The 69,553-nt window shown below is 35.1% G+C and overlaps 3 protein-coding genes across 3 annotated transcripts; 2 read left to right on the top strand and 1 right to left on the bottom strand.

Annotated features, from left to right (window-relative positions):
• Nucleotides 1-8,886: 8,886 nt before the first annotated feature.
• On the bottom strand, nt 8,887-25,638 carry LOC100378924 (protein-glutamine gamma-glutamyltransferase K-like). Its single transcript, XM_085497094.1, has 15 exons — nt 25,548-25,638; nt 25,106-25,343; nt 22,054-22,236; nt 20,863-21,105; nt 19,575-19,693; nt 18,702-18,806; nt 16,628-16,802; nt 15,914-16,052; nt 14,848-14,951; nt 14,181-14,438; nt 13,353-13,640; nt 12,951-13,117; nt 12,646-12,785; nt 11,512-11,613; nt 8,887-10,649 (listed from the first exon to the last, which is right to left on the bottom strand). Exons 2-15 carry the CDS (start codon nt 25,209-25,211, stop codon nt 10,487-10,489), a joined length of 2,292 nt encoding a protein of 763 aa, XP_085353220.1. The 5' UTR covers nt 25,212-25,343; nt 25,548-25,638; the 3' UTR covers nt 8,887-10,486.
• A 12,164-nt stretch (nt 25,639-37,802) lies between these two features.
• Nucleotides 37,803-45,209, top strand: LOC102805983 (uncharacterized). Its single transcript, XM_006820746.2, has 13 exons — nt 37,803-37,924; nt 38,796-38,910; nt 39,233-39,399; nt 39,607-39,754; nt 40,650-40,753; nt 40,921-41,163; nt 41,684-41,855; nt 42,196-42,331; nt 42,680-42,794; nt 43,054-43,239; nt 43,374-43,601; nt 44,374-44,538; nt 44,757-45,209. The coding sequence occupies exons 1-13, from the start codon at nt 37,808-37,810 to the stop codon at nt 44,907-44,909; spliced, it is 2,049 nt and encodes a 682-aa protein (XP_006820809.2). The 5' UTR covers nt 37,803-37,807; the 3' UTR covers nt 44,910-45,209.
• A 2,112-nt stretch (nt 45,210-47,321) lies between these two features.
• LOC102806104 (uncharacterized) lies at nt 47,322-61,218 on the top strand. Its single transcript, XM_078012215.2, has 13 exons — nt 47,322-47,438; nt 49,497-49,611; nt 49,701-49,867; nt 50,098-50,245; nt 50,405-50,508; nt 50,613-50,855; nt 50,974-51,145; nt 57,304-57,439; nt 57,584-57,698; nt 58,282-58,467; nt 58,981-59,208; nt 60,227-60,391; nt 60,670-61,218. The coding sequence occupies exons 1-13, from the start codon at nt 47,322-47,324 to the stop codon at nt 60,820-60,822; spliced, it is 2,049 nt and encodes a 682-aa protein (XP_077868341.2). The 3' UTR covers nt 60,823-61,218.
• The last annotated feature ends 8,335 nt before the right edge of the window (nt 61,219-69,553 follow it).

The following is a 69,553-nucleotide window of genomic DNA, read 5'->3' as shown; positions in this document are numbered from 1 at the left end:
AGTTAAAAAGCCATTCCTGCTGAACAGTTACTCTAACTTCGGGGTCAACTTTCTCATTAATGAAAAAAGATATCAAAAATTCAAATAGTAACTTTTTGCCCACACTCCAGCCGAGTACAATGAGCTATGTCTGAGGTGTTGTATCACAGGGAGTTGGACAAACTTATGTATTTTAATAAATTATTGAATAATAAAATGTTATATAACTTTTCTTTTACCCCCCTCCCCTTCCTGGAATCTATTACAAGTATTTTTGTCAGGTTCAAATCGTTCACCAGCATTTTTGGCATGTTAGATGTACATCACATAGAATACTAGGATTGGGAGAACTTAATGTTTGTTGACCACCTGGAATCTGAGTTTTATAAATCTTGAAGGGCTCTCGGAAGATCCACCCGCTGCCTGGACCCGCAGTAAAATCTCCGATTAATATGGAGCCGCAACCATCAACATCGATATACCACGAGGTTTCTGCTGGCGACGTTGCGGCGTTACTCAGTTCCAAATAAAGATTACCAACGCCAAATTAGCAAAATTTAACCGGTAACCAAGACTCAGTCTATCCACGACAAGCAAGCAACATCACAAACGAGGTTGTAGTGTGCAGCTCACGAGTCAGCGACGACCGATTTCAACGAAAGTCATTCCGTCAGTGGAGTACCGCAGTTGCACGGCATGTTTGCCAATGCACAGATCTGTGGAGGAACTTTTAACTTCAACATCAACCGTGTATCGTAGTCGCCCAGTTTAAGTTCTGGTTCTGTCGTGGTCCCAACTAAAGGGCGACAGTCGTCGTGTCGCGTCCTGTTCGATATGGGACTCATAGCGACGTATACAACGCGTGTAAAATACTAGTACATTGTTTATTTACATGAAATTCGAACACGCGCTGTGCTACGACCACCGCGCTTAAACATCCACGAGTTATTTATTCGGACAAAGACTTAAATTAGACGTCTGATTATTTTATTTTCACACGTACAGCGACACGCGTTCTACACTGACAAGCGTTGCTAGGTCGCAGCACTGTCTTGGAGCATATTAATGGGCAATTGGGTTCCCCGATCTAAATTTCTATCCCGGTTTGTTGCACGTTCTTTTTTTAATATGAAATAATCAAATATGGGACATGTGTATAATAACAGAACCCCACACCCTCCCCGTGGCTTCGCTCGTAAAAGTACGGCAGCAGGATACACCGCATCACTCGTGAAAATAACTTCCATACGCAATGAAAGCCACGGGGAGGGTATCTGTCATAATACTTCATTATCACTGAAAACATTTTTCCCCTGAAATAAATTCCAATGAATATGTCATTTCCCTCATACTATATTGAGACACAGCGCAGTGAAAATTAGATTCACATGTAATGCTTGAAAACATGTCAGCAAAAATAAATTAAGTGAAATTCTACGTGACTTCATAATAGTTGGAAATGAACACATTACACCCGACCCTACCACTCCATATACAATGTAAACTACACCCCAAAACATCCTTTCACCCACAGTTACTACCGTGTTTCACCAGTGTATTCTATTTGACGTCAGGAGAAATTGAAATAAACAAAGTAATTATAATTTCAGCCTCTAGTTGACCACTGATTAAATAAACTACCTCGTCTTTATGTCAACTTGCAGTTATTCGTTGCCTACATCAGTGACTTCAAAATATATGTTTCAATCCCAGGAATTTCACTCGCTGTTAATTGCATGGGAGTGGCAGTCTTTAATGAATTTCTATTGTCATGTCAATTTCTTGCGATTACTCGAACATTAAGCTGTAACCACATACCGCCTAGGTGCTGTAATTAAATCCTGGTGTAAGCACCATATGAACTATGAACAATGCATGTGAAGCCAGCTGTGGGGTATATTCAATCCTATAGATTTCTCATTGTTTGGTAACTATTTGCTGCAAATGCAACAAAAATCAATATAAAAAATATTACTCACACAGTATTCTACAGGTTACTTGTACTTTATATATACAGGCTTGCGGTCATGACATAAACCCATTTATGTCACATTTACATTTAAAATTACGTAAAATCTGAAAATATTGATTAAAGCGCGGTGGTCGTCGCGCAGCGCGTGTTCGAATTTCATGTAAATAAACAATGTATTTTACACGCGTTGTATACGTCTCTATGAGTCTCATATCGAACAGAACGCGGCGCGACGACCACCTCCTTTTAAAACCATTTTAGATAAGACTCATGATACAATGTTTAGATACCAATATGTTACCAGGCCAGGCGATGTTTGAAAAAAATTAAATAACACGGTGTCTATGAACTACTAAACTAGTTGAATGGTTTGGCGAGCAAAGCGGAAATGCCCATTGCATACCAGCAAATGGTTGAAACTCACGGAAATTAAATCTAACATCATGACACGATCATGAATGAAACCTTGGTGAGAGGATAAGGTGACTGAAACTGTCAGCTACTGTATCTCATTATTCGTACAGGCTGAGACTGAACTTGGCCCACATATATTTATTCACAGTGTGTGCATATCCAATTTGCATATTCGTTGAGTTGATGTGACTGAAACAGTATGTACAAATACTGGAAGTAAAACATTTCAATTCTCTTGTCATATGTATATATGTTAATTTGACTGGAATTTGTCATCACTATATACAAACTCGTCTCTTCTAATGCCCTTTATGTATGGACAATGTAGTAAGGGTGAGGGGTGACCCGTTGGTCATTTAAACTAATCTACGTAGATTACTTTAGTAAACGTAGATTACTTTATTAAACACATGGTATCTTACAAGGAGAATTTCTCTTTATGTTATATTCACTTTTAACCACTGTTTTGTTATTCTTGTAGAATGTGAAAGAGTAGGTGACAGACCCTTCTTTCCCAGACTCGAAAAAACGTTAACCCAGTATTATAATTGTCATAGGATACTGGTCAGCCGAATGGTAGATGAGAAATTTGGCAGGCCTCACATCAGAGCAGGCTATCGAGACTAAAGTTTCAATCTGTTGGAGGCCTACCAGCCGGTCATCACATGCTGTGTTGTTTACATCTTGTTATTTGGCTTCCTCGTGTGGCAGGCGTTTCCACTCACTCAGTTGTGTGTTTAGAAACCAGGCACTGTAAACCTACCAGTAACTGACAACTGTATCACATGCATCCAACCTTGGGACTTAACGTAGTAGAAATGTTTGTTGGACTCAAACATATACTATACAAAAACAGTAAATCGTGTCGGTTGCTTAAAGGGCGGTGGTTGTCGCGCAGCGCATGGTCGATTTTCATGTAAATAAACAATGTATTTTACACGCGTTGTATGCGTCGTTATGAGTCTTATATCAAACAGGGCGCGGCGCGACGACCGCCGCCCTTTAATCATATATTTCTCCAATTGCAAAACTGTGTTTAGGGTTCGGCCATTGGATACATTGGGGGGGGGGCAAATTCATGTAAGAGATTGCAAGAGACTACATTGAAAAAAAACAACAACATGTGAGCTACTTGCTTCTCGAAAAGATATTTTCCAGGACGTTTTTATCACAAAAATATATTTGCTGACCAACAATGTTCTCAATCAGACCCTACATATGCATACAACGTATTCCCAACCTGATTTGTGAATTAATGTCTTTTTATTTGGTACTTTTGATGGCGATAATTACTTTAAAAAAGCGAATAAACAATTTTGAAAATTCCTAGGCAAATATGTGTTACAACCGGTAAGTGATCAGACCATTCTATCATTGCTTCTCTAATATTAAATTTACTTGTACATGCGTGTTTTGTGTTATAGTCAACACTCATTAGACAGAGCAAAAAATCATGCTGTGTTTTGATGTTGTCAAAAAACTAACCTAAAACAGTACAGTTATTGGGATTTAAATTGTTGGCTGTAATAAATCCTAAAGTACAATGCTAAAACTTAAAAAGTCAATGTCAATGACAAATCGCGAAACAAAATGTAATGCTTCTTTAATTCATAATGAAGGTTGTCAATATCGAATTTCACGAACTATTCGGTCGTTATTATTTTCCGCCATTTTTGTCCCAGCTGTCACCCAAAAAGTAATTCGGATCAATGAAATATAATTGTGGAGTCTTTGTACGATTTACTACCTTTATTGACGAAATTCTTTAGTATGTACGCAAACAATACTATTTTTGTGAAGAGTAATAAAATAACCCATTAAGTTACCCAGGCACACGGAATTGTGTCTTTTATTTATTTACAGAGACTACAGAGTTACGCAAATAAAAATTCCCCACCCTCATACAACTCTTACATTGTATGTACTGCAGTTATACCAAGGTAAATATTAGGGAATAATAATATTATCACATGCATATGTACAAACTATTAGTCAGTTGTCGTGTTAGTGTTTGGTTTCTATAAACTTGTCAACACAGCATAAGGTTGATTTGATAGGATTGATAAACCATTCGAATTCGATCTCCAAAAAAAGACCCATTTTTTAAAATTAATGTTACCAAGTTATTTCACGTTTTCTTCAATAACTCGATAATGACGCTAATTAAAATCGAACGAACTTGGTGAATATCTTTCCAATCTTTTGATTGAACATTCGAAAAATATACTATTAGTTCAAGTTGAGTTGCAATATTAGAATAAAACGAACAAGGAACTTCAGAATTATCTGGCATTAGTATCTTTGCTTATACAAGTTCATTTTCCTCATTTAAACAAAGTAGCTAAAGTATAATAATCACCCGATTAAATATACTATTTACCAGTAACTCCCAGTCGCCACTGTTTTTTCCTTGTCACAAAATATTCTCAAAGCAGCATTGTCATTATATATGATATATGGTTACATATATGTTAGGTATTCATAAAATGATGAATGACAAGATGACACTGTGTTTAACAATAATTTTACCCAGAAAACATGGCAACATGAAAACATGGCAACATGAAAACATGGATAAATCAAATATAACAAAGCAATATTGCAATTCCCACAATGCACTTCAGGGGCCGACCACGTCCGCCGGTAAAACATCCAAATCTAAGAATCCGTTAACTTCTGTTAACTCTTTGCAATGTAGGTTGGCAAGAATTCTTCGGAACCCCGCCTTCTTTGGTGTCAAGGTAAACGTTACACTGCCAGTCTCATTGGGTTTTATATCACTGCCATGAAAAGAAATTAAAAGCTGATTGCAAAGTGGCTTTTGTAAAATTTTGTTGTCTTGATTCATCTCAAATTACAAATAGAGATACTACATATCATTACCGAGGGTGTAATTTAGTTATTACAATAATGATGAAACAATCTCAGGAAGGAATTTAATGTGAATGGAGTTAAACTGCTCACGCACGCACGCGCGGGAATTGAGTCCCAAGCAACGATAACAACACACGCTAAAAACGCAAAGTCTCATGGGTAGACGCTTGTTTGTAAACAACGACACGGCATGGCCATCTGACGCATGCGTAGGTGACGACTCCCTCGCTTTAAAAACCATTATTTATCTCGGAATTTGTGAGTAAACATTTGTCAGTCTCTAATTTTTTATGTTTTTGCCGAACACAATTAATATACTGCCCTCAAGAGGTAAATTCATAAAAACATAGAGGGCGCCAAATCATGTAATGCTATGCAGTTCACTACTACGATTAATATCAGTCAATATACACTACTTTTAGACTGTTAAACGTTTGGTTGCAATAGTCAGATGGGTTATGGTGTCAATTCAGTGACCTACTAGAGATGAAAAATTGAGTTGTAGCGTTGATCCCCATAAAGGTAACCATAGGTTTAGCTAGATAATGTCAGTTATGTCAAAACACAACGTTTCCTTGGTATCGGATATTTGTCAAACAAACCAATCATATTTAACACACTAGTTTTAAATAATAACCAGTAATATACATATTTGCTGTTTAGCAGCACTACCACAGCGCCCACAGCGGCGAATCGGAGAACTGCTCCACTCATATCCATACGCCCAATTTTACCCCAAATGATTGGAGTAGCGTTTTTCTGGTCTGTCTTAAGTAACGATTTATCTTATGTCAGGTGTTAGGTTATAAAACAGTGACAATAATGAATTCTATTACAGAAAAACACGAAATCCGATTCGTTTCGCGATGATCACTTTGTGATCTTTCGTAGGAAAAGAGGTAAAGTGTGAAACATTGTTATTGACAACCTAAATGCAAAAGAATGTTGTAATAAAACTGTTATAATACATGTTCCGGCCCCATGAACACGCGCAATAAAATATTTCCAGAGTACAATGTTCCGATAAACAACGTCTGAGTATTCTGACAGCCTTATTTTGCGTAGCAAGTAGTGTGCAAAACAACATAGAACAAAAAAACATTTCATATAAAAAAACAGTCGGTTCGAAAAATGTGGAATAGAAAATACAATTAGCAGCCATTTTCATATTCAATACACCAATCCCATTAACTGCAAATCTCGAATGTAAAAACAGGACAAACTAAGGTCTTGGAGTACTCTCATAACCTGCAAATATACAAGTACAAGTATAGGTGGTACAAATGTCAGGTAGATTTAACACAGTACAAAAATAGGTGGTACAAATGTCAGGTGGGTTTAACACAGTACAAGAATAGGTGGTACAAATGTCAGGTGGATTTAACACAGTACAAGAATAAGTAGTACAAATGTCAGGTGGGTTTAACACAGTACAAGAATAGGTGGTACAAATGTCAGGTGGGTTTAACACAGTACAAGAATAGGTGGTACAAATGTCAGGTGGATTTAACACAGTACAAGAATAAGTGGTACAAATGTCAGGTGGGTTTAACACAGTACAAGAATAGGTGGTACAAATGTCAGGTAGGTTTAACACAGTACAAGAATAGGTGGTACAAATGTCAGGTGGATTTAACACAGTACAAGAATAAGTGGTACAAATGTCAGGTGGGTTTAACACAGTACAAGAATAGGTGGTACAAATGTCAGGTGGATTTAACACAGTACAAGAATAAGTGGTACAAATGTCAGGTGGGTTTAACACAGTACAAGAATAGGTGGTACAAATGTCAGGTGGGTTTAGCACAGTACTAGAATAGGTGGTACAAATGTCAGGTGGGTTTAACACAGTACAAGAATAAGTGGTACAAATGTCAGGTGGGTTTAACACAGTACAAGAATAAGTGGTACAAATGTCAGGTGAGTTTAACACAGTACAAGAATAGGTGGTACAAATGTCAGGTGGATTTAACACAGTACAAGAATAAGTGGTACAAATGTCAGGTGGGTTTAACACAGTACAAGAATAGGTGGTACAAATGTCAGGTGGGTTTAACACAGTACAAGAATAGGTGGTACAAATGTCAGGTGGGTTTAGCACAGTACAAGAATAGGTGGTACAAATGTCAGGTGGGTTTAACACAGTACAAGAATAAGTGGTACAAATGTCAGGTGGGTTTAACACAGTACAAGAATAAGTGGTACAAATGTCAGATGGGTTTAACACAGTACAAGAATAGGTGGTACAAATGTCAGGTGGGTTTAACACAGTACAAGAATAGGTGGTACAAATGTCAGGTGGGTTTAGCACAGTACAAGAATAGGTGGTACAAATGTCAGGTGGGTTTAACACAGTACAAGAATAAGTGGTACAAATGTCAGGTGGGTTTAACACAGTACAAGAATAGGTGGTACAAATGTCAGGTGGGTTTAACACAGTACAAGAATAGGTGGTACAAATGTCAGGTGGGTTTAACACAGTACAAGAATAGGTGGTACAAATGTCAGGTGGATTTAACACAGTACAAGAATAAGTGGTACAAATGTCAGGTGGGTTTAACACAGTACAAGAATAAGTGGTACAAATGTCAGGTGGGTTTAACACAGTACAAGAATAGGTGGTACAAATGTCAGGTGGATTTAACACAGTACAAGAATAAGTGGTGCAAATGTCAGGTGGGTTTAACACAGTACAAGAATAAGTGGTACAAATGTCAGGTGCGTTTAACACAGTACAAGAATAGGTGGTACAAATGTCAGGTGGGTTTAACACAGTACAAGCATAGGTGGTACAAATGTCAGGTGGATTTAACACAGTACAAGAATAGGTGGTACAAATGTCAGGTGGGTTTAACACAGTACAAGAATAGGTGGTACAAATGTCAGGTGGATTTAACACAGTACAAGAATAAGTGGTACAAATGTCAGGTGGATTTAACACAGTACAAGAATAGGTGGTACAAATGTCAGGTGGATTTAACACAGTACAAGAATAGGTGGTACAAATGTCAGGTGGGTTTAACACAGTACAAGAATAGGTGGTACAAATGTCAGGTGGATTTAACACAGTACAAGAATAAGTGGTACAAATGTCAGGTGGATTTAACACAGTACAAGAATAGGTGGTACAAATGTCAGGTGGATTTAACACAGTACAAGAATAAGTGGTACAAATGTCAGGTGGGTTTAACACAGTACAAGAATAGGTGGTACAAATGTCAGGTGGGTTTAACACAGTACAAGAATAGGTGGTACAAATGTCAGGTGGGTTTAACACAGTACAAGAATAGGTGGTACACAAGTCAGGTGGGTTTAACACAGTACAAGAATAGGTGGTACAAATGTCAGGTGGGTTTAACACAGTACAAGAATAAGTGGTACAAATGTCAGGTGGGTTTAACACAGTACAAGAATAGGTGGTACAAATGTCAGGTGGGTTTAACACAGTACAAGAATAGGTGGTACAAATGTCAGGTGGGTTTAACACAGTACAAGAATAGGTGGTACAAATGTCAGGTGGGTTTAACACAGTACAAGAATAAGTGGTACAAATGTCAGGTGGGTTTAACACAGTGCAAGAATAGGGTGGTACAAATATCAACTCAATAATTTTCATTTTCCAAAAATAAATCTATCAGGCTTGATAATTTCATTTATTTGTGCAAGAAATTTATTTGTATGCAGTAAGAAAAAACAGTGAATAATATAACTCATCAAAAAATCTGAAATTAAGATTAAGATGATTCATTTGATATTAATTATCTGAGGTATAGTGCTCAATCTGCAATGAACTAGTTGAGAAATATGTATTTTGAATTGTTTACGTTTTCAAAACTTTTCGATGGTTACGGTTCTACAGAATGGGTCAATTTGTTTTATATTCTGAAATAATAAGCATATACTCAAATTCATATGACAAAACAGTTGTTAAGCTACGCAAATACTACACATTTATATTGCAAGGAACACATTTGATATATGCGCAGATTTAGACACATATTGAATCATAAATGACTTATTTAAAAAGTTTGCTTAAATTTTGACAAAAAGTTTCCGGGAAGGAAATGTTAACATACATAATGAATGAAAAATAGAAGACATTGACATTAATTAATTAATAATCCACTTTTCCCTCTGAATAGAAACCAATCGCTGACATCAGTATTGACCAACCTGCTTTGATATAAGTTCATTTTACTTATTATACAAAGTAGTTAAAATCAAGATTACACATACAGGTATGCACCTTATTACCCAATTCAAAAGATAATATTTCACAATCACATTTGTTTTCTTGTCACAAAAATAGTCTCATTTTAATCATATCCAATTTATCACATATGATAAAGCTATGTGATATTTTAGATATCACATCTCCAATATCACACACTTAACTTGTTTGAACCTTGCATGCAATTTGTGACACCAACTGATAACTTTCAATGGCCAAAACATGGCTTCTTTGAAATATGTTAAATTTGAATGTATCTGTATTATACCAATAATTTCAGACACTCATCAACGGTATCTTCGCACTTTAATATCACATTTATGGTCATTGTCATTTCTAATTCTACCAACTCAATTTTGGTAATGCACATAATTTGTTTATTGATCAAACTGAACCATTTGCCAATCTGTCATGGAATGTGTGATACCACTGATAGAATTACCACGAAAATGTAGTAATTATATTGACAACTCCACAAATGTATTCATTTTTAATTGCATGCAATAAACTGATGGCATAACTGTCTTCAAAAAAGTGACATTGTAGTATGCAAATGAGATCAGATATGCTAATAAAATTAGGACGCACTCATGAATAACAAAATAATTCACAAAAGTGATCTATGTTACCTAACATTGAGGACATAGTTGCGAATTGGATACATGTAATAGAATATCAAAATTCATGACCTATGATTTATGATTTATAGTTTTTATATGTTCCTTGCCAAAGGTTTTCTACACTTGATTAATAAATCTGATATCACGAGTTGCTCATCAGATATCATCTATATGGTTATATATTTATATTTAGCGCTTCCAGTTTGTTACTTCATCAGTTTATTGTAATTTACTTTTTCTGTTTACCACTAATTTTAAATTGGAGGTTCCAGATAATATAAAAATATACCTCAGATTATAACCAATTAAAGCATTAATTGAAAAATTACATTCATAATATTCTGCAACAACATCAGTGAAGTCAGAAATATGTCAGGGTTTTCCACACATTTCATTTTAGGGGCCTGCAGCCTCATCTGCTGGTAAAACATCCAAATCTAAGAATCCGTTAACTCCTGTTAACTCTTTGCAATGTAGGTTGGCAAGAATTCTTCGGAACCCGGCCTTCTTTGGTGTCAGGGTAAACGTTACACTGCCAGTCTCATTGGGTTTAATATCACTGCCATGAAAAGAAATCAAAAGCTGATTTAGTTATCTGTATTCTGAATTAAAACTTGATTGAATTGTTATTATAGAAACTATAAGCACCTTGCTGGCTGAACTGAATTTTCAATTAACTACACCAATGTCTGTATGTAACCAACTATTATTCATTAATACATAATACATAATGAATATACTAATTCTAACTGACTGTTGTTTAACCTTTGACCTGAACCTGGACGAAGTTGTAGCACCATATTATGGCCACCTTTTTTTTAAAATTTTGCAAGTTATTTGAAATAGTATTGCTGTTCTTGAATTAGAGGTAACTTTTGTTTGAATTTATTCTCATAAGAAATCAAGAAAGTATTTGGATGCCTTCTAGTGTAAATTTGTGAAAACGTTCACCTAAAGAGGGCGCCAATCATATTACTGGGCAGTTTACCTAACACTATACCAATCAATCAAATGTTACACTTTTATGCAAATGTATGCACACTGTGATGTTAGAGATAATTTAGATACCTAGTAGAATTGTAACACTTGGCTTATAACAGACTGTACATGTAACAATGAGGTTTAGCTCAAGAATATCTGTCGAAAAATATGATGTTTCCATGGTTTCAGATATAATTGCAAGTGAAAACCCAATCACTCTTCGCAGTAGGATAAGAACCAAAAAAAGATGATATATTTCTATGAGTGTAGTGATAAATTGACAACTTCACTATATCGTGGCAAGTCAGACAAAATGTTTTGGTTGAGAGCTTAAAGCAATTCCAAAAACTAAGAAACCTTTATTTTTTGGGTCTGTCCTTGGGAAAAAGTTTCATATTCCATATTATACAAAATTCATTTAGATTAATAAAATTTCCTACCTGGGTGGTGGTGGTCGTGTCTCATACAGTATTGATGTAAAGAATTTTAACACTAAAGAAAAACGTGATATCTGACTCTCTGTTTGACAAACACTTGGTGACCTTTTAAAGAAAGAAGGATAATATTCATTAATCAGTCACCACACTAAATACAAAGAAATAACAAGATGCCTTAGTCAATAATAGTAATTAAAACAAAGACACTTTATAGAAATTAAAGATTACAGAGATACATTATTTTGTTTAAATATAACTGCATAAAAACGACCAAATCTTGCTTTAGGTACACTTGCATGGGCAAAGTCAGTGGCAGCTGAAACCCTTGTATGTCAGCAAAATTTGCCTCTCAAAATGCAGGAAATTGAGTTTCAAAGAGTCTAGATTTCATATTTGAGCAGATCCCCCCCTCTCCCATTCAAAATTTTGTGCCGCTGCCTCTGAGCGTGCATGACCCTACACAAGTCTAATGTCACATAATATGAAATGTGATACCTAAAAGTTGAGTAGTCGCCATTTCGCCATTTTTGAAATGTTGATGCACGATGCACACTATCATGGGAAATGACACATAAAGTCATTAGAGAAATACTTGCTTCCCTCAAGATGGCAACTTATTTGACATTTGAACCAGGGCCCCAATAAGTTGTCATCTTGTATTGTAAATCTTGTAATGGTTTACCGGTACATGACAAAACATGATTTTAATAGATGTGCCCTCTGAAAACTTACACACAACCGTGTGGCCATCTTTTCCACCTGCAAGTGATTTAACGTACAGTGTTCACATTTTGGCCGGTACAAAATGATACCAATGACACAGGAAATTTTTTAGTAAAAATAAAAAAGTCAAAGAAAAAGATCTATAGTTATAGCTATTGTCACTTTAATAATTAATACTAATAATAGAAGTCAGGTTGGTAAATGTGGAGAAAAGTTTATACTTGCTAACCAAACACACATTCATTTCATTACACTATATACATGTATTGTGTAGTTCATATATTTTCCCTATACCTTGTGCATGTAGACCATATACTGGTATATTTATAAACTTGAATCTACCCTGTGTAGCATTATTTATCTTTTCTTTTAAGATGTAAACTCTAAACTACTATTCAACCTTTCAACTCTCACCTGTATGGTAATGTCATGGTTTTCTGTATCCCAGGTCCTTCCAATGAGAATGTGCCACCAGTCAACACTTTACCCAAGTCATTTTTGAAACTGACAACAACATTGAATTCTTTGCCAACTTTTGGGGAAGAGTTTGGATTCTGGAGACGGAAAAACACTAATGCCTTTCAGTTTGCACTTGAAAATTCTTTTGTTTTTATAAGGTAGAAAGTATAGAGGGCAGTGTTCTTTGGCATGTAAATGTTATTAATTGGTTAACGATTCGATTTGAGAATTTCTAAACAAAGAATGCCATGACAATTTACCTGTAATTGGAGATTTAATTCCGGTGTTTGTAGAGAAAATTCATCTTGTTCTGCAAATATCTGCTTAGTTTCAGCCACTCTACCAATAACATATATTTTCATTGAAGCATGTTCAACCAACAAATCCCTGTAGTCCATACAGCACAGTTTTAGAGTACACTCAGAACCTGCAAAATTGTATATTCAAGGTTAAAGGTCACAGCATATACTGCATGGAAAGATCTAGCGAAGGCAGTCATTATTGTCCTAGGTAAATTTATCTTCTTCAAAGTTTATTGACAACCGATTTAAAATTTACAAAAGCTTTTCCCAGAAGTATACGCTGCTAAGCTTTATTAAAAATTCAAATTCAGAATGTCAATGTATAAAAAAAATTGTATTATCAATATGAAAGATGTTTACTTGACTTAGGTTCAACCACAACACCATCAAATTTCATCTCTTTGCACTTCTTGATAACAATTCCAGTATAACGACACACGTGACATGATACACGGATATCCACTGTACATTTCTCGTCACTCTGATTGGTCACTTTCACGATGACGTCAAAGTCTTCACCAATTTTAACCACATCTTTGACAATAATGTCACAGTCAACATCGACCAGCTCTTTATCAGTGATGTACGTTTCCGGTCTGCTGCCATGACTACAAGCATGATGAACTGAAAGTCGCTCTTTGTCAGACCCTGAAACATTTTCGAAAAATGAATTAGCAGGGAGGTTCACTAGAGTCAACAAAGCTAGGTACATTGTAAGTTATTTATAAAGTTAAGGACTTATAAACACAAATGATAGTTAATACGCATTGTGTGGGCTTTTACAGAGTCATTGGAATGAAGGGTGGTGTTAGCTGATCCAATCTAAACGTCTTGTTTGGATCTGAATGAGACAAATTTTAAATGAAAACAACACGGTTTATTAAATCCACTGATTACCAGATTACATTGTAAATTTACCCTAAACAATTAAAGTTGTATTGTCTCTTATTTTAATTTGAAAGACTTTGAAAATGTGTTAATTTGCTACATCAACCAATTAAAACAAGCGTTGCGTTCACGTTTTCTTTCTTGCGAAAAATGATGCTCAGAGCCTAAGTCATTTTTAGTCTCGAGACTAAAAATCCCATGATGCAATGCTGCTTAGTGCTTAATAATTATATATAGTTTTTTTTAAATGAAAATGTGTATCAAATTTAGGTTTAGGTTTATAAATTAATAATAATTTACCTTCAGGATATTTGTATAAACAAGTAACATTTTCTGATCTTTTAACTCCAACAGCCTTTGTTAGAACAAATCTACCAACTGATCTTCTCTCTGTCCGTACTTTTACTAGAGATTCCACTTCCTGGTTGGCATCAAGACTAGCTACCCAATGTACCTTATCGGCATTGACTTCAGCAAATGCAAACTCAGTGTCATAGTTGTAGTAAACATGACCTTCTTTCACTGCAGCTAGTGATGCTGGACCTGTCTGGTAAATTCCTGTACAAATATAGGTTTGAATTTATTTATTTGACATTATTTATAGAAGGTAATCTATTCATACATAATATTAGTAAATAAAAAATATACTTGTAAACAAAATAAGTTATAATTTCACATATCTAAAATACATTTGAAATAAATAAATAAATAAATAAATAAATAAATAAATAAATAAATAAAAATAAATAAATAAAATATATAAATAAATAAATAATTAAGTAAATAAACAAACAAATACATAAATAAATAAATAAATAAATAAATAAATAAATAAATAAATAAATAAATAAATAAATAAATAAACAAATAAATAAATAAATAAATATGGCTTTTATTTTACACAATGAATTTGACATCATTACTATGTCAAACCACAAGCACTGTTTAATGATAGATCAAATCTTACCATCACTAGTTTCCTGAGGTGTTCCATCTAATAACTGCCACCCTCCGAATCCATGAGGTAAATCAGGTCTTGTCATCCAACATTCATTCCAAACATGGAAATTCCTGTATTTAAAAAGAAATACCAATATTTATTCATCTTCAACCACATAATCACTATCTCATTGGCAGCAAATAATTTTTTCTTCATAAAAAAATAGTCACTGTATACAAAAATAGAAGGATGGGTCTTTGCAGTAGTTAACACCAACATCTCAATGCCTTAGCCAAGTTACCTAATAGTATAATTCCAATACCATATTTGGCAATACTTTTGAATTATTATAAATTATTTCTTGTGCTAGTTTGACATTCCAAGCAGTAATTATATATGCATGCTCATTCATATCAAAATACATTCTAAACTTGGTCTAAATAAACTACTGCAAATAGATACAACTAGCTGCATGTCCAACATTGGAGGATATTTAGCTGTGAAATCCTACCACATTTAAGATTATGCAAAAGTTGTGAGTGTGACCAAGTATTAGAATGTTGGTGTTGTGACGTCAGGCACAGGAATATATCAATCTACACTGTCCACATTAGATTGAATGTTTTAATACCCAAGATAAATGAAACAATTCAAAACAATTATTTTCTAATGGACTCTATAAGGTATATAATAAAACCTTTTATGGACTGAAAACGGGTTTTGCTGCCCTCAGTGACACACTCTTGAAAACTCTGATGTTTCCACCGCACCACCTCAGACAGCCATTTCCTTTATATACAGATTATTATCCCATATGACAAACAATGTGTTTGTTTTATAGAGAAATCTGACATTGTCATGGAGAGCAGTAATTAATTTAGAATTTGCTTCCCTTGATCGGTGGCTTTTGTGGCTAACCCACACTTTTAAACTCTGACGTTTCCTCTTTACCACCTCAGACAGCCCTTTCCTGTCTATACAGATTATAATCACATACGGCAAACAATGTGAATTTTTGTTTTATGGAGAAATCTGACATTGTCATGGAGAACAGGGATCAACTTTTGGTGATATTTGAATCATAGTTTCTCACCAAACAGAGTCCAAGTTAAGATGTTCAATAGCTTCAAAGTTTTCATCCCAAAAGTTATCAATTGTCATACTACGATCGGTGTCATGGGCTGAAGAAAAGTTTGTCACACTTCGGGTTGGAATACCAAGACATCTCAAAACTGAAACAAAATAAAAAACAAGAGGCCTGAATGACAAAATCATCAGTACGAAACATGATATTCAGTAGACTGAGAATGTAATCAAGTAGGAAACACGGCAGCCTGGCGGTTATAAACTGAACAGCACACACTTCCGCATTTAGAAAATTATAATAAAATTATTATAATCTATACATACAACCGCACATCGTCATCTGAGGTTATTTGTTTCAGACCAATTTAAAACTTTTGAAAATCTTTATTAAAATAATTTACCAATGACTGGCATGTCCAAGCATGGTGGAACCATGGTTACTACAACAGTTGGAACTAATTTATTACTGAAAGTTGCTAATTGCATTATCCATATTTATCTTTATACCAAAGCATCATTATTGAGTTGTTGAGAAAATCTGACAAATAACATGCAATCTGACTGGTGGCTTAATTTTTAGAAGAAAAAGGTGAAAATAATATTTTGCCAGTGACAAGAATGAAATTAGACAATTATTAATGTGAACTGTTCAATTTTCTAATTTTAAGTGAACTGCACAGATTATTATAAAATATATGTACAACACATGGACTATACCAACCAGTAGTTGTGAGACCGGAGAAAACCCAGCACTGTCCATAGCACACTGGTCGTTTTGTCTTCATATATTGTTCTAAGATAGCAACACTACCCAACCAATCACACGGCGAGGATCCTCCTTCATAGTCACCTGACCAGTTACCAACCAATACACCAGAGTCATCTTGGCAATTTGTCTACATGGCAATACAATGAAGAATTTAAAGCAAAATCTATTGATAAGTCTGTATGTTGGTGAGAATGAACATATTGGAATTTTACACCCGGAATAATACACTAGTTTGACACTTAGTGCATTTTAAAATATTTGTCATTTGCTTGACTACATGGTTAAGTGCAATTGGACTTACACATACTGTGCTTACTGATATACAAATATCAATACTTCAAAACAAACAAATAAATAAACACCTGGTAAATAAATAAATAAATAAATAAATAAATAAATAAATAAATAAATAAATAAATAAATAAATAAATAAATAAATAAATAAATAAATAAATAAATAAATAAATAAATAAATAAATAAATAAATAAATAAATAAATAAATAAATAAATAAATAAATAAATAAATAAATAAGCTTAAATTTATAGAGCTGTTGGTGTCGGTAGACAACCTAAAATGACAACAATACACTTAGCAGGTAAAAGGCTAGTCTGAGCCCACTATATAATGAAGTGTGCCTAAACCCCTGCCTTATACATCATTAAATAGAATAAATGATATATAATTAAATCAACCTAGTCTACATTTGAGCACAGCATGCTCTTTTGATACCAGTATATTTCACAACAGTAATAGAGAATATATATTAAAAACACCAATTTGAAATTATTTTTAGAGCAATTTAATTTACACAAATTATGTGTATAATATTTCTGAATAAATCCACATTCCTAAAAACTTTTACAACATAAAAGTAAATTTGCATGACAATTGTGTATGATTTTAGACATATCGAATGTCTGTGTTCTACCTGTCTTTCTAAAGGCTCCCTTAGGAGGAACAAACAATACATAATAGAGTAACCTTTTATGACCCAATCTTTATAGCTGAACAATAACAGGCACTGAAACCTGAAGAACAAATTTGTACAGCTAAAGGTATGTACTTTCATTTTCCTTGACACACAAGGAATTTAACAATACATGTACAAAGCTATAAATAGTCTAAGTGTAATAATAAATCTGCTTGCATGTAGAACTGTTCAAACCTTTAATGCAGTTGTTTCAACATACTATTGATGGAACTTTGCGATTTCAATGAATTTTAGTATTAAAAAAAAAACATGGGGTAATATTTTAAAAATATAGGTAAAAGCTAGAAAACTGTTTGAGTTTTGACCTTAGGTGAGATCGTTGGTACGCAAGTCATATAGTACACCAGTACTACCGGTATATGCTGTCTTTTTAAGAGAGTTATGAGATATGTGAATGTTTTCAGTTTACAATAAATAATTGTCCAGTCTGTGTTTGTGTTTCCATGATTGATATTAGCTGCATGCACTTTCACACAGCAGTAAGGTTATATTCAGCACGTGGATAATACTGAACATATATTATCTCTCAAAAGTGATCCCATATTTTTAATCTCATTTTACTGTACCTGCAATATCCAAAAAAATTATTCAAAACAGCTGTTTATAACTAATATTTCTTAATTTCACAGATTAAATGATCTGTGCCTATTAATCTCCTACAAAAGGATTACCACCTACATAATCAGCCTTATAGCTAATTCAGGTCTCATAGAAGTCTGAGAAATCATTTTAATTAAAATTTTAATTAATCTTCTATATAAATTTCTATATCCACATCCATGTGCATGCAGGGCATGTAACAAATATCTGAGAAATATATTGACCACAATTTAAATAATAGGTTTACTCTACATACTCTCAGCTGAATCAACTCAAAAATCAAATACACTCATGTTGTCTTCTACACCACAATAATACATCTAAGATACGAAAAACAAATGATGACAGAAAGTAGTATATTAAGCACCATTCACACACTGACACTATACTGCATCTTAGAACATAACCGTAAACTTGTCTATTTCACACTTACCATTGCTGATATTCGTCTGGTAACCATTACTGGATTGTTACGTTCATGGATGCGTATTCCCTGCTCCAACAGATAAAAACTTGCCTCCAGCACAGCATCGTCAAACTACAATAGAATATTTAATATGCTGTTTGTTTAGTTTTTACATAATTTTCAGAAAAAATATTTTTTTGAAGTCGAAAATGAAATATGTATATTGCTATATGAAATCTAAAATAAAAATAATTCCATTTTCCTATTAAGGAATGTATCTAATAGATCATATTAGTATTAATTAATATGCAAACCAGCATATAAAGTTAGGTTTATTTAAGGCCCCCTTCAGTGCTTCTCATACATACATGCTGAGATGCATAAATGTCATATAATTGAAATTCATTCTGGCAGCAATGTATTCTCTCAGACAGTTTTACCAAGCTTAGTCACTGAAATACTGGGTCTGAATTCTCATAAAACAATGGAGGTTATTGATAGTTTAATTTTCTCGAAAACATAATTTATGCAAATCAGTTATTATTATCATACAAATTATCAACCGTGCATTTATGAGATTTGTTAAGAATTCATTTCAATATCTCTAATTAAATTAATTAGGCTTTACCTGCAAAGATTTAAAAGTTTTTAAACTGTACATAATAAATTACAAAATGGGCACCATATTATTGGAACATAATACCCTGTTTAAAAAAAATTAAAGCTAAAATGAAATTATCTAGAAAAAAAACAACCTGCCATATTAAAAAACATCTTTCATGGTGAATTAGGAAAATAATATTATTTTCAGTTTCAATTAATTAATGAATCTGTACCCACATAAAACTGTTAACAGCAGTTTATAGTAGTTCATAATGAGTATCACCATGACAACACTACCTGTCCAAAATTCCATGGCCTTGGTGATGGATTCCTGCAGGATCCAACATAAATGAAGCCAGTATCATTTAAAACATATTCCTCTCGTTGTTTCTCATCGTCTAGGTAGACACTGTCAGCTATGGAACAACAAACATGATAGTTATAATGCAAACATGAAATGATAACTATGAAATGAAGTGAAAGTGTCAATTCATGAAATATATTGTTGAATAATTTATTAGGTATTCATTATTATTATTATTATTAGCCAGGAAAACTACAATGTAGTTGTTTCACTGGATGTTAATAGCACATACATTTATAGTATACAAATCAAAAAGTCCATTTTGCTATCATGTTAACTTTTCTTTAAATTTAGCAAACACAGTATACAAGAAAACTGCTGTCTGTATCAAAACTAATATGAAATACAACTAATATGGTATATGTTATTTTAAAAACACAGTCATATTCTGGCATATAAATAGAAGGATAATACCCACTGATCAAATTTCACAAACACTTGACAAGCCACAAATCAATCTGTCATTTGTTTATTAATCATGATGTGAAGTATGACATCAAATCAGAGGGGTATGACAATATGGTAATGATTTATGACAAGTTACCTATATACGGAATATAGAAACCATTCATTATTAAGAATATGGTACAATATTACCAGAATTAGGGGTTTATCATTGGAAAACTCTAGTTTTTTTGTTTTTCCAGGATGTTGGCTTAAAAAAATTGTTTAAATTTCCTCCATCAAATATGTGTAGGATTTTTTATTTATATACTGGGGTAGTGTTTTTTTTCTGTATCATGATTTATATAGGATGATTTTTCTCTAGACAGAAATGTTATGCAAATTAGTTAATTAATATGCACAGACTAATTTCAAACACTTTTAATCCATTTGAACAAGCAGTTGTTTATCAACTAAACAATTCGAATGTAGTGTTAGACATTAAATTATACACAGAGTATGCATGTGAACCATGTTATAAAGGAGCAACAGTTGTGGAGATACAGTTGAAACATGCTGAAATTGATTGATTATAATGCAAATTATCTAATTAATATGCACAGATTTGTACCTAAACTGATTTGAACTAAATCATGGGTATCTATGTACCCATTGTATTCCAATCCAGCCAGTGGTTCTTTGTAGAAAATGATTTGCAAACTTATCCCTCCATCCATCCACACATTTATGCCAGACATCAGTATGACATTAGTCTCTTAGCTGTTTGTGCTCTAATTTATATGGTTGATAACTTATTATTATTTTAGAATATCTTACCTTCACACCATGGATTATACAGTAAATATGCTGTCTTTGACTGCCATAATAAAACTGTTTTCCCCGGTATTGTCTTGGATACACATAGAGTGAAACGACCAACAATTCCTGTTGCCGGTGGAATGATCACCAAGGCAACCATATTATCTGATTGCTTCTGTATTTTAATTTTCCATTTAGTGAGATTTTCACCACCCAGTGGTATTTTCAGTTTTGTCGCTCTCAGCACGGAAGGTTTCTCACCTAGAAACGGATTCAATAATTTTATGCAAGTTAAATAAATGATTTTTATTACATGACCTTTGACCTTGCAAAAGTATTAAATCCTAAATGTATAAGTAAAATTACCTTGGTTTGAACTTGAATAAAATTCAACATTGGAGACCACTCAACTTCATAAATTTATTTGAAAATAGAATACTGGAAAAACTGGTAATTTTTTAAAAGATTTCCTGATCAGCTGTTTAATAGTGACACTTAGGAAGTAAAAGGAGACCTGCTGTCTATCATTGCATGATATCAGGTCAAAGGAATGTGTGCAATAATGGGATATTCAGTTAACCTAATTATAAGTGATTATCTTGATAATTATTTTTATCCGAGCCCTGGTATCACAGAATAATGGACAGCTCTTTACTTAAACATATTATACCCAGAAATATCGAAAATTGAGTACCGGTATATATGTCACATATGCATAATTAGTATGCTTCGCACCACGTTCTGTTTGGTATTGGTCCCATAGCAACTATCAACGTGTGTGCGAAATGTTTACATGAAATTCAACAACGTGACAACCACCACCCTTTGAGCATATCTCAAGTTATTTTGTTGCTGAAATTCTTAATTCTTAACAAGGACAAACCATAATGGGTTTGCTATTTAAACGATTCTTACAAATTAGAGCAAACATTGATAATTTATGTGCAATCTTCATTTTGCCAGGTTATCATCTACCGGTATCATCAGAAACATGGACAGCACGTACCGATCCACCAATGAGAATCATGGTTGATACTTATAATATATTCAGGTTTGAAAACCAATGAATGAAAATTTCTCAAGTTATTACAACCACAAGAACAAATATTTATGTACTGCTACCTCAATCTATGATATAGAGAAAAGGAAAATTGAAAGAAGAGTCTTTTCATGCCTGCATCTACCACTCGATCTAAACTTAACACTTACCTAAATGCACTTCTATGTTGATTGTATGTTCATCCAAATTGACTGGCTGGTTAAACTGCACCACAATATCAAATTGTTGTCCACGTCTGACAATCAAGTTGGGTACTTCATATTCTTCAGTGTGATGACATTTAGCATTATGCTCAGTTTTCAGATTCACCGAAACAACCTTAATATCTTTTTCTGTAGATGAACGGTATAACAATTAAATTAAATTTCCAGAAACAAATTAAGACATATAATTGTAATATCAGTACATTCGCATATTTTTCTGTAGATGAACAGTATAACAATTAAATTAAATTTCCAGAAACAAATTAAGACATATAATTGTAATATCAGTACATTTGCATATTTTTCTGTAGATGAACGGTATAACAATTAAATTAAATTTCCAGAAACAAATTAAGACATATAATTGTAATATCAGTACATTTGCATATTTTTCTGTAGATGAACGATATAACAATTAAATTAAATTTCCAGAAACAAATTAAGACATATAATTGTAATATCAGTAAATTTGCATATTTTTCTGTAGATGAACGATATAACAATTAAATTAAATTTCCAGAAACAAATTAAGACATATAATTGTAATATCAGTACATTTGCATATTTTTCTGTAGATGAACGATATAAAAATTAAATTAAATTTCCAGAAACAAATTAAGACATATAATTGTAATATCAGTACATTTGCATATTTTTCTGTAGATGAACGGTATAACAATTAAATTAAATTTCCAGAAACAAATTAAGACATATAATTGTAATATCAGTACATTTGCATATTTTTCTGAGAAAGGGGAAGCACAAACAAACATTAAAATTCACTGAATATCATGCTCTACCCACAATCCATTGCTGGAAAATCAAATTGGAATATCTAGAAAAGGAAGTTGTATAAAAAAATGGCTCTTCATTTGGGATTACAGAAATAAAGTGTTATTTCCATATATTATAGTCTTTTATGTGTGGCATGCAGTGTAAAACAGTTACATATTAGTAACATGCACAGACTTCCACTGAAACTGTATCAGGTCTGACATAAAATCTAATAATTGTTGATAATATCTATACGATGATGTATTAGTGATTTGCCATGGTCATTGTTATCAAAATGTTCCAAATCACAACCATGTTAGTTTATATGGCAACTACAATGGTTAACAACTTGTTAATCATACCAAGTACCAAAGTAATTGAGCTGACAGTTTTCGAGAAGTAAAATTAAAGAAAACTTAAAACAACACCTCTGTGCTGACATTGACATTAGAGGCATGAAATACAAGTAAGGAATGCATGAATGCTGTATTTATTATTATATTAGAAACACACCTTCAATGCACATTAAGCAAAAATTTAACCATGAACTTGTCTTTTTCATTCATACTTACAGTAAGCTCATGTGCTTCTAATAGAACAATTGAATTATTTAAAAATGTAACTGCAAGCAGTGATTAGGGGGGTTTATAAGTGGCTTGGGAAACAATGCCTAAAATTGGCTAATTAATATGCAAATTATTAAATATGCATGTATTCCAACCCAAAACTAATCAGATCTGCACATTATCCCAGAGCATATATGTATCAAGTTTCATTGAAACCTCTTATGCATTTCCCGAAAAAAAGTGAGAAGGCTTGAATTTGGTTAATTAATATGCAAATTAGGTCATTATGATGTACAGCTTTCAACTAAAAACTGATCAGCTCTGCACATTGTCTCAGGCATTTATGTGTCAAGTTTCATTAAAATCTAAAGAATGTTACATGAGACAAGTGAAAATGATGAAAAAGCTTAAAATTAACTAATTAATATGCAAATTAGGAAATTTTTATGTTTGGATCAGATCTGTGCTTCAACCCAGATCATGTATGCACCAAGTTCCATAGAAATCTGTAGAATGTTACATGAGACAAGTGAAAATGCTTAAATTGGCTAATTAATATGCTGATAAGGTAATTAATATGCACAGAATTCAACAAAAATAGGTTTGCACATTATCCCAGAGTATTTATCTATAAAGTTTCACTGAAATCTTTTGATATGTTCATGAGAAAAATATGCACAGATTTCAACAAAAACTAATGAGGTCTGCACATCATCCCAGAGCATCTATGTACCAAGTTTTGTTTAAATGTGATAATTTGCTCTTGAGATATTGATGAAACGATCACACAAACACAGACATACATACATACTAGCCACAAAGACTACTATTGTGAGTCAAAAACAACATAACATAGAGAATTGAAGATATTGTCACAAATTGAAAAATTCTGGCAAAACTCCACCCACTAGGTACATACATACACATTAAAAATTAATAAATTTAATTAATTAAATTAAATTAATTTTAAAAAGAATTTGACAATACCGGTAGTATTTTTACCAAAAATGGCAAAAATATTTGCTAAAAATTCAGAATTGAAGTTATTTTCACAATCAATATCAGCACTGTATACCAACTAGTGTCATCATACAAGCAACATTTAATCATTTAAACCATTCAATAGTTTTTGGTAGCTAATTTGCATAATTTTGTTTGAGTCAAATGGTTGGGTGGTTTTTGAGAATTCAACCACATCTATGTAGACTAACAGTACACAGCACCATCATATAGCCCAGCTAATACACGATCAGTCCAATTTTCTCTTGAAACAGATTAAGGGTTGAATATTTGAAATCGAGGAGGGATCTTTTCACTTTTCATTTTTTTTTTTATAAAACTTTTAAATATAAATGTCAAATAGTTGAAAGTGTTTTTTTATTTCGTATAGAAATTTTCCTGATCTTTTATGACAAGTATTTCTTATCAGATTTGGCGATATATTGCACATGAATTTTGCACACCATCTGTCAAGTGCACACAGTTAAAATAAGAATTTTTTTATTTTTTATATATTTCAGTGGCTGGTAGTGTTGATTACTTGAACCGATGGCTGTTCAGAGAGCCTACAGGTGCTCGCCACTCGTATCATCAAAAACAGCAACTCACTGACGAACTATCGAACCTACGAGAACAGTGGATATCACTCTGTCACCTACCTGCACGAACTGCAGTTGCAGAAGACGACTCCGAAACAAGTCCAGCTGAAGAGGTGCTTCCTTCACTAACATTCACTGGACTGGGAGAATCGCTTGTAGCGTCCATTCTCAAACAGCAATGCGCAAGTTATGTACTGATCTACGTCACTCTTCCAGGGACAGACTCAGCAAACGTAACCCTTCAACACAGTGCAACAAACGCATGTAATTGATAGTCTTGACCTGACACTAACCGTGCCTGAAAGTGGAACACATATCTCTCTCAAAATACCGTAAAATTGTATTGCAGCCGGCTCGACTGGGTCAGCTGGATTATGTAACACTGGCTATAAAGAGCGCAATAATTTTGTCGCAGACTAAAAATAAAACTTAAAAACGATATATAAAATTTAAAATACAGCTGTCAATTACATGAAAAATATATATATGAAAAGAAACCCACTTGAAATGAACCCTAGTTGATTGGATACTAAAATACACTAAAAAGTGGAATGAAATAACACCCATCGTAAATCAAACGAAATAAATCACCTCACGAATAAAATAAATTCTGATTGTGCATTAGTTACCACGAGAGGGCGTGTTTATTACCAAACGCTTCAAGGTGGAAAATGGTTGCACATATGGGGGGTAATTCCTGGAATTGCAATAGAGAGGGTTCAGGCCGAAATACATATATATAGTGTTTCCATGTTTCGTCTGATATTTCTGTGGTATTCTGCTGCTGTAAATAATGCAAGATTTGTTCCGAAATTCAGTGTGTTGTGTGCACTCCAGGGCTATTCGTTTTTTGCTCAAAACACCCCTATTTTTTAATGGCAGAGTCGAATAGTTTCACTCCCACTGGGAAATCTGCATTGTTACTTGAATGAGAGCTAACTAAACACATTTTCCAGACCGGCGAAAGTGTATGCAACAGCCAATTTTAACAGCCTGTCACGTGATTTTAGTCTGAATGTCAACATCAAAAGAGGCTAATCCATTTACGCAGGTATAACTGGGAATAGAATATGTGAGGGATTGTATCAACAGAGATGTGTATAATGAAAAGTAACATCTATCCTTCTTTTGCATCGCTGAGCATTTCTGTTTTAGTATACTGGTTTGAAAATGTTGAATTTGCATGATTTGCAATGTGTTTTTTTTACTGAAACTCCCCTATTGATCGAATCCCGGGTTTGAAAGAGAACGGCACACCACGTGATTCGTTTGAATACAATGGTGAAGGCATGCAAGCATGACTTACGTTATCAGCAGTAGTCGCTGAGCTTCACGCTACAACTTCACTTGTGATGTTGCTTGTTAGCCGAGGATTGAATTAATCTTGATTACCGGTTAAAATGTTGCTTATTTGGCGTTGGTGATCTTTATTTGGAACTGGGTAACGTCGCCAGCAGAAACCTCCTGGGATTTTGATGTTGATGGTTGTGCCCACAGGGGCCTGATGATCTATTCGTCTCAATGCATGGACGTCTATGGGACCGAGCGACTATGTCCCGGTACAGGACCTTGTCCTTGCTCAAAATAATAGAAATTATAGAATTAAAACAGTTTAGTAATGTAAAGCAAGCATATGTTATTGAATTTAATCATCACGTTCCGAAACCACGAAAATCACTAATACTTGTTTCCGGCCGATCAGCTTGCACTATATATATAGTCTTGCACTATATATATATAGTCTTATATATAGTGTTATTTCAGAACAATAGATTAAAAAGTTAATCGTACAAATGTGTTCTTAATAATAACTATTACCCATATTGCCTATAAATTTGTTGATGCAAAAAGTGTTATAGGCTAAATATTTTGGGGTTGAAGTTGACAAATAACTAACAGATTATGCAATGCGGCAGAGCCCCATGCAATTATACAGTTAAGTTTTGAACACATCCCAAGTCCATGTGATATCAGATTATTTTATTTAAAGTCTGAAGTCACCATTGTATAAGATATTTACTGGATTTATCCAATTGTAGCTGGAGACGGAAAAACACAGCAATTAGTACAAAGAGCAGTGACAGTTTTTGTTCAGCAAATCAAAAAAGTTAAATGGATTCATGTATATAAATAAATAGTTTTTTTGTTTTTTTAACTTTTAAATATGCATATTTTGCTCTGTAAAATACCAAAATCCAACACAAATTTATACAAAAATCAAAGTGTCCTTTGTTTTCATAAGCACAGACTGTGCTTCAGGTGTAAAGCTTTCCTGGTCTATAAGATATGAAAGATATATTAAATCCAAATTAGTTTTCAAACCGCCTAGATTCAAATCCTCTTTTCCTATCTTATAAGGGCGTTTATCAAGTGAGTACTCCACAGCTTTGTTTTTATTTACTATCTTTAGCAGCATAGATTTCCCTACTTCCTGCAGCCTTTTCTGTAGTCGTTTTTTGGCTCCCCTCCCCTCCTAAGGTGACTGGTCTATTAAATGCAAACACTAAAAATTACGGCAAACCACGATATTTTCAATGCACATCATACATTTTGTAATCATGTCAGAGCCAAAACTGTTAATGTTTCTTTGTTTTTCGGGGGGGGGGGTCAGCATGTTTTAAAATATAATGTTAGGGGGTCGCCCACTTTTTGTTGTTGATAGGGGTGGGTCAACTGAGATTTACAGCTGACAAAATGGAATCTGCCGACCCCCCCCCCAGGCCAGAGTAACTGAACAATCCCTTAAATTTATTATTTCCAACCGATAGTATTTTCTAGATTGCAGGCAGCATTTACAGTTCATTCAAAGTTCAAAGTTGCGTCGGGATTACGTTGATACAGTACATGTAACAATGTCGGCGTCGGTGATCTCTTACCGGTGTGCAACGTAGCCAAAATAAAAGGCATGAATACAAGACTAATGGGAGGTAATAAATTTGGGGTCGAAAGTATTCAAAAAACAGTTTTTGGCTGTTGCCATGGTAGCTGTGGACCAGGATTGTTTTGCCAATTAGTGACGGTACGACCTGCCTGTCAATTATAAACAAAATTAGCCAAGCCAAAAAAAATCTCAGTCAATTGTTGCCCACACTCAAGCAGATTAGAATGAGCTACGTCCATGCTTTTTAATCATAGAAATGTAGGGTGTGATACATTTGGCGTGAAGGTATTAAAAAATTCAGTTGTTGGCTGTTTCCATGGAAACGGTGGTCAGAATTTGTTTTCAGATTTTACCAATAGTAACTTTGTGCCCACACTCAAGCTGAGCAAAATGAGCTATGTCTGAGGTGTTGTATCCACAATTTGTAGGAGATACATTTCCTGATAACTAGGGTGAAGGTGTGACCTACCTGCTAAGTTTGAGCGAAATCGGCCAAGCCAAACAAATCACAGAAGAATTAATACGTGAAAACACTAGAAATCACACACACACACACACACAGATACACAAAATTAAAGTGATTTTAAGGGCAATCCAAGTGGAGCGAATCGCCAATACCATGTTCATTTGCATATTGACCGTGAAAATACCAAAACATCATTGCATGGGTGATATGCAAATTAGATTTAGTCAAAATAAGTTACTGCTTAGAAGTACCATTACTGTTGTTCAAATTTCATTTCACTCGGCAAATATATTCATGTACCCAAACGTAAAGTATCGTACTTCTAAATATTGTTTATTTCTGCCATGTTTCGAAAAACGCTACTCTTGAACGGACTACTTTATTCGCTCTCAGACCTCATTTGCATATGGGGTGTGGAAGTACCGATTTTGATTTCAGGGACGAATCAAAATAAACTGCAATATATATGTAATAATGTGGAATACTTCCTTTCACTGTGAACATTTTTCCGCTAAAATAAATTCCAGTGAAAATGCCATTTCCCTCATACTCTATTGAGACTTGACACAGCACAGTGAAAATTTGATTCACACCGTATGCTTGAAAACTTTTCATCGAAAATAAATTAAGTGAAATTCTGTGTGATTTCATGAGAGTTGAAAATGAAAAAATTATATGACACCCAACCCTACCACTCCATACACAATGTAACCACACCTCAAAAACATCCTTTCACCAGTGTATTCTATTTGAATTCAGGAGAAATTTAAATAAACAAATTATATGACAACGAACTTAATTATAATTTCAACCTCTAGTTCAGCACTGATTAAATAAACTACCTCGTCTTTATGCCAACTTGAAGTTATTCAATGCCTACACCAGTGACTTCAAAATCTATGTTTCAATTCCAGGAATTTCACTTGCTATTAATTGTATGGGAGTGCCAGTCTTTTATTTTCTATTGTAATGTCAATTTCTTGTGATTACTCGGAAAATGAAGCTGTAACCACAGACCACAGTGCTGCAACTAAATCCTGGTATAAGCACCGGTTAGGCAGTCTTGAACTATGCATGTGAAGCCAGCTGAGAGGTATATCCAATCCTATAGATTTCTCATTGTTTGGTAACTATTTGCTGCAAATGCAACAAAAATCAATATAAAAATATTACCCACACAGCATTCTACAGGTTACTTGTTCTATAATTGAATCTAGTCATGTTTTCGTGTCGATCATAGTAACGCTAGTTAACATGTTTTACCAAAAATGAACATAATTTATCATGAAATTCCATGGATGGTCAATCATCGTCATAGTCATTTATGGTCATGATCAACCATTGTCACTGTCAAATCATAGTATATTCATTGGGTCAAAATAATTCATTGTCAATATATGATCATTCATGGTCAGAAAATGCTATCACGAGGCAATCAAAGCTAAAAAAATATAAAACAGTGATGTTTGTATGAGGGGGAAAATCTTCTAGTCTGAGGGGTTCTCCACACGAGCCAGGGGGGAATCTCGTCTCGTCTCTCTATCGTGTCCCCTTGAGGTGCGGGATCGGGAAAGTCACTTAAACTTTACAGTCAAATAGACGCACACAATGAAATACGGTTCAACTCTCGTCTTAGTCGGTCAGTCGAGTACTCTATAAGACACAGCACCCTGGGGAAAAGTCCCCGCAAGGCTGACCCAAGACTCTGCTAGACTGCGTCAAGACTTGCCCCAAGACTCTCCAGGACTGCGTCTGTTCTGGTGTACTCGCCAAGACCAACTTAAAACAACTTTATTCATTTTCAAAACCTTAACCAATTACAAAGCAGTATAAAGACTCTAAGGCGTGGCCTTCAATCATAAAGCAATCACACTAAGTACTGAACACGTCATATCTTTTGATTAATCGTTCACTACATTAATAATTGCGAATACTAACTGTCAGAATTAGTAGTCCGAATAGCGACGATTATCTCGTAATTAGTCGAGTCGAGTTCCGTCCAGAAAGTTCACATGGCCTAAACGGTGCCAGACATAACACAGCCGTTCGCTAGTAATCAGCTAATTAAGTCGATTAACAGATGCGCGTAAACAATTTCATCATATTTGCTCCACGATAGGGCTATATGAGTTGACCATAATTAGAACATTATAAGGACATTATCAATGTATGATATATTCCGCCTTGCAGCTTATTACAACCCTTATTAAATTTCCTTTAATCTTCCAAAAATACCTCATCTCAAATTTTAATTCAGACAATATTTGAAACATTATGTATCATTCAATAAATAGCTGCATCGTATAATACAAGTGCAATCAATGCCTTTGTCCCACTTGCATGCTTCCTGAATAGACACGCATTTGTAAATCGTTATGAGCACACCCTCTCGTGGCAGTTTGATACAATTGTCGTAATTGTCTTTATTTTTTCATTACATATTACACGGAAGAAGAAAGTGAGATGAAGTGATATGTTTTTGCCATTTTGCCGTTGGTTCTTCAATATGTCAAAACTGATTTGCTCTGTGAGATATGATAGACAACGGAGAAGGTACTTTCTTAAAAAATGTCATTTCGCCAGTGTGTGCACAACGATTGAATTTTGTTTTCAAAAAAAAAAAAAAAAAAAAAAAAAAAACAGATGGCCAGTGACAAAAAAGTCTACATGTTGAATGCTCAAATAATTAATTATACTCAATTTTGACACGCAATATTGTCATTCCTATAAAATAAGTGCACGCTACAAAGACGCTCGAGTTGCATTCTACCTTTAAAAGTCAGTAGCCGTCGCACCGCGCCCGTGCGACATTTGTGTTGATAAACATTGATTTTCCCACAATCCAATGCTTTTTCAAATGAGCACGAGCTTTGCTCTGCGCGCCACTTGCGCTAATTATTGCTGGCGACTTCTTCGATACCTTTGAAACACCAAAAAAATACTTAATTAAAGTTCGATAACCTCCCAGTTTGTACTTGTTAGTGTGCGCAACAGTCAAAATCACCATCTTTGTTTATATGAGACCCATATCTCGCGCATGCGCGACGCGACGACCACCGTCCTAAAAATCTTCTCTATTGTGGTGGCAAACAAGCCTCCATTAACTCTGTTAGTGATATATAGAACACAATGTAAAGTCGTTTCCATGAATGTCTCTCACTTTAGCAAATATTCTTTTTGCAAGACTTTAAAAAATATGACAATTAATTGAATTGAGTAAGACCACGGGGAGTTGAAATAACTTAATATGTATTTTTTTTATTTTCTTCAACTATCAATTCTATTATGTTATCAGCGATCTTTGTCGTGGCTGATGTAGTGTTTAATCGGATTATAACTCTCGATGTAGTGTTTAATCGGATTATAACTCTCGATGTAGTGTTTAATCGGATTATAACTCTCGATGTAGTGTTTAATCGGATTATAACTCTCGATTTTATGCAAATTTTAATCATTTGTTACACATCCGTAACATTTCTCGGAAGCAATTAAATTGGCCACATAACAAGAACAATTTGCATAAAGTCGAAGGTTATAAATCTATATCGCGAATAAACCGAATAAACTGTTGATAACAAGGGGTAGAAAGGAAAAGACAAATATTTAGTTTCCTATTTTTTTACTCCCGTGTACAAAGCACACAATGAGAATTTATGCAGTTTGTGTGTGTGTGTGTGCGTGTCCGTCAGTTCCATCGATATCTCAATTTATAATCACATTTCAATGAAAAATGGTACACTGATTGTTTGTGGCAGTTCGCAAACATTATTAGTTTTACATTAAAATTAATTACATGATTTGCACAATAATTAGCCAGTTTTTCCGCCAATATCTCGAGTACTTATTTTATTTCAATGAATCTCGCACACTGACAATGCAACGATCTTATTAGTGTAGGGTTTATATAAATTAGTGAAGGTGGTCAACATGATACCATCGATGGGTGTTGAACACTAGTACAATGTAGTGTTTTCTGCTGGACGCTCAGTCCGCACTCATATACTCCAAGAAAGGCAGTCCGTCTGCCAACTAGGTGCATGCGGGAGGCACTAGTTTGGTGAACCATCCACTGTCATCTGGTAGTCAGAATATCCTTTATACAATCCCTGCCTTCAGTGTTCATTTTGATGAATGTCTCAGGGCTGGCTGGGTGTTGCACACATGAGAGGGTCGGCAAGGGCTAGTAACGTAAGTTGTAAGCAATTGTTTTTATTTTCGTAATAATGTAATTCAAATTAATAAAGAACGTAAACTCATAGACATGGACAAGTTGTAAAATGTGATCAGCTATCTTATTGGGGCGTAATTTGTACAAAGATCTTATATTTTGTAAGCGTATAAAGCATTTTCCACATTAAATGCCATAATTCGTGCGCAATTTCAATGTTTTATTCTTAAACACAAATTATCAAGCATATTATAAAAATGTAATTAAGAATTTGCTTTATTTGTAAAGTGTAAAAACTTATTTTTGAATGTAAATGGAACTTTCCATTTTATTTCCTGTAAAAACGTAAAATGCATTTTTTATTTTCTGTAACCTGTACAAGCTACCCCCCCCCCTTGCCCCCTTCACATGGATCTTTCGGGGGGAGATGAATATTGATATTGACCTACCTCAACAAGGAAAGGCCCCGTGACGAGGTCAGGACTCCTCGACAATTTGACTGGTGTTAAATAAACAACGTCACCGACATGTACAGAGGCAGGTATGTTCAACAGGGGAACTGAAAGTAGTCCTAACTCGTAGGCCTACTATAATTCACATAATTTCGTGTTTTATATTAAATTAAGAAAGATTGTCAATAAAAATGATGTATTTCTAACATAACAAGGAAATCTAAGAAATCTATAGTACGCTTTCATTGTTTTGAAGTTTTATTCAGAACAAAATATCACTATAATACCTATTTACAGTCAGGATTAGAAGCCGGGATTTATTTAATGCGATTATGCATGAATGACATGGCAATGTACGGGCCTTTCTCAGCAAGTTTACCAGGGTCGCCCTTGGTGAGATTTGTTATTCAGTGCGGGAAAGCGGAACTAAACTAAATATTCAGGTATTACAAGTATTAACCATCATCTCTCGGGTATCGTACACCTGGTGAGTGATACCAATATTTTTAATTCCGGCGCGGGTCAACTGGCTGGCAGTAATAATACCCACTTTCTCTCTCTTTACAGTGACTATATTGACACATTCGATTTTTATCAATCAACTCGAATATTTCCGAATGAAACGCATGTGGTTTTATTTGTTCTAAAATGTCTATTTTTTACTTAAACATTTAAGCTTAATAGCATAGTTTTAGATTTTAAAAATCCTCTTCAGTTATGTTGAGTCATTTTTTTCATTTTCGTCATTGAAGGCGCTATTCCTTTCATGCAGAAAAATTATCTGTTATTTGCGACATACCATATTAGCGAATATGGACATATATCCAATAAATGCTGAGAAAGGATAGAAAAATGCTAATTAACACAAGCAATATGTTTGTGACATTCCTTTGATTCAATGACAATAAAAACAATAAAATCAGTAATTCAATGTCCTGTAAATCATATGTACAGACTAATGCAGTACACATGGGTCGTCACCTGCGCACGCGCGGGAATTGAGTCCTCAGCGATGATGATAACAACACACGCTAAAAACGCAAAGGCTCATTGGTAGACGCTTGTTTGTGACGCATGCGCAGATGACGACTCCCCCCGCTTCAAGCAAATGCATAAATTAGGCCATCAAAAGAAACCATTTTCTCATTTTTAAGTATTTATTTTCATGTGTTTCTTGTTAGATAGGTGTCAAACATTGTAAACAATAAAGGGGGATTTATTCAGATTCGAGAAATTACAAAAAATCAATTTTGGTCAAAATGACAAAAAATTGTGCAGTATTTACATATAATAATCTTCTTTTAAAAGCACTGTTTTACAAAAATGCTTAATGGTTTTATACCAAAACACATAATTCAATAGGTCAATCTCTGGACGCGTGCTACATATTTGCCATTATTAAGTTCTAGTATTTTGACCTGACTAATTAGTAATTAAATTAAGGTAGCAGGATAGTTTTTTTGCATGAAAAATGTAAACACCTATAATCGGAATAAATTTTACAAGAAACCATACAATCTATATATGTTTGGAAAGCTCTTGACTTGTATTTTCCTATTATTAATATTTTGTGAACATTGTGTTTGTTTTAGCGTCACGTGATTCTGAAAATCAGCGGGGCTGATAATTTAACTAACGTAAATAAAATTTTAATTGTCATCTCTACAGTCATTCATGCGATCAAAAACTTTACACTGTTTTGAAGCAAAGAATATGAAGTTTAAATCCGTATTTCTATTTTTTGCATTAAGTTTTTTTTTTTCTTTCCGAAAATCACAAATTTCAAGCACGTTTTTTGGTGCTAAAGTTAGAGTATACTGTTGGTTTGCGCGAGGTTTGTGAAAAAACGCAACAGAATTTTGCAAATATGCAAATACGGATATGAAGCCAACATATCAAAGAGTAAGAAAAGCTAAACGGCGACATCGTAGCGCTATTCAGTGAAACGCCATTTAAAATTAGGTCAACGGTAATTGCCAAAAACCGAACACCGAGAAATCGGCACTTTTATGATTTCAAACTTCAATCAACGTTAACTCCCGTTTCAGCAGCAAAATTTACATGGGTTAATTGTAAATAAAATGCTTTGAAAGTTGTTTTCGAGAAAAATCATGAACCGACATTTATATCTGTGAAAAACTTTGTTTTTTGGCTGTTTTCTTTCACGCTATGGAGTTTTGTGACGGTCTGTGCTGATAACGAACGGTGACGTCATTCATTAAAGCTTGGATTATGCAAAGTGGGCGGTTCTGTTTGCGAGTAACAAACAATACAGAGACTACACTTGGCAGTTGAAGTGTTTGCAAATACAGTGTATTTATTGTTGAGCCGTTGTGTTTGTAAACTTATTAGTTCAAGCATGCCACGAGTTTCGGAGTCTCCTGGAGGCAGCTCGTACATACTGGCGAAAGGGCGGACCCATTACTGGTTGAGGTAACCCCTAATAGCTTGACAGTTTCACCAGAGCGCACCGTCCCTTTCCAATCGCTCGCATTCCAATGGCAGCTTTTTTATTTATTTAGAAAACCGCTCCCTTCTTTCGAGATGACGGGAAGCTAGGCTGGCTCAGTTTCGATCGAATACAACTGCCTAGACCGTGACGCCTGCGCTCCACTATTGAGATATTGCCTACTCGAACGTTTTGAACAGGAGTATCACCCACTATATCGAAGTCTGATTCATCGGACTCCCAGTGTCACGGTAAAACTTTCTTCGCCCACTTCATGGCTAACACTGGTTTCGACGGGGAAATCCGTTCTGTACGCACCCAGCATCGTCTCTTTCACAATCTTTTTTGACAGGAGTGATTATTCTTTTGATGTTTTTCTTCTTTCTTCCTCGCTTTCTTTTTCTTGGAAATTTTCGCGTGCTTACTATCTCGTCCATAATTAGTGAATGACAACTAAACTAAAGAATTACTGATAATAATTGTAAAATGTGACCCAGTGATGTATGCCGGCATGTAGCATTTCCTGTGCTATTAAAAATCAAACCCCGTTTAACCGTCGCAGTAACCTCAGGTCTTATACTTGTAGATGAATCTCTTCAAAATTTAATTGTAACCGGACTCACTGTTATCATCTATAAAAACTACCTAGATCTACCCTTGCCTTGCGCGAAACTCTGGTCCACTATCCGATGTCAAGACGTCGGCCAGAGGGGGGGGGGGGCACGCTACTATTTCGTTGCCGTGCATTTTGTTCGCATGAGTACATTAGATAAAACAACCAAGTATTTATCAGACAGATTTATTACATGTAACATAATTTACGAATTTAGAAAAACCTAAGCATGCAAGTATGGCTACTTGGTGAAAACTCCTCTGAAAAATGGATTATATAAACCAGGTCCAAGCATATTCTTATCATTGATCAACCTTTACATGTAGTTTGTGGCCTGAATTTTCATGCAATGCATAGCCACCACAGATGGCCGTATTTTATTGTTTGCAACCATATTTTGTAAAAGGGAGCCCCCTCCCAATGTAACTGCATTACTTCTGGACTAAGAAAGTAACCCCGTGGTCAGACACCTTTCAATGACAAAGCCAAGAAAAAAATATTACAGAAATTTATTGTAAGTTTTTATTCTGTTAACATATAATTACATTGAAGTAGTACATTCATGTACTTTTTTGATTATTCAAAATTTGTTGTTTCTAAAGCGATTGTTTTGTCTTTGCTGTACTTCCTGTCTAGAAAGGCAGCAGTGCACACATCTTATCAGCTGTGTGTAAACTACAAACAGATATCTTATCAGTTGTTTGTAAATAGCAAATAAAGAAAGTGGCCCAACTTAAAACTATTTACTCTCAGTTCAGTTATGTTTGTAAACCATGCATATTAATGAGATGCACTAGTTGGGTGTACACTGGATAAACAAAAACTTGGCCATTTGTTTGCACACTAGAAAAAAATCAGTTTACTTGTACAAGATATTTTTTTTCAATAAAATAAATACACCCATGTATGTAGCATGCCTTAGGGAGCTATTCGTGTGATTTTCAAAAAAAAATGTGAAAAGTGCCCAAAAAACTATTCTGCTACCTTAATACATTTACGGATCTGAACGTAATGACGTCATAGACCCGAAGTGCAAGTTAAACAACTGGGATGCCATTCGCGGTCGCCTTTTTCTATAAAAAGTAACATGTGTACGAAAGATTTTGTCAAAATGGTACAATTTTAAAAATAGTGTGTTGTTTGGACCGTTCATGCACGCACTGTCTGTGGTATGGTAGCATCTTTCAGAACTCTAATGAGGCTACATTCATTTCATATATGTACCGGGTGCGCTGTGTGGAAGTGCGGTCGACAATAAGATGTTCATTTTAACCGATTTCAATTTTCTGTCATAATTGATTCGTCAGCCGGTCAGAAATTACAAATGTAATACAAAAAAAAAAGATAATGAGTTGTGTTTAACCATGGCAGGTTTCCCATATCTGTTATTGAGTTTTGAACAACACTATCCTAGCTTTTCACTGCTTGTCATATTAAAATCATTTGTTGGACTGTTTATATTGGTCTACAGAGAATGGTAATCCAATAATGCGCTTTCAATGAAATACTTAAATACATAAATACATTTTAATAGATGTAATAGGCCAAATTACTACGACAATAACTGACACTGCTTTCGAATATTTTGGATCTTGATTCAGGAGAATAAATCATAGTGCCCACCCAACACGTATCAAATGAACGCTCCCTCTACCATAGCGTTTTTATTGGACCAGATGAAATGTATTATGAATGTGACCTCAATTGCCATTGTATATTAGTACAGCGCCGCGATGGTGTCGTATAAGGTGACGGTCGTGACCAAAACCAGCGTTCATAGCGCCTACGAATCGTCAATTTATATGCAGTTAATTGGGGAAAGGGATTTGAGTGACGTCACAATTCTTAAGGTAATGTCATAATCTTCGATGATTTATTCTCACTGATATCTGGGATATACAATCTATGTGCTACCTGTATTACGCAGCCACGTCACTATATCACTTTGCTTATTATACGGTGAGATTTGGATGAAGCTATCTGTTATGACGTACAGATAAAAATATGTGTAGTCATTAAATTTTTCCTAATACTGAGATTAATATCGGTATTCAAGGTGATGACTGAAAGTTCAAACAGAGGTTATGAATTGTGTCGATTTTATTTGTATACGTTGCCACAACAACGGGGCTATTTATATAGTAGCTATATTAGTGTGAAATTAGGTCGCCCGTTTACGTGGCATGGCAACGATTGCCATGTATTTATTTACATGCCGTAGTTTTTATATTGCGGTGAGAGTGCGATTATCTATTAATGAGAAGAGTTCGGAAAATGAAACTGCGTGGATGCTCACTGCATTATTTTTACATTGTGTTAGTTAAAACGAATGCATACCAACCGATCTGTATAACATTGTGCACAATACATGGGACACGCCATCTGTTCTTGAATAAGATAATTCATTTGAACTACGATGAGTTCATCTACAGTTTAAGTGCATTGATGTGTTCTGTTCAGACAGTCGACCATCAACTCTCCCATGGAATGGTCATCTCTATAAGTAAACGCCGTATGTACACTAAGGGTTGGGCATTAGACAATCAAGACGAGACGATGGCAGAAAAAAATGCAAATTATTTCTTCCTTAACTTAGTTTTGTGCGTTTTTTTTTTATGATTAATTTGCTGTAAGTATTTTCCTATGATTTAGGCATGCAAAGATGTTTCCATGATTTTTCCGGTGATAGTATTAAATATCGTGGTGTCTTTATTTTGACAGCCTGACGATGGTGTCCCAGTCGACCCCGATAACTACATACTGTTTCAGACTGGACGAACAGATGTGTTCGACATCGAAACCAAGTCTATAGACGACATCAAAGAAGTCAAAATTGGTTAGTTTTCGATGTGTACATTGAAGAGTATAGGGACACATGTTGTTATGATCAACATTGATTTGGGATCAACGTATATAATCATCGAATCATATAATTTAAGTTTATTGTCCGATTGAAGTCAGAGTAAAAATATTTGTCACATATAAGATATAATCTTGGAATTAATAAATAATGGATCATAACATTGACAATAAATTATTGCATTCATCTTTTATACTGCCTGTAATATAACCACAAAAATCGAAAATAATATTTTGTAACGTCCAAAAATACGCGTGTATGTCACGGTGTGTACAACATACCTCTTCTATTTGTTTAGGATTCAACGAGAATGGATTTGTAGAAGGTTGGTCGCCACATTATATCGAAATAGAAAATACTTCCACGTCTAAGAAATCATATTTCCCCCATGACGGAGATTTCAACAAATGGAAAAACGGGACATTGACATTAGCCGCGACAGACGCCGTCCCACCAGCAGCTCAGGTAGGCATATTACCAATGGTCACTTTTATGATTACGTTGATGTGTATTTATTGAGTGTATTATTTAATCACCTACCCAGAAAACAATATATGGAGTATGTCCCTCAAAATGTGTTTTTTTTCCAAATAAAGAACAAACTAAGATTTTGTTTATTAAAGAATGTATTCATTGTACATGTGTGGGTTTTTTTAAATATCGTTCGCTCAGGGTACACTGAACTTTATCATGGGACCAATTATTGGTTGTCGTGCATTGTCCGTGGAAGATCAGTATCAAATATGTGTGTTGCTCGTGACGTCAAAAGACCAGAATGCATTGCCGCCCGTGACGTTCGATTACGCCACCAATGATGCAAGTAAGTACATGTGATAAGGTAAAGTTTCTCATCTCAACTTTGTTTAAAAAATACATTCACGTATTTCATATATTAAGTGAAAAAAGAAAACGTCAACAATTATGAGGAATACTTTGGATATAGGACGTGCCACGCGTTTAAACACACGTTATTTCCTGTTGTGGCTGTTCTCAGAAGAAAATTTAAACATCAAAATGATAAATTTTGAAAGTGCAAGTAGGAACAGGTTCGCGACAATCAGAAAATTATTGTCCATAAAGATGCACAAAAAAAAGCAGAAAAACAAAATAAAAAAACGATACTCTAAGTGATAATCGCTGATAGCACATCTCAAATGACGCACAATTTAAATCTAAAATCATCTCTTTGTACTGTAATAGTATTGTTGTCGCGGCAGTTCCTGAGACCACAGAATTTCAAAAACCCATTCGAATTTGAAAAGTAAACTCCTGAATTTGAGATGACAAAACAATTATTAACAGTGAGCTGTCTTTCACATGAAGATGCGTCATGCACCAAGGTGAATAATTGTCAAAAATTGTCAGGAAAACAAATTCTCATATATACGCCTAGTTGTTGTTAATAAATGTTTCTGATGACCTCCTGATATCTTATGAATTATCATGATAATGATTACAACATTCAAGTAATCGAAACGTGTCTGATATTAGGTGCAATAATCATAAAATTAGCAATTTATTAATTCTTTGAAATTCACAAGCAATTAAACTGACCACTATTGTCAAAATTATCATCAAAATCCAACGTGTACGAAAAGGGTAGACATGGCAACAGCTAAAATGCGAACATACAAACATTAGATGCTCGTTTACAAGAAAGTGTGAAGTTGGATATTTAAAATGTCAATGCAATTACTTTTGGTTTTCTAATTCAGGTAATTCAGTCAATGGACAAAGTGATGACGTCATCACCATTGCCGAGTCAAAAAACAAGAAACTTTGGCGATATGATTGGAGCGTACCGTGGCATACTACAAAGGTAACCAATGTTTTCAACTACGAATGGGATGGTCATCATGGCCGGCATTAGACCACACTGACCCACGTCTACGACTGTGAATACTATTCGGTCACGTGTTAGTGGGTTGAATGAATAATAGCAACGATTTCGAAAGTTAATACCATATATTGTATATTTGTTACCAGGACGGGAAATGTACATACACCATACCGGATGGACGTAGTTTCACATTTTACATTCCATCCCAGAAGTCAAATCCAAGATTCACTTTTGGTTCATGTGCCGCGTTGTCATCTGCGCACAGAATTCAAGACAATCCCAATAGGAATGTCATGTGGCAACACATGCGCAAAGAACACGAGACAGAGCCTTTTCATTTGATGGTGATGGGTGGTGACCAGATCTATGCCGATGGCGTACTTGCTGAGGTAAACGATTGGGTGTAAACATTGTAATGTTGTGATGGTTACGTTTTAGAACTATAAATAGGTAAAGTAAACGGTCAAGGGTCGTAAACAAAGGAAAGTACAGGATATGATTATTGCTGTGATTATTTGTAAAACGTATACAATATATTCCACAGATGACATACCATACTTATATAACCTCTTAAAGTTTCAATGATATCAGTTGTTCGCAACATGATATTTGTATTACTGTAGCATACAATAATATCAAACTAATTATTTAATTACTTACGCAAACATGCACATTGTTACACTAACACAAATTAATATTCATTGTATAATATATTCCAACATATAAGTTGTGAGCAAGTGTATTTGTCGAGCCCTACTGACTCTTTTTTTAAAGTGGTTGCAGGTTTTGCATGTTCTTTTTTTTGCAAATTGTAGTACTTTTTATACATAGTTGTAGTTGTGTTGATTTTAATTATATTAATTTGCCGTTTACATCATGCATTTTCCTACAACAAATAATTATTTGAAGTGTCCAAGTCTGGTAAAATGGTCAAATATGTCGAGAGAAGAAAGAGCTAGTGCCCCACTTACCGAGGAAATGAAGAATGAAATTGATGAGTATTTTTTCAACCTATATTGTACAAGATGGCGAGAACCTGAACCAGCCTGGATGTATGCCCGTGTACCTTCTATTATGATGTGTAGGTATAAATATCTCATTGTAAATAACAAAGTAATGGCGGTCATGGTGTTTCTTTATTAGTGCTCCAGTGAAGACGATATTTGGCTAAACAGTTATCCAAATACACTTTCGATTTGTTCAGAATTGACATAAAACGTCGAATTCGCTAATATGACAGGAAATTATCAGTGTATAAACCAGCCTAGATGTATGCCCATTTACCTTCTATTATCATGTGTGAGTGTACTTCCCAAATCTGTCTAATAGATGTATGTACGCGTGATTCACATAAGATAAGCAGTTAGCACATGTCTCGTCAAAATAAGCTTGCCCAAAGATAGTTCTGATTCGTCTTTCAGGGGACGACCATGAAATCATCGACGGTTATGGTAGTCGTACAATGTGTCCTGTATTTGATGGAATTTACGACGCTGGTAGAAAATATATGTTACTGTTTCAACTACGGTGTCTAAGAGATGCCAAATCGATGGAAGGGTAACGTTTTACGAATAAGTTTTTTTATTTGTGTCATTGGGACAACACTTTTTCATGGATCTTTTGTTGTTGTTTTTTCTGTAAAAAAAGAAGAAACTATTATACAAATCCTCATATTATAGTGGGTTCTTTCCAATCCAATGACCTCTCTTGAACCTGTTTTTTGTACATCAAACATCAACAAAATTGAACCCGAAGGTAACCGAGGTGCATTTTGCAACAGATTATATCCCGTTACAAAAGTATGAATACTGTCGCACCAAACAAAATAGTTCCTAAAACGTCACTGTATTCGTTTGGTTCATATACATTAGATACAAACTGGTGTCAACAACAATATCTTTACAGTGATATGGTCCTTCATTCAAGACACTGTTTCGCCTGGTTAAACCCATGGCCTGGTCACAACAAACGGGATTTGCCAATATCATTCTACGTCCGTTACAGAGATGTGGCATTCCTAGTAAGTATCCAATGTAGTATAACTCAAAGTGGTATGGCACCACGATTATCTTTTTTAGTAAACATGATGGCACGTACTAAACTTCAAACGACGAAATAAAAACACGATGTCACGTGACAATGCTAATTCACGTAACGGGATCACATGACATGAACTTATTATTTTTGATAATCTATCACAAAATGAAGAAAACAAATATCAATGATACGGACAATTAGTGACATCATATAATTTATCGTAACAATCTATCTTCTTTTAGATGCTAGATACACGGTCTGAGCGTACACCCACGCGTGTAATGAGCGACGATTCGTGGACACGAGTCACCAATGTTTTGGAGTCAATGGAAGGTGTTCAACATGTGTATATCGTTTCTAGTTTGCCGCCAGTATTTCCAACCATGGACATTGCTTACACAGCGTTACGAATAATTCCAGGAGTACACGTAAGGACGAGTCTTGTCGAAACATATTGTGTGATCATGGACCTACTGGCACGATCTCCAAAAGTGCGTTTCACCCCCCGAATATAATATGACATATTTTCAACTTCTGGAAACTTTTTTTTTTAATTTTTAAGGAATCGGAAGACGACTTTTTGGATCATTGGAATAGTACTGATAACCGTAAAAAAGAACGAGACAGGTTTTTCAGTATAATGGTTAAATTCTCCGAGAAAATGAAAACCAAGGTGTCAGTGTTGTCTGGTGATGTTCATCTTGCGTGCTGGGGTAAACTACACACAGAGTCAGGGACGGTAATCAACATACCAACGTCGTCAGCTATTGTCAATAAACCACCGCCTAAGGTATATTTTCTTCCAACTTGCGTTATTAGTAATTAACAATTTTGCGTAATTCTTTCTGAGTATTATATATTGTTGAATGAAAACAACCCCCGGATTGCTTGATTATTCTTCAAATTTTAATAAGCACATTTAAATAATTTAGTGATTTCATGTTCTAGTCATAATGATGTCACGATTCATGTAAGTATGTATAGCTGTGTTTTTTAACCTTGACCTCACTCATTATAATATGTTCTTAATCTTTCTATGCAATATTTAAAGATTCCTAGTTCTTGGTGATATACATTAATATTATATTCATTTGCGCATACAAACAAATCAGGAGAGACACTAGTGACATTCAATATCCACAACTGTCACCTGGCACAAAAACGTTATTAAAAAAATATATATGTTAATAGGTAACATTTAAAATTCAGGATTTTCATTTACAAAAAACAATCAGCATTGTTCCTACTGTGATAATATTCCATAATATCAAGTTCTAGATAGATTGTTACTCATGGTTTAAATACACAATTTAAAAGGCGGTGGTCGTTGCACTGCGTTCTGTTCCACGTGGGACTACCCATAGCGACGTATACAACGCTTGTACAATGCACTGTATAGTGTATACGAAATTCGAACACGCGTTGAGATAATCGTGTATTGTATGTCAAGTCATATTGAATACAGATCCTGGACAAGTATGGAAATCGAGTACGAATTAAAAAAAACACAGCGAGGCTATGCTAAAACGGTAAAACTGCTAACTGCTGATTTTTTATTTCAGCTTATGATGCCATATCTATACTTATCGTATAATAATAAGAGTGTTGATATACCTGGTATTGGAAAAGCGGTTATGAGCATGCAACCAGTCGGCAGAGAGAATGCCAAGTGTACATTCCTTGTCACGCAAAACTTTATGACGTTTTCCCCGGCGACAACTAACAAGGTAAATGAAGTAACATCTACTCAACTATTTTTTGATTAATGAGTATTACGTCATTGTCGACCGAGTCAAGATACACAATGTCTGTCCAAATTAGTGAAAACAATGTTAAAAATGCGTTGATATATCTGTACTAATCGTATATACAATATTGACGTAAAAATATAACACATTCAACCGTCATTTGTTGTTTACGTTGTTTCTTGTCAATTTTATTTCAGGGACAATTAGTTTACAACACAAAAGTAATTGGAAAACCGGACGTGTTATTTACGTCACGTGGTCTTGCCCAGCCACATATATTTACCAATTATATTGGACCGTATGCAGTTGAAAAACTTAACACCAACTCTAATTGCTGTAATGTACTTTAGGAGATGTATAGGTGTATGGAACAGTACGGGACAGATGATATAAGGTGTTATAAGAACGTAGTTTGTGATTAACTATGCATATAGTACAATGTACTTACATTTATCACCAACATTTTACTACAGCTGTTAATTTGAAATTATTTTGAGATAGGAATATATCATTTAAGTTCGGATTTATAAATGACCATATTACAGACGGTTTGTTTGTTTATGTTGTATTGATTGTCTCGCATTTTCTTGTACATAGGGTATTGTATTTTTATATATACTAGTACATCATTAAAGCATTGTTTAAACAAATTCGTTGAGTGTCAATCGTAGATACAAGTGAAATATTGTTTCGTATAAAATAGCCTCGATTTTCTGTGTTTGCGATAAGGCCATACTGATTTAATTTTATGGATGACATCCTCTGGAGACCCCAAAACTAATGCGAGGGGGCGGACAAAAAATCCTGCCAAAAAAAAAGCTGCTAAAACCACAGGACTACAGAGCTGGTATTACGAATTGAACCACAGAACACAGTGTATACAGTGTATCAAAAAACAACAAGAAGTCTTTTTTTGTAGGTGGCACATGTTGATGTACACATCTCGTATAGCTGCGGTATAAACGTCACATCTCCCTGGCCGACGTCAATTGCATACCAGTCTACAACAATCCCTACGTTTTTCCTCTGAACTTTTATGCTCACGTATTTTGGTGGCGTGGTTGCCATGTTGGAATTCCCGGCAACGCAATACGCATGTGCAAAAGATCATTAACGACAAAATTGGCACGTTTTGAGGTAGTTCAAAACGAGTTTTACGACAAGCCGGCGCTTTGTGACAATACGAGTCGGAAAGTTCCGGACAGATTACGAATTGAACCACAGAACACAGTGTATACAGTGTATCAAAAAAACAACAAGAAGTCTTTATTTGTAGGTGGCACATGTTTATGTACACATCTCGTATAGCTGCGGTGTAAATGTCACATCTCCCTGGCCGACGTCAATTGCATACCAGTCTACAACAATTCCTACGTTTTTCCTCTGAACTTTTATGCTCACGTATTTTGGTGGCGTGGTTGCCATGTTGGAATTCCCGGCAACGCAATACGCATGTGCAAAAGATCATTTACGACAAAATTGGCACGTTTTGAGGTAGTCCAAAACGAGTTTTACGACAAGCCGGCGCTTTGTGACAATATGAGTCGGAAAGTTCCGGACAGAAAACCGATCTGTGGAGACTCGTCGTCGGAGATTTGTTTTTTGAGAACAGGCGAAAACTAATGCCAGCGCGGATGTCTTCCATAAACTTAAGTCGCTGTGGCCTAACTGAAAAGCTCTCAGTTTCTCAACTTGTCTCTTTATTTAGTTTCAAACCGTATTCAAGATGGCTACCCCATATATTAACTATCGGTTAATTAACCACATTTATTATAATATCACTTGTAGCCCAATTGGTTGTGACGTCAGCTTACAATGGCAAGCAGCGTGTATAATGATCCCATGTTTCATGGTCGTTCGTTTTGAATAATTCATGTAATTATTTTCGATGACTGCTTTCTATGTTGTAATACAGTCGGGATGATTAGTTTAACTATAAATAAGCAAGAACGCGAGTATCGTGAAATTGGTGACCCAGTTGCAAAATGGTGATTTTGGAATCATGTGTATTGATTTATTGAAAAGGTGGTAGTCACTAATTATAGTAAAACAATATAATCCCCAACTGAAGCCGCTCTACTGACACAAATCACAGTAATACTGCTAACCCTCGGACAGTTTCGTTCAGCATTTACTAAAAATATATTGTTCAGTTGTTCTAAACAGTACCAGTTCACTGGTTTATTTGTTCTCAACAGTGTACATCTACCGCGACAGCAGTGTGTTTTAAAATCATCTGGTTCTCAATAATTATTTGCCCCTCATTATTTTAAAATGGTACATTTAAGTTGTTTCAGTAGCCTGGATTTGAACAAGATTATTGTCGCTTCCAGATTATGACCGAGAAGGTGTGAGGGCCAGTGAAAAATGTTACAGAATAAGTTATTCAGCGCGTACGCTGTGTCAACACACAATCCACAAAAAACAACTAATTCGCGGTATCATCAGAAAAAATATGGCAACTCACTCGAATGTTTACTAGAACCGCGACCCCAAGCAGGCTACTAACCACGTTATCGCCTTCGTAGCCACCATTAACTATGAAATCGGTCCGAATGTTTGACGTCACAACTCGTGTTATTACCTGGCAATGATCAGTGACTTGCAACGGTGAAATACAGCGACATCAAGTTATATTAACTCTAAGGTTCATATAAGTCATCGTATGGGCTACCTAGGGTTGTTTACTATCATCTGATTGGTCAATTATTTGAGCTTTTTTGCATATCGTTGCCACGCGATGACGTCCAGCAATCAGAGCGATGGTGTCGTATAAGGTGACAGTCGTGACCAAAACCAGCGTTCACAGTGCATTTGGATCACCCATTTACATACAGTTAATTGGTAACGAGGATTCAAGTGACGTCACCATTCTTAAAGTAAGACTATATATTATATAGTATGATATAATCAGTCTCTCTATCACTCAGGGGAACTGTAATATAATATACAGTAAAACACAGACGGGCATATATAGTATGTAGGTCAATTTATATACAAGTAAAGCTATAGAATCTTTTGTTATGCGAAGGTCATGAACTATCGAACAGTGCTATGTGTATACGTTACTTGGGCGTGACCCAGCAACAACACTCTCCATTCTTATATTATGCAAAACAAGAAAGGTTGAACGTTAAGTCTTTCAAGACAATGAATTACTAGTATTTACGAGCTTTCTTAAAGTGGCACATTAACTATATATTTCACATATTCTCAACTGAAATTGTGTTGAAAACGACTCTGCAAAGTATGTATTTGTAGAATAGTCAGCTTAAATTCAAGATATATTTTTAAAAAGAACGGCGCTAATACAACCGTTTTCCATGTGACAGTGACTTTGCGAGACACACAAATGACAAATTGTTGCGTCTACTAAGTACAAAACGGTCAGCGAGAAGAGAATGTTCGTGTATTTGTAAACATGCATTGTTTTCTATCCAGCAAACAATATTAGATAGTTGTTGCTTTCAACTAGCCTTAGTTAAGTGAATTCATTTAGACGTTTTTAGTGCATATGCTACCTCAATATACCTCACCAACTATTAACTCTCACAGTGCATGTATACAATATATGAACCGTGACACGAAGAAAGACACATACGTAATTTATCTACTAGTATTTTCTCGTAAACATTGCATACGAGATATAAACAAACAATGAGAATTGTAAATGTACATAAATATAATACAATAGCATATAAATCAACACAAATCCAACAAGTCTAGAAACTATTGAAACATTGTATTATAGTCTTCACAAATACGGGGGGCGAATCAATAAAAATGTCAACATTACCAAGAACTCGTTAACCGTGCCTGGTTTTGTTCACCCTACATTCGAGGCACATGCACACATCTTCCGATTTTACCTGTTGACTTAAATAACATATAAAAACACATTTTCTCAAAAATACCATATCAAGTATCAGTCCGCGTTCACACAAGACATTTTTTATAGATCGGTCGCTATAATCACAATGGTACCAATCTTGTTATGAAAACATGTTTTACAATGCGATTTGGATACGAGACACAGTTAGATTTAAAAATAAATATATACCGCATTACACAATGTGACGTACTAATGTTGCAAATGTATGCAATAAGAACAGGTACATTAATTAATTTGGTGAATATTTAGCTCTCAACTAGCCTGATCCACAGTACGAGAGGTAAATGCCAACTTAGAATAGATACTCACTCCACGATCATTATGATGAGTGACGTCGCGGTTCAAGACTGTGTCGTCAATATGGTAATCGTACACCGTTGACAATGCACTTAGCTTGTATCATGTTCACATCGAACTTTAACGCATTTGCATCCCGAAGACTGAACCCCAGTGGTATATACGTTAATCCGTCAATTGTCAAGTCAAGTTATTCATATTTCAAGATTATAGTGTAATTAATTAATGTTCTGAAAAAGCATACACGGGAAACACAGTAAATATTGTTGTAAGGACCTGTTGCGCTTTCCGATTGTATTTTATATGTATCAAGCGTGATTGTCTTGTTACCAATATTGTGACGAAATAGTATTGGGACGAATCGACTGTGAATCGTTGCAAACATACAAGTATTTGATCACCAATTGACTCCTTAGGGCATTGACAAATGGCATGATTGATAAAACTTAGAACTCTAATCGTTACAAAATACATTTCTAAAATTTATAATTATCAATATTAATTTAATTATTTTACTTTATATAATTTATTTAAACAAATACACATAATATAAAATGAAAATGATAGCATGAATATGAACACTGACACACGCCAATGTCATTTCGACGTGATACTGTCAGGGTCAAGTCACTGCCAGGGTCAAGTCACTGTCAGGGTCAAGTCACTGTCAGGGTCGAGTCACTGCCAAATACATAGCACAATAATATAATATACAGGTATTTCAAATATATGTATTATCTTTTGACAGCCTGGTGACGATGTCCCAGTCGACCCTGATAACTACGCACTGTTTCAAGCTGGACAAACCGATGTGTTCGACATAGATACCAAATCTATAGATGAAATCAATCAAATTAAAATAGGTAATTAGGATTATAAACTGAGTTTTATAACTTATAAATATTGCAGTGGTGGAAATGGTGAAAGCAATTGTTCCATCTTCTGTTCGCAGGGTTCTGTGAGACTGGATTCGTAGACGGATGGTCACCTCACTACATTGCAATTGAAAACTCTTCAACAAACAAGAACTCGTATTATGTTCACGACGGGGATTTCAGGAAATGGAAGGGTGGAATTCTCACCCTGTCTGTATCGAACAATGCCCCACCGGACCCACAGGTAGGAAAGTTGTGTCGATAAATTTGCCGGATTAAGTGCTAGTTTAGCAAAGCATGTATGGTCTATGCTAAATGACACAGATTGAGACAGTATGACATTGAACATACTCCCATATCCATGTTTCACAAAATACAACTAACGGTGACACTGTCGAGAGCATTCCCTTGTATAACATGTCTTTGTTTATCTACTAAATGATTTATTTAATTGTTTGTCTTATGTATATGTAGGGCGCCATTAATATTATAATGGGTCCCATCCTTGGCTGCCGTGCATTGTCTATAGAAAATGAATACGAAGTGTGCGTCTTAATTGTGACGTCAAAGAACGAGGCCACGTTGCCACCTGTGACGTTCACTTACGTCACAGCTGACCAAAGTATGTACATGTACGATTTCATATGGGATTGCTAAAACTTTTCATCAAAAGAAAGACTATTTGCCACAATACATAATGTATCAAGACAACATTTAAGTATTTTTTTACATTTTGGGTTAAAAATAAAATGCCGGCATTTTTAATCTACACATTTTGCAGGCAAATCATCGAACGGAAGGAGCTGTGACGCCATTGTCATAGCTGAATCGAAAGACAAAACACTGTGGCGCTACGATTGGAGCGTTCCATGGGACAACACTCAGGTAACAACGACTAGAAACATGAAATTTCCTACCATGGATCACGCACGTATAAATATGCAAGGTAATTCGAACTTTCTTCTTAAAGTAAATGTGTTTTTTTATAGGAAGGTACCTGTACATATACGCTACCTGATGGGCGTAGTTTCGATTGCTGTATACAATCTCAACGATCGGCCCCTCGATTTACATTCGGGTCTTGTGCCGGTTTGACCGCTGATGATGAAATAAAGGACCATCCTAACAGAAATATTATGTGGCTACACATGCGCAACGAACATGAATCACAACCTGTTCATTTAATGGTAATGGCTGGAGATCAAGTCTATGCGGATAGTGTGATAACACAGGTAAGTAGGCTTCAAAGGGTCCTGCAGAGTGGGTGCTGATATTCGGAATTCATGTATCGATGTATGTGGAGTGTTGCAAAAATATATATAAACTAACAAAATTGTGTATTGTTTTCAGTGCCCAAGTCTGGTAAAATGGTCAAATTTGTCGAGAGAAGAGAGGGAGACTGCCCCACTTACTGATGAAATGAAAGATGAAATTGATGAGTATTTTTTCAACCTATATTGTACAAGATGGCGAGAACCTGAACCAGCCTGGATGTATGCTCGGGTGCCTTCTATTATGATGTGTAAGTATAGATATCTCATTATAAATAACATAGTAATGGCGGCAACCATGGTGTTTCTTTATTGGCGCTTCATTTATATTTGGCTAAACAGTTATCCAAATACTCCTTCGATTTGTTCAGAATTGAATTAAACAAAGAACTCGCTAGGAGGTCAAAGGTTATGCAGATCAGTAGGCAAGGCTAGTGCGTCAGCTCCCCACGACACACGTAAAAACTGCGATAAACTGCTCGAAGCATACAAGGGACATACAGAACTATAAGTAGTTAGAGAACCGGATGACGTCATGGGACCTAAAAGTGACAAAAAGAAGTCGGCAAATAAAGGCAATAAAGAAGACGGGACAATACATGGTACCAACTCGTCACTGGGTGGTTTCTCGGGTAGCCCTCCGCGTAAAGAAAAAAGTGCGTCACTGGAAGGAGAGGAAGTTTCCCTGGAATTGGTTTATTCTCTATTGAAAGAGCTAATGAAGAAAACAGATAAACACTACGAAAAGGTTCAAAAGATTCAGATGAAACTAAATGAAGTAGAAGAGCGTCGCTGAACAGACGATTACAGATATGGCGGAGACCATAGATAAACAACCATAGATTACCGACAAACAGAAATTGAAATCGAAAGGGTCAGCGCTGAACTAGAAGCGGCCAAGATAGAGATAAAGGAATTAAAAGGTGAAACTATAAGACAGCAGAGGTATTCTCATAGTTACAATCTGAGATATGGTGGTATTCAGGAGGCAGAAGGAGAAAATAATACAACATCTGATAGGCGACAAATTTGACGTTGAGCATGGAGTAGTAGAAAATGCACACAGAATAGGACTACGCGCCGAAAACCGTCCACCAAGACATATCATTGTAAAAATTATACGCAGACCCGTAAGAAGACAGATATTGATTAACAAGAGAAAATTAAGAGGCAGTGGCATATATGTTAAATAAGATCTATGTGAAGCAGATTTCAAGAAAAAGAAAACGATGCGCCCGGTGATGAAGGAAGCCTATGAAAAAGGTGAGAAAATTAGATTCAGTAATGGCACAGTCTACATTAACGGACAGAGATACAAAGAGAATTAAAAGAGAACAGTGAGAGAACTTTTAAAACAGTGAGCAGATGTTTAAATAGAAAACATTCACTGAATGTGTGAGAAGGGGAGTAATGACAATATTGTTTGCACATAGTTGTGGGCAAACATGGGCTTAGACAAGAGTTGTTTTTTGTTATTGTTCGTTCTTTGTGTATTTAAAACTTTTGAATGGGGAAAGTTCTTAATGAAAGTGGGATTAAGATACAAACATATTTATTGTATATGCTTAAATGTTCGTGGCCTTGGTTATTACAAAAAAGGGTAAAAGGTGTTTAAATGGATTTCTGAAAGTAAATCGAAAGTTATAATGCTACAAGAGACACATAGTTTAGAATCAATAGCAAAATACTGGGAATCCCAACTCAAGGGACAAGTGATCTTTGCACATTGAACTAGTAATAGTAAAGGCGTGTTAACCATGTTTAGAAATATTGATTATCACATTAACAAAATTTGTAGGGATCCCTTGGGACGTTTTATGATTATAGATGTAAACATAGAACAGAAAAACTTTATCTTAGTGAATGCATACGGCCCTAACGAGGAAGGTAGTCATGTAACCTTTATAAAACAAATTGTAACACATCCAAAGGAATATGTAACGGATTCAGATACTAAAATTATTATATAGGGAGGAGATCACAACCTGGTGCTTGATATTGGGATGGATAGGAAAGGCGGCAACCCCAGGGGCTGGACGGAATCTAGTAAGATAGTGAAGGATACAATGGAAACATTCGATTTAATAGATATATGGAGATTGAGAAATCAAAATAAAAAGTTTTTACATGGAGAAGATTTAGACCTGAAATAGTTAGTGACAGCCTGCAGATAGATATACATAAGGCTGATATCATACCATGTTTTCTATCAGATCACTCAGCCATAACTTTAAAGCTAGAATGGGAGGAAATTAAAAGAGGACCATTCTATTGGAAGATAAACAATAGTCTGTTAAGAGAAGGGGAATATATAGAGTTTATAAAAGAAAAATTTAATGATAGGTTACTAGAAGGTACAGATATGAAAGATCCAAGAGCTAAGGGACGACTTCAAAAGATCGATGTCGGGGGTGGGGGGGGTGACCTCAAAAAGTTTCCATCCTACAAAAACAATTCAAAAGTCAAACAAATCTTGGAGTATTTGTAGTTCTATCCAATCATGGACAGAAATAACCGAAAAGGGGCAAAAACAGAAAAATTGTTTGGTTCGAGTGTAAATCTGTGCGTCAAATGAGGTGCATTTGTAAACTTATTTTACACCCACCCGACAACCAACTGCTATGCAATACTATTGTCCGATTATCAATTTGTATTTAATGGTGAATGTAGTCTGACGCCATGACCAATATTTATCAATTAAGTTTCAGTGGGGGTAGGGGGGTTTGGAAAAAAAACTAAAGGAATTAAGTTTTTTATCCGACATCGATCTTTTGACATCGTCCCTAAATGGGATTGGATAAAGTATAAAATAAAACAAACCACGTTGACTTATAGTAAGAAAAGAGCAAAAGAACATAAGGCTAAAATAGTAGAGTTAGAACATAAATTAGCTAAAATGGAAATAGAGTTAAATGCTAACACAAATGAAAATATAAAAACTTAAATAGAAACTGTAAAAGTAGAATTACAACAGGAATATGATCACAGGGTAGAAGGAATGATGATACGGGCAAGATGCAATTGGATGGAATACGGGGAGAAAAATACAAAATATTTCTTTCAAATTGGGAAGCAAAATAATAATAAATCAGATAAATAGAGTGCTCAGAGAAGATGGCATAGAGATAACTGGCCAAGAAAATATCAGAAAAGAAATAAAAGAGTTTTATAAAGGTTTGTACACATCTAAACTAAATAAAAATACAGTATTTGTTGATAATGAAGAATTATTCTTAAATAATCCTTATGTTCCAAAACTTGAAAATCATCAGGCTGAAAAATGTGAAGGACTAATAACTGAAAAGGAAGCTCTTGATGCTTTAAAATCAATGCCCCCAAACAAAACACCAGGAAATGATGGCCTAACAAGTGAATTTTATAAACATTTTTGGGATCTATTGAAAATATTTATGCTAGACTCATTTAATACTTCTTTTGAAAAGGGGGAAGTCTCAGCGACAGGGTGTGATCTCCTTACTTGAAAAAAAGGGAAAGATAAAAGATATATACGTAACTGGAGACCAGTGACGCTCCTAAACGTTGACTACAAGATTGATACAAAATGTTTAGCAAATAGAGTAAAAGAAGTTCTCCCCAACTTGATACATGTTACACAGAGTGCATTTGTCAAAATCGCTTTATTGGTGACGTTATAAAGTTGATTGAAGGAGTAATGGACTACACATAGGAGATGGAATTGCCTGGTCTGTTGGTAACGGTAGACTTGGAAAAAGCCTTTGACTGTATTGAGTGGCAGTACCTGTTTAAGACATTGAGAGCTTTTAATTTTGGCCAGGGATTTATAAAATGGGTGAAAATTATTTATAACAATATTTACAGCTGTGTTATGAATAAGGGAACATCTACAGGCTACTTCCAACTTCATCGTGGTGTCAGACAGGGTGATTGTATCTCACCAATACTTTTCATATTGGCATTAGAACTATTTCTGATGAACACAACAAAACATTAATGGAATTTTGGTGGGGGAAAATGAGATAAAAAAAATGCATCTTTTGCTGATGACTTGACATGTTTTTTCAGAGATATTGAATCAGCACAAAATATGTTTGAATTACTAGAAAAATTCAAAGAAATTTCAGGTCTATCAATAAATAAGATTAAAAGTGAAGCCCTGTGGATAGAAAAAAATAAAGAGTGAAAAGAAAGACCACTCAACTTAAAGTGGTCAACTGATCCAATAAAAATTGTTGGAATGTTTGTATCCTATGATAAAAACAAAGCAAGAGAACTAAATCTGGCCGGACCACTAGAAAAAATAAGAAAAACATTGCAATTTTGGAAATCCAAGGATTTAACACTTATGGGGAAGGTACAGATCATCAAAACATTGGCCATATCTAGAATACAATATGTAATGAATTTGGTAAACCTCCCTGCTAATAAAATTAAAGAAATAAACAAAATGATTTATAAATTTATATGGAAGGGTCCAGAAAAAATAGCTAGACAAACAATGATTGGTAGAACTGAAAAAGGGGGAATTTCAATGCCAGATGTTAACGCTATTTATACAGCTCAGCGTATTAATTGGTTAAGGAGGATGTGTGATAAAAATATAGGTCATCCTTGGAAAACAATTTTCAACAAGTAGCTTGAAAAAGTTGGAGGCATTCACTTTCTTTTGAGGTGTAATTTCAACCTGAAAAAATTGAATATAAGGGTGTCGAGAAGCCTTGAATCAATGCTAAATGAATGGACTAAAATTAAAACAAAAATGTCAATTGAACAAGAACCAAATGAATTACAGAAGATAATATGGAATAATGAAAAAATCTTATTTGCAGGAAAATCAATATTTTTCAAAGAATTTGTAGAAAGGGAAATAATATATGTGGGACAACTTTTTAAAACTCCTGTAGAATTAAGGACATGGAAGGACTTATTACAGAATGGAATCCCACAGAATTATATTGGTTTGGCATTATCAATGCCATTCCACATGAATGGAAAACTAATGTAAACAGAAAGAAACTACAAAATTTTGAAATAACTGAAGAAATTATACAGGTGCAAATAGGTAATATAAATGTTCATTTAAATGATTGTAACACTAGGAATATTACGAAAAAGCTTGTAGAATTTTATTTTATACCACCAAGATCTGAACTGTATTTCACCTTGACATTGAATGCACAAATAGATTGCTGGTTAGCATTATATTCACTACCATTTATAAAAACAATTGACACAAAATTGAGAACTTTTCAGTTTAAGATTTTACACAATGTACTGCCAACAAATGTATTATTGGCGAAATTCAAACCATGTCTTGTTGAATCTTCAAAGTGTTCCTTTTGCGGAAAACAGGATGAATTCTGGGATGTTTTTTACATGCTGAGGGGAAGGAAAATGGGATTGGTAAATACACTTAATCCCATACAGGTTATCCTTGGAGATGAAGATTTTTCCATTCTCTTAAATTTTACATTATTGGCCAGATATTACATATACAGTGCAAGGTGTAGAAAACAGAAGCCGGATTTAATGGCTTATAGAAAATACATGCAAAATGTTCAAAGTATAGAATTTCATATTGCAATCAGAAAAAATAAAGTAAAAGGACACCTTAAACAATGGGGAAATTTTCTGAAAGTTATGGGTTAGACTGATGTAATAAATGTACCTGAGGTCATTGAAGCTAGTTATAAACCAAGTATTGGAACATATAAATGAGCAAGAAAATACAAGAAATGTAATCCTATTTTATTGTGTATTTCAAGTATTGTAATTCATATGAGATACCCCAATAAAATATTATTAAAAACAAAAAAAAAAGAACTCGCTAATGTGACAGGAAATCGAATATGTTCTTACTTTTGTATAAGTTTAAAGCGCGGTAGTCGTCGCGCTGCGCATGTGCGAGATACTAGTATATGGGTCACATATAAACAAAGATGGCGACTATGACTGTTGCGCAGATCAACGAGTACGAACTGAGACGTTTCCAAGCTTTAATTAGGCAATTTTCATGTGATTGGAAGGTATCGAAGGAGTCACCGTCGGTAATCAGTGCAAGTCGCGCCCAGGTCAAACCTTGTAGGAAAATCATTGTTTATCAACACAAATGTCGCACATGCGCAGCGCGACGACTACCGCGCTTTAATATCTCCAGTACTTAAACACAGCAGTTGAGACGGACTTGTTTATATATTATACATATATCACATTTTGTCACACTCCCGTCATTGCTGAATGAAACTTTATTATAGCCCCATACGGCGTTGGATTTATGAAAATGTTCAACAGTCAGTCACACTTGCACAATGATACCGCCATTGATGTTTTATATGAAAACCATCTTTTATATCATACATAGTTGTATCAAAAAATAATTATTCATGTATTTTGTATAATGGTAACGATATATGATTTCAATGTATTGCAGGGGACGACCATGAAATTATCGACGGTTATGGTAGTCGAAAAATGTGTCCCGTCTTTGACGGAATTTACGATGCTGGTAGAAAATATATGTTACTTTTTCAACTACGGTGCCTGAGAGATGTCGACCTAATGAAAGGGTAAGGCAATCAATACAAACAATATTTGGTTTCCACCAAATCAACGAAGTACACGTAGAACAAAAGTGAACGATGAAACAAATCTTTACGAGACCGAGAAACTAATCACTGTATTCTCTGTATGTATTATGATATTTTTTATAGTGATATGGATTTACATTTGAATCACTGTAACACCTGGTTAAACCCATGGCCTGGTCACGACGAACGAGACCTGCCACTATCTTACTATGTACGCTTCGGAAACACAGCATTCTTAGTAAGTATGTCTCCTACAAGTACAACGTACTATAAGGTTATTACGAGAATACCTCAAAGTATGTACGAAGACAGTACAGCTGGAGTATCGACCGACGCGCAGCAGAGGTCAATGCGCAGCGTACTATCTGAGTGCATACTTTGAGGTATTCTCGTAATAACCTTATTATCATACATCTTTACCCTCCGAGGATACATCTTGGTAATGCCGAAATCCAAAAAGTTTAGAATAGAATAAGCGAACTTCTTTGTGGATGGAGTCCGGACACCCCCCGGGTCAAACCCCGATGGCAGCCATGTTTGTTTTTATTATTAGAGGACGCTTACGCGCATAATCACGCCATTGGAATTCGCATTTCCTTATATGGTAGGATGAAAATACCTCGTAAAATACCGCTACATTACGACATGCTGACAGTGACAGATGTATAATAAAATGACATAATACAATTTGACCCACTAAGTAAAATAATTAAAGATGCAACAAACTGTGCCAATACGATATAGAGAAATCAATATAGATATATATGACTGTTTATATAAACCTGGAGTAATTAGATTCATTGCTTTGGTCGTTATTTCAGATGTTGGATACACGTTCAGAGCGAACACCCACACGTATTTTGAGCGATGATTCATGGACACGTGTCACCAAATGTTTGGATTCGATCGAAGGCGTTGAACACATGTTCATAATCGTAGGGGTACCGCCCATTTTTCCTTCCATGGACATACCATACACGGTATTACGAATTATTCCAGGAGTACAGGTAACAATGTCGAAGTTAGACGTGTAAATGTTTGTGATATTAATGCAAACGGCTAGTCACCTTGATTTAAAGAAAGCTAACAATGAAATTAGTCGAACTACTCTTTTACTCATTTCGTAAAAATGTATGTATTGTTTTTATTCGGTTTTGACTTTTTTAAATGACAATTTTGTAAACCTCTATGTTTTCAGCTATAGAAATTGGGCATAAACATATTTAATATGAGTTAACATTTTCCTATATACCTAGTTTTTTAGTAGCTCTTTGCCAATATCATTAGCTTTGCTGTTAATAAAATTTATTGCAACATAATGACAAATAAATAACAATGATATTTCATTGTCCAAATAGGTATCATGTCTTAAACATTTCACGTCTTTAGTTTGCAGTTTTAAATTCACAGTATATTTTGTTTTGTTTTTCTTTTATTTTGTACACATCACAGGTCATTTTATGCTGACATAACTAAATGCTCAACTTCATTTGACCAATGTGACTATTTTATACTACTAGGAATCCGAGGACGACTTGATGGACCACTGGGGTGTGCTTGATGACCGACAGAAAGAACGAGACTGGTTTTTCAGTATAATGGTAAAATTCTCAGAAAAAAAGAAAACCAGGGTTTCAGTGTTGTCTGGTGATGTTCACCTGGCGTGTTGGGGAAAACTACACACAGAGTCAGGGATAGTGATAAACATGCCAACGTCGTCAGCTATTGTTAATAAACCACCCACGAAGGTGAGTCGATTATAAATAATGGACTTATTGTAAAGCAAGCGCAAGGAAGCACGAGATGTAAACTATCATCCAGTTCATTGACAATGTCCTTAAATATACCAGTACGAGTTGTTGTAGTTATGGTATAAACTTGAACAAACTAAGCTGGAAACCTTATCTGTATAGTATATTAAACTTGATCAAAATAAAATAAAAAGCAGTCATGACAATTTTGAAAGTTAATCGTGAAAGAAATACTAAATAGATATGTTTATCTCATCTAAAAGTTGGTCAAACAATAGGAAAATCTGTATTTTTATGATAAGACCATTTTAGATGTTTAATCAATTACAAATATTCCAAGGTGTTTTGTGGGGGTTGGTCTCATAAAAACATATCCCATTCCAGAGAAGTGTGAATAGAATGATTGTTAATAAGGAATATCAAAATGATCTAACACAAATACATTTGAATATACAAATCTATCAATCGGCTCGCACTAACATGTATGAGAATAATTTGTGAATATTATTCCGAGATGAACTCCCCAAAACGCGTTCTTTTGCAAAAAATATACAACAACATCCAAAACTGTTAGGGTCTGAACAGTCACTGATCTTGAAAGGGTTTCCTAGACTACTAGATCAGAATGTACTGTCGGGCTATTTAAAAGAAAGATTTTGAAATTACGGAATTAACGTTTGATTACTTGTTTAATTATCTGTTTTCCATTTAACTTTTATGTAATGTATTAGTTTCATGTTGAAAACCTCAAGGAGAATGAGCATATTGCCGTGGATTTCATAACATAATTGTGGCGATAACACAAGTATTTTTTGACATACACTTTGTGTAAATGTACATGACATGAACAAATTGTTCACAAATATTTGTAATAGTCTTCAGAATGTAGAATTTCTAATAAAAAGACAACTTGAATGTACAATTATGCACATCGGTTGTTTGTACCCAGTCATTTTACAACACAACTTTATAAACCAAAATACAGTGACGACGACCGTAATGTGTTTTGTTTCAGATTGCAGTACCCTACCTGTATTTAGCGTCTTATAATAAGAGTGTTGATATACCTGGTGTTGGAAAAGCAGTTATGAGTATGCCACCAGTCGGTAAGGAGAATAGCAAGTGTACCTTCCTTGTCACACAAAACTTTATGACGTTTTCACCGGCGACAACTAACAAGGTAATATTTATTTGTTATATTGTGGCTAACGAAATTATATCGTTACTATAGATTATCGAGTTTTTTCGTTGTTATTGTCTGTTGTTATATTGTGATTAGCGAGATTATTTCGTTACTAGGATATGCTTTTATATTGTGGTTATCGAGATGATATTGTTACTATAGATTATCAAAACTATTTCGTTACTATAGTCTGCTGTTATATTGCGGTTATTGGCATTAGACGCGATATAAGCCACTGAGAAACACAAACATGATCATTGTTCAATGTATTGCAGGGTAAGCTAGCATACAACAGTAGGCTTATTGGAAAGCCAGACGACCTGTTTATATCTGAAAGTATCGCAAAACCACGTGTAATCACAAACTATATCGGACCGTTTGAATTGGAAAAACCTACCCCCACGGCTAAATGTTGTGTCATTGTATAAGAAACTATACTTTCCGCAGAGAACACCATCGTAATGGAAAATTCATGAAAACTTTTTATTTTTCGTATTAGTACAAGACGTTGTTAGTTTTTGATGGTATGTAATGTGTTATTATACTCTTGCATCAGTACTGTTTTATCGTCGTTTTATTTTCAATTGATGTTGTACCAATAAGCAGACGGCTTCATGGCACCAATAATAAAACAATCATTGTAAATATCTTTATTCAGGAATAGTTATAAATTCCGATTTATCAGTCGAGTCACCAGTGTAGTCCTATTTCTATTTATATTTAAGTGCACATTTCAGAGCTCATCATTCAATCCATTCATTATCATATCTGTGACTCCCACTGTAATTACAAAAGCATTGTACGAATAAATGCTTTTTCTTATACTTCTGTTATTGTTTATTTTCCACCTTCGAACTTTATCCACGATATCCAATTTTATACACGATATTCAACTGTATCCACGATAGCCATAAAATGTATTCATGATACCCTAACTGTATACACAATGTCCACCCGATCGGTAACTATAATTACGATAACTTCGAGTATATCCATGTTAATCCCACGTTATAACAGTATTCACGATATCACCAGCTGTGCCACTACGCGAGTACTAAGCTATGATTTGTTCAACATGAGTACATCGTTTCTGGTTTGCCAGAAATATTTGAGACTTTACGTTACACAGCATTACGCATTATTCCGGGATCACAATGGGGACAACTCCCCTTGTACTGTGTCGGATAATGTAGACATCTCTGAAATGACCATCTATGATATCACCAATTCAATTCAATTCAGTTCATTGAATCAAGCCTTTCAATGAGGTTGGGTGAAGGGAATCTTCGCCAGCCAAGGAACATTGAACCACAACAGTGTGTATTTAATAGGCGCCCCTTAACGACAAGGAGGGGCGTTGCGGCAAAATAAAACAACCAATCAGCAACTAATATCAAAATACAGTAGAACGTTTTTTTTAATGGCGACCCAAGCAAAACAGAACACGCAGTTTTTCAAGATAAAAAGCCACACCGATCACCAAAACTGAGACATTACTAGCTGGAAAAAGATGAGATTGTTGTAACGAGGACAGGGAGTGGCAACTCACGAAAAATTTAGCAACAGTTCAACTCTTGAATGATCAGTAGAGTAGAGTTTCCGCGTTTTTCTTTCAGAGTTGACAATTTAATTACATTATTAAAACATGGTCGTAACTTTTTGGAAAACTGGGTGAAAAAATGCAGCGCCGGTTTTGGGGTTTGGCAAATAACCTAAACAGACTCTACACGTACGGTTACTAGAAGAATTTTGAAGTAACGGTGCTGCACGTCGCCATTTCCGAGCTTACTGCGCAATGTTACACAGCGTCTGATTGGGCGGCTTTCCAGCAGGCGCATCCAACTTGGCCACCTGTTTAACATAAAATACACGTTTACCCAGGCTGACCCCGCACGGGTTGGTGGAGTCGGCAATGACTCGGCACCAACAAACTGTGCTATTCGGACGATGGGCGAAGGACTGTGGTAAATCTCAACCTATTAGCCTTAAAACCCAACACTCATGTATTGCTCATTCTCAGTCTCAGTTGGCGGAAAGACCCCGAAAAATTCAACTCAACATGGAATACAGGGAGCCCAGACACTATGATCAATTGTACGCAGTCTCTATGAGCGGGGGGGGGGGGTATCGGCTGGTATCTAGCGTAAGAAATAGACAAGGGGTGAAGGCTCCAGCCAGCTCATATTTTTTAAACTGGAAAAAACAGACGAACAGAATGAAAAATAAAATCTATAAAAAATACCAGGTTGAAGATTATTAGTTTTATACCAGAATCATGTAGTAGTGCCTGAGAAAAGGTATTGAAACTGTTCCTAGAAAAATGCACTGAAAAGATAAGCAGTACCATTCTGCTAGATATTACTGAAAGTTTGTGACAGCATTAGGATGTTTTATAATTGTGCAATTATAATACATTTAATATGATCAATTAAGGATGCAAGTGATTTTCTAACATAAGACACACGTTCGCCAACTGTCGGAGAATATTTGTATACACATACACAATATCAGGCGTGTGTTTGAAAAGAGTGAGCACATTCTGCTACACATGTTACAACAGGCATATATCATTCTGAGTTAAAATAAAATAAAATGGGTTATGTATAAAACCTTAGGTTAACCTTTTAAGTAAACATGTTCATTCACAACTGCTTACTTTTATAGTGGGAAAATATGAGTTTTATTTTACATGCAAGCACACTACTTATTATAAATTATAAAGTTAAAGAGCCCTGCTAAGTACTACTAGTCAAATGGTTCGTAGTCTCTCAACAAAAAACTAGACAAAGCAAATACAGGTGTGATCAGCAGGTGCATAAATGATGAAACATGATTTTAAAATCCCGAGTCGAATAGATTGAAATCTAAAAGTACTGCCTAATGAAGGTACGATACAGGTACCATAGGTGTTGACCCATGTATTTTATGGAGGTTTATGATTTAGTACTCATGGAGGCTTTGCCGGTTTGACAGCAGTGGAACGATTTTTCACGTCATCTGATCAGGGTGGTATGTTCTTGACTTTCTTGATGACTTTGGTGGAAGCAAGCAACAGTGACAAAGTGACAACACTTTGTTGACGAAAGATAAAGCGAAAAATTGATTAAATGGCTATATATAATTACATTATATTATGAATAGCTATGTGAAGTTGGAATGTACATATAATTACTACTAGAGCATGGTGCCATGTAAAAAACCACTGATTGGTAGAGGCAGTGGCGAGTCAAAGCCAATTGATTTAATCGACCAGATGGTTTCCCGCACATGCGATAAATGCATAAATTTATTGCATTGCCACAATACTCGCATGCTTAGTTCAGTTATTAGAGTGAACACACCAGGACTCCATTGATTTGAAGAATCATGGTTCAAAATCGAAGTATTTCCCACCACACCCCCGGAAAAATTGCATCGACTAATTTTCTATATGGCTTCACCTGTTGGAAATTGATAGCATTCGGCAGAAGAAGGTAGTTCTGTGAAATAAAGACCGCTGGGGACAATAGTGTGAGATGTTTTATCTCTGTAGTCATTGATGGTCCAAGGTTCAAATATCTCACCTGAACGTGTAAAGTTTGATAGTGTTCACTTTTTAGAGTTCGGGAGCATAGAACTCAAAACCCACAGCATAATAATAAGTTACCCAGAGTTCTCTATGATTTTATACAATCAAAGATTGATTTCTGTTGGAGTGGTTTTTTTGTATATTTGTTTTGTGTTTTTCAAAGTATCATCAAAATGTCAAATTAAACTCAAAGTTTGTTGGAAGACAATTTATATGCTAAAAATGTTGTTAATCTTTGGAGAATATGATCACTGACATAAACTCGCCCTCATCTGAACACTTTTTGGTCCATTTATTCAAAGACAAAACCAGGGACTTGGGATTTCTCTAGTTATCTACGAATGATGTAGTATGGATTTAAACTGAATTTGGTTTACTCTTAACAAAAAAATCACTATTCTAACAAAAAAAACCATCAAACTATTCAACAAAAGACATTTAAAAAAAATAATGCATGAATTCATGAAGCGTATTCATAGAGGGTTGTGTACTGGTGACAACTTTAACAGACGACATAGAATTGGGAGTCCAGCCCAGAATTTCATAACTTCCGTTAGGAGTGCGCCCTCTAGAGGTTGTAGGTTTACATTACGTTTTTTATGAATAAATTTCAAAACAAAAACGTATCTAAGCAACACCTTAGAAACAGTAGAACAGCGACGTATAAGTTGTCGAGCACATGCAATAATAATCACTGCAGATTTGCATACAAACATTTGCATATTCGAATAAGTTCGAACCACAAGTCCATGTCGGTTTACACAAGTTATGTTCATTTCATCCGGTTATTTAATCAAATATTGTCGACCCTATATTTCAATGAAATGTTTGATTATAGATTAAAATATTAGAAAAGTGAAGTCTAACTTCTAACTAGAAACTACAAGCCAGAAATAGTATTGAAATATTCACAAGAGAGCCTCCACACTGGGTAAAAAACGAAGTGCGAAGTACACGTTTTAAAAGTGTAAAAATCGAAGTGATGCTTTTTAAAAACTGTAAAAAAACGAAGTGAAAATCTTATAAAAATTGTAAAAGTGACCCGTTTGAGTTATAGAAAGTGAATATCGATGTGATTATTTTATAAAATTAGGAAACTGAAGTGAATTTCTTATAAATATGGAAGGGAGACAAAAATCTTACATTGCCGAATCTTGTGCAACAGAATCTGGCTTGGTAATAAAAAGAAATAAAAGCGTAATATGTTACCCGCATCTTTATTCGCTTGTCAAATGACGGCCAAGTACCCTACACCAATCAGAATTCATGTAATGGAAATATCTCGCTCTGACGTTAATCGCGATTGCGCATGTCTGTTAAGACAAAAACGGAACAATTTTGCAGACGAGCTGGCCCGCGCAACGACAGACGTCCACTGACTGATGAGTACTGCATGACTACACATAGAAACAGAAACATTGTGTCCATATTGTGCTATATATTGTCCACCAGTTATTTACATTTTGTTGCCATTTGTAAATTATATTCTCAATAAGTGGTTACCAAAGTTGTGAGTTTTCCTCGGTGAGCTCAATTACACAAACAGTTTTGATGGTATGTTTTTTTTTAAATTTGGACTTTGAACTTATTGTCAGTTTTGGTCAAAATTGACATTTTGGACCTTTGTGAGCTTGATTACATGAAAGGTTTTGATGCAGTGTATTTGAGAGTAATAGATCTTATAAAGCCACGTGAGATTTAGACCTGATTGAAATTTGGGCTTTGAAATATGTATTTTTGGTGTGTGTGTTTTTTTTTTGGTCATTTTTTTGTCAAAATTGATATTTAGGACCTTTGTGTGCTTAATTACAGTGAATGTTATGATGCAATGTATTTGAAAGTGATAGATCTTATAAAGCCACGTGAGATCTTATAAAGTCACGTGAGATCTTATAAAGCCACGTGAGATCTTATAAAGCCACGTGAGATCTTATAAAGCCACGTGAGATCTTATAAAGCCACGTTTGGACATTGATATTCAAAATTGGCAAAGTGGACTCGAGCTATTTCCGAAGCTGTGCTTTTATAGAAAATTTAAATATATATTTGGTCAAAAGAAATATTACTTAGTGAAGCTTGTCAGGACACTGAAATAGTTTATTGCACTATCATATTCTTGTTTTGAAATTTATTGTGATAAAATGAAATATTATTGATAATATTACTTGCCAACTCAGAATATAAATCAACTACGGCATGGCTATAATAGTGTCCCTATGTTAACAACATTTCATCCTGCTTTAAAACAGAAAGTAACATGAAAAATTTTGTTTATGTAAGAGTTATGAAGAATGTTCAAATGATTGCATTGTGATAAAGATATATTGTACGTATTTTTTTTTTGATCTTCAAAGATGATATTACTAGTTATTTGCAGGGCAAGATTTAGTCATAATAAGCTTCTCATTTACCAGTAGTGACACAAATAAAATAGTCATATATCTGTCATCTTTGGGCCAATAATGAAACTCCTGTACATGAATCATGCCCTCAATGTGATGTATGTGCTAAAGATGACCAAACAAATTTATATAGCTGAGTTATGACTCTGGATGCACAGAAGGTAAATTATATATGCCGACTAATTCAAATTGGCGTCTAACAGAAACAACAGTATCAGCAGTACAACCTGTAGTGCTTTATTAGTATGAAGATTTGTCCTGATAACATCTGTAATGCAATAAATCATGGTATCGGAAATGCAAAGTTTCTAGTTAGTATTAATTACAAACTATTAAGTAATAATTGAATGTTTATAAAAAATGAAGTGAATTTATTTTTGTTATAAAATGTGAAGAGTGAAGCTGCAGAAATCCATAAAAGGTGAAGTGGGAATAAGCCGCATTATTTTTTACCCATGTGGAGGCCCACAAGATAACGGAGATGTTTACGATCTGTACGGCTGCACGTGTGCAGTGCCAGGTGCAGTGACTGCAAGAACCGCTCGTTTGCCGGGCGTTGTTCGTTGCACATAAAATCATCAAAGAGAAACTTTTTGGAGAGACTAACCTCTCAATATGGCCAGATTTCGACCAGACCAAGGTTAGCTGCGGTTCCGTAGCTCTTTGGTGCGACATACAATCGAATTTTGCCCTAAAAATTTCATTCGGACGTCTTGTTTTTATTTTTGTTGTTGTATGTCGAACATATGGGCCGGCCAGAGTCTGTCACGTAAATAATGCGTTCGGCAACATAGGGCTATGATTCCACAGCTAGACCAAGGTAAGTTGTCATCTTGTATTGCAATCCCCGTTGTTCGTTAGACAAAACAGGATTTTAATAATGGCGCCCTCTTAAGACCTGCACGCAAACCCACTGCCATTTTTGTTCGCGTGCAAGTTATTTATTGTACAACGCCGTTATATATACAGTATGTGTTATGCTTTCAAAGTTACAAATTGGTGCTAATGACAACGGAAATGTTTCATTAAAAATAAACAATCAAAGAAAAAAAAATGCTATCGCAGCACGGGCTTGTGTTATTCAGCGAGTTACTTGTATTGTAAGTTACTTTGTTCATTTTATTTTTTTTATTTTATTTCATGTTATCATCACTTTATTGTAATTTAACTCAAGATCCTATAAAGGATACGATATCAATGAAGTGTATTATCATTATTATTCGTATGCTGGTTGGCAAAAATGTAAACGAATAACGCCACGGTGCGGCTGCTTATAGCGGAATACTACGCGCACGCTATGTGAAGGTATTATCTGGGACTGAGTTACTAGTACGTCGCGGAACGTTCTATTATCTGGCTCACTTGTAACATTTACGCTGTGTTACCACCTGCGTAAATTTAACGACGACGTTCTTTTTACCGTATAGCCAGTTTATGCCGGTGTAAAAATTACTGACCAGAGTCCACGGCGACGCTCTCGTCAGTTGAGTGATAACGAAGTCCTGCTACTGATTTCTATTTGGCAAGAGGAAAGCAAATCTCAGATTGATAGACGCCCTACCGTGATAGCCAAATTTACAGGATTGTTGCCGAAAAAAGGCATGGCATTGAGGTTAGATATCCTCGGGGCGGAGCTACGTCACAAGACGTTTCACCTTGCTAAGACGCGCACCACTGTACCACGTATTTCTATAGGCTGTGGGCGCGCTGCTGTGGAAGAGCCGGTGAAAATAACTGAATTCGAGAAAACAACATTCACTCAACTTTGAAGTAACATTAGTATATTAGGGCCATTTTATATTATATTTCAATCGTGTGCATGCGACGCAAAACTTAATATATTGCCAAATATTTTGATTTCAATTATTTCCATGGGATAGCAAATTTAGTATTTTTTGGCAAATTTGTAATTCATTATCAGTATCAGTGTGTTTAAATTTTCGCGAATTAACATTATGGTATTTTAGTCTTTCAAATAACGGCCAAATAAATACGTGGAATCATTAATTACTAAGGACCTGGCGTAGAATTGGAAATTACTCCAAATAAACAAATGTCCAATTCGGGAACAGGATAATAGTATATTTGGAAGTTGACGCTGATTGTGCACAAAGGAAGCCGCTCACCCCGCCATTGGATGGCGGCACATTGTGTATGTGGTGTTTACAAAGGACGTGCAGATGATTCGTGGTACGTCGTTACCAATAATAAAATGATTCGTTGTCCAACTGTGGGCGTGTCTTTTATTTCTGTGCTAAATTGCAACACCAAAGTCTCGCCATTTATTTTTCATGGTTGTTCGACCATAGTCGTCTGCACCAGTATCGCGAGTTCTAAGTTTGATATGTTAGAGGGTCTATGGTTTGGTTTACTATGTTGGTAAAACCGCGCAAATTCATTTTACCGCCACTTTACATCGGTTTTCACACAGACACCAGTTAATTCCGTTACCCAATGGCTGAAACAATTTTACATCGACCAGACACGCCCCAAAACAGATGACGAGATTTGACAGGATCGGCCAATGCGCATGCGTATAATACAGCTGATCCGTGGTACATCGTGGCCATTCCAGGATGTAAACTCATTCTTACAACAAGAGAACTGGTGATGGTTGTTATACTACAACTGCCTCAGCTCAAAGATTGTTATGTAATATAGGGGAATGTGAAGAAAAATGTATTGTAATGTTACCTCTGTGTAATTTACAATATATCTGCATTAACCTTCACTGTGAAGGAAAATATGACTTAAATGACTGGTAAAAGCAATGCTGGTCAAATTCTGCGAAATAGTAGTTAGAATTTCCAGATACGCAATCGACACATTGTGAGATATCAAAATATGGATGATAAACAGTAAGTGATATTCCAGAGATGTAGTTGTTATTGAAGCAAAGGAGTGACCTATTAATCCATGAAACATACTCGCACATATCCGTACATATCATCCTGTCTTATTGTGTGTGGGCAAAGCTGTCATGCACACAATCGGAAAAATATGTTATTACTGTAAATAATTATGAACAATAAAACTGAAAATAAAAACTATGAACAATTAATAAGGAAAATATGTGATTTGCTATGCAGTTTCCAGAAAATTATTACAAGTCCCAGAAGTGCATACGAGTCGTCAAAACGTACAGTTTGACGACAGAACCCAAATGAGAAGTCTGGAGTCACGGCGAAT

Source organism: Saccoglossus kowalevskii, chromosome 3, assembly GCF_978046115.1.
Source record: "Saccoglossus kowalevskii chromosome 3, keSacKowa6.1, whole genome shotgun sequence".
Lineage (NCBI taxonomy): Eukaryota > Metazoa > Hemichordata > Enteropneusta > Harrimaniidae > Saccoglossus > Saccoglossus kowalevskii.
This window is presented reverse-complemented; position numbering and strand designations above follow the sequence as displayed.

What these genes read in the sequence shown, in the direction of transcription:
- LOC100378924 (XM_085497094.1), bottom strand. Translation starts at nt 25,211, where the DNA reads ATGGACGCTACAAGCGATTCTCCCAGTCCAGTGAATGTTAGTGAAGGA. An exon ending in AATTAAATCTCCAATTACAG is followed by an intron (nt 12,786 to 12,950) that starts GTAAATTGTCAT and finishes TTCCGTCTCCAG; the next exon opens with AATCCAAACTCTTCCCCAAA. An exon ending in ACCATGACATTACCATACAG is followed by an intron (nt 11,614 to 12,645) that starts GTGAGAGTTGAA and finishes TTTCTTTAAAAG; the next exon opens with GTCACCAAGTGTTTGTCAAA.
- LOC102805983 (XM_006820746.2), top strand. Translation starts at nt 37,808, where the DNA reads ATGGTGTCGTATAAGGTGACGGTCGTGACCAAAACCAGCGTTCATAGC. An exon ending in CCGTCCCACCAGCAGCTCAG is followed by an intron (nt 39,400 to 39,606) that starts GTAGGCATATTA and finishes TCGTTCGCTCAG; the next exon opens with GGTACACTGAACTTTATCAT. An exon ending in TGTACCTTCTATTATGATGT is followed by an intron (nt 41,856 to 42,195) that starts GTAGGTATAAAT and finishes TTCGTCTTTCAG; the next exon opens with GGGACGACCATGAAATCATC.
- LOC102806104 (XM_078012215.2), top strand. Translation starts at nt 47,322, where the DNA reads ATGGTGTCGTATAAGGTGACAGTCGTGACCAAAACCAGCGTTCACAGT. An exon ending in TCGGAAACACAGCATTCTTA is followed by an intron (nt 57,699 to 58,281) that starts GTAAGTATGTCT and finishes TCGTTATTTCAG; the next exon opens with ATGTTGGATACACGTTCAGA. An exon ending in TTAATAAACCACCCACGAAG is followed by an intron (nt 59,209 to 60,226) that starts GTGAGTCGATTA and finishes GTTTTGTTTCAG; the next exon opens with ATTGCAGTACCCTACCTGTA.